Genomic DNA, 71,434 nt, shown 5'->3' with positions numbered 1-71,434 from the left:
CAAGGAAAAAATTTCATGGGACAAAACTGTTTGGAAAAATAATATATTGGAAAAAGACTGGTATGGAAAAAGTCAGGCCAAGATTTATGGGAAAAAACGGTTTGGAAAAAGACTGGTATGGGAAAACAGGCCAAGTTTCAGGGGGAAAAACTGGGAAAAGTCTGGTATGGAAAGAGAGAGGTCAAGTGTCAAGATAAATGTCTGAAGAAAAAGACTGGCCAAGTGTCAAGAATAAAAAAGGAAACTGACAAGGAAAATTTCATGGAAAAAACTGTTTGGAAAAAGACTGCCAAGGAAAATGACAGGCCAAAATTCATGGGAAAAAACTGTTTGGAAAAAGAATGTATTGTAAAAAGAATGGTATGGAAAAAGTCAGGCCAAGATTTATGGGAAAAACGGTTTGGAAAAAGAATGGCAAGGAAAATTTTCATGGGAAAAAACTGTTTGGAAAAAGAATATATTGGAAAAAGACTGGTATGGAAAAAGTCAGGCTAAGATTTATGGGAAAAAATGGTTTGGTAAAAAGACTGGTAAGGAAAAAGACAGACCAATTGTCAAGAAAATAAATGAAAAATAAAGGAAATTTTCATGGGAAAAACTGTTTGGAAAAAGACTGGTAAGGGAAAACTCATGCCAAGTTTCAGGGGAAAACACTGGAAAAAGTCTGGTATGGAAAGAGAGAGGTCAAGTGTCAAGATAAATGTCTGAAGAAAAAGACTGGCCAAGTGTCAAGAAAAAAGAGAAAAGGAAAAAGACAGGCCAAATTTCATGGGGAAAAATTGTTTGGAAGAAGTCTGGTACGGAAAAAGACAGGCCAAGTGTCAAGAAAAAAGAGAAAAGGAAAAAGACAACTAAATTTCATGGAAAAAAATGTCAGGAAAAAGACTGGCAAGGAAAAAAATACGTGTGAAAAAACTGTTTGAAAAAAGAATGTATTGGAAAAAGATTGGTATGGTAAAAGTCAGGCTAAGATTCATGGGAAAAAACTGTTTGGAAAAAGTCTGGAACGGAAAAAGGAAGGTCAAGTGTCAAGATAAATGTCTGAAGAAAAAGACTGGCCAAGTGTCAAGAAAAAAGAGAAAAGGAAAAAGACAGGCCAAATTTCATGGGGAAAAATTGTTTGGAAGAAGTCTGGTATGGAAAAAGACAGGCCAAGTGTCAAGAAAAAAGAAAAAAGGAAAAAGACAACTAAATTTCATGGAAAAAAATGTCAGGAAAAAGACTGGCAAGGAAAAAAATACATGGGAAAAAACTGTTTGAAAAAAGAATGTATTGGAAAAAGATTGGTATGGTAAAAGTCAGGCTAAGATTCATGGGAAAAAACTGTTTGGAAAAAGTCTGGAACGGAAAATGAGAAGTCAAGTGTCAAGATAAATGTCTGAAGAAAAAGACTGGCCAAATGTCAAGAAGAAAGTGAAAAGGAAAAAGACAAGGAAAATTTTATGGAAAAAACTGTTTGGAAAAAGACTGGCAAGGAAAATGACAGGCCAAAATTCATGGGAAAAAATGTTTGGAAAAGGAATGGCAAGGAAAAAATTTCATGGGACAAAACTGTTTGGAAAAATAATATATTGGAAAAAGATTGGTATGGAAAAAGTCAGGCCAAGATTTATGGGAAAAAACGGTTTGGAAAAAGACTGGTAAAGAAAAAGACAGGCCAATTGTCAAGAAAAAATGCAAAAAAAACAAGGAAATTTTCATAGGAAAAACTGTTTGGAAAAAGACTGGTACGGGAAAACAGGCCAAGTTTCAGGGGGAAAACCTGGGAAAAGTCTGGTATGGAACGAGAGAGGTCAAGTTTCAAGATAAATGCCTGAAGAAAAGACTGGCCAAGTGTCAAGAATAAAAAAGGAAACTGACAAGGGAAATTTCATGGAAAAAACTATTTGGAAAAAGACTGGTACGGGAAAACAGGCCAAGTTTCAGGGGGAAAACCTGGGAAAAGTCTGGTATGGAACGAGAGAGGTCAAGTGTCAAGATAAATGCCTGAAGACTGGCCAAGTGTCAAGAATAAAAAAAGGAAACTGACAAGGAAAATTTCATGGAAAAAACTGTTTGGAAAAAGACTGCCAAGGAAAATGACAGGCCAAAATTCATGGGAAAAAACTGTTTGGAAAAAGAATGTATTATAAAAAGAATGGTATGGAAAAAGTCAGGCCAAGATTTATGGGAAAAAAAGGGTATGGAAAAAGAATGGCAAGAAAAAAATTTCATGGGAAAAAACAGTTTGGAAAAAGAATATATTGGAAAAAGACTGGTATGGAAAAAGTCAGGCCAAGATTTATGGGAAAAACGGTTTGGAAAAAGAATGGCAAGGAAAAAATTTCATGGGAAAAAACTGTTTGGAAAAAGAATATATTGGAAAAAGACTGGTATGGAAAAAGTCAGGCCAAGATTTATGGGGAAAAACGGTTTGGAAAAAGACTGGTAGGAAAAAGACAGACCAATTATCAAAAAAAAATGAAAAATAAATGATATTTTCATGGGAAAAACTGTTTGGAAAAAGACTGGTAAGGGAAAACTCAGGCCAAGTTTCAGGGGAAAAAACTGGAAAAGTCTGTATGGAAAGAGAGAGGTCAAGTGTCAAGATAAATGTCTGAAGAAAAAGTCTGGCCAAGTGTCAAGAAAAAAAAAGGAAAAAGACAGGCCAAATTTCATGGGAAAGAAATGATTGGAAAAATATTGGTATGGAAAAAGACAGGCCAATTGTCATGACAAAAGGAAAATCACTAGGAAAATTTTGGGGGGAAAAACAGTTTGGAAAAAGACTGGTAAGGAAAAAGACAGCCCAATTGTCAAGAAAAAGAGAAAAGGAAAAATACAAGGAAAATTTCATGGGGAAATCTGTTTGGAAAAAGTCTGGTATGGAAAAAGAGAGGTCAAGTGTCAAGATAAACGTCTGAAGAAAAAGACTGGCCAAGTGTCAGGGGGGAAAAAAGGAAACTGACAAGGGAAATTTCATGGAAAAAACTGTTTGGAAAAAGTCTGGAACGGTAAAAGGGAGGTCAAGTGTCAAGAAAAATGTCTGAAGAAAAAGACTGGCCTAATGTCAAGAAAAACAGAAAAGTAAAAATACAAGGAAAATTTCATGGAAAAAACTGTTTGGAAAAAGACTGCCAAGGAAAATGACGGGCCAAAATTCATGGGAAAAAACTGTTTGGAAAAAGAATGTATTGTAAAAATACTGGTATGGAAAAGGTCAGGCCAAGATTTATGGGAAAAAACGATTTGGAAAAAGAACGGCAAGGGAAAACTCAGGACAAATTTCAGGGGGAAAAACTGGAAAAAGTCTGGAACGGTAAAAGGGAGGTCAAGTGTCAAGAAAAATGTCTGAAGAAAAAGACTGGCCTAATGTCAAGAAAAACAGAAAAGGAAAAATACAAGGAAAATTTCATGGAAAAAACTGTTTGGAAAAAGACTGCCAAGGAAAATGACAGGCCAAAATTCATGGGAAAAAAGTGTTTGGAAAAGGAATGGCAAGGAAAAAATTTCATGGGAAAAAACTGTTTGGAAAAAGAATGTATTGTAAAAATACTGGTATGGAAAAGGTCAGGCCAAGATTTATGGGAATAAACGATTTGGAAAAAGAATGGCAAGGGAAAACTCAGGACAAATTTCAGGGGGAGAAACTGGAAAAAGTCTGGAACGGTAAAAGGTAGGTCAAGTGTCAAGAAAAATGTTTGAAGAAAAAGACTGGCCTAATATCAAGAAAAACAGAAAAGGAAAAATACAAGGAAAATTTCATGGAAAAAACTGTTTGGAAAAAGACTGCCAAGGAAAATGACAGGCCAAAATTCATGGGGAAAAACTCTTTGGAAAAAGAATATATTGGAAAAAGACTGGTATGGAAAAAGTCAGGCTAAGATTTATGGGAAAAAATGGTTTGGTAAAAAGACTGGTAAGGAAAAAGACAGACCAATTGTCAAGAAAATAAATGAAAAATAAAGGAAATTTTCATGGGAAAAACTGTATGGAAAAAGACTGGTAAGGGAAAACTCAGGCCAAGTTTCAGGGGAAAACACTGGGAAAAGTCTGGTATGGAAAGAGAGAGGTCAAGTGTCAAGATAAATGTCTGAAGAAATAGACTGGCCAAGTGTCAAGAAAAAAAAGGAAACTGACAAGGGAAATTTCATGGAAAAACTGTTTGGAAAAAGTCTGGAACGGAAAAAGGGAGGTCAAGTGTCAAGAAAAATGTCTGAAGAAAAAGACTGGCCTAATGTCAAGAAAAACAGAAAAGGAAAAAGACAAGGAAAATTACATGGAAAAAACTGTTTGGAAAAAGACTGCCAAGGAACATGACGGGCCAAAATTCATGGGAAAAAACTGTTTGGACAAAGAATGTATTGTAAAAAGACTGCTATGGAAAAAGTCAGGCCAAGGTTTATGGGGAAAAAAAGGTTTGGAAAAATACTGGCAAGGAAAAAGACAGGCCAATTGTCAAGAAAAAATGAAAAATTCAAGGAAATTTTCATGGGAAAAACTGTATGGAAAAAGTATGGTAAGGGAAAACTCAGGCCAAGTTTCAGGGGAAAGAACTGGGAAAAGTCTGGTATGGAAAGAGAGAGGTCAAGTGTCAAGATAAATGTCTGAAGAAACAGACTGGCCAAGTGTCAAGAAAAAAAAGGAAACTGACAAGGAAAATTTCATGGAAAAAAGTGTTTGGAAAAAGACTTGTATGGAAAAAGACAGGCCAAGATTCATGGGAAAAAACGGTTTGGAAAAAGAATGGCAAGGAAAAAGTTTCATGGGACAAAACTGTTTGGAAAAAGAATATATTGGAGAAAGACTGGTATGGAAAAAGTCAGGCCAAGATTTATGGAAAAAAATGGTTTGGAAAAAGTCTGGTATGGAAAGAGAGAGGTCAAGTGTCAAGATAAATGTCTGAAGAAAAAGACTGGCGAAGTGTCAAGAAAAAAGAGAAAACGAAAAAGACAGGCCAAATTTCATGGGAAAGAAATGATTGGAAAAATATTGGTATGGAAAAAGACAGGCCAATTGTCAAGAAAAAGAGAAAGGAAAAATACAAGGAAAATTTCATTGGGAAATCTGTTTGGAAAAAGTCTGGTATGGAAAAAGAGACGTCAAGTGTCAAGATAAACGTCTGAAGAAAAAGTGTCAAGATTAATGTCTGAAGAAAAAGACTGGCCAAATATCAAGAAAAAAGAGAAAAGGAAAAAGATAAGGAAAATTTCATGGAAAAAACTGTTTGGAAAAAGATTGCCAAGGAAAATAACTGGCCAAAATTCATGGGAAAAAACTGTTTGGAAAAAAAATGTATTGTAAAAACACTTGTATGGAAAAAGTCAGGCCAAGATATATGGGAAAAAACGGTTTGGAAAAAGAATGGCAAGGGAAAACTCAGGCCACGTTTCAGGGGAAAAAACTGGAAATAGTCTGGTATGGAAAGAGAGAGGTCAAGTGTCAAGATAAACGTCTGAAGAAATAGACTGGCCAAGTATCAATTAAAAAGAAAAAAACGAAAAAGACAGGCCACATTTCATGGGAAAGAAATGATTGGAAAAATATTGGTACGGAAAAAGACAGGCCAATGTCAAGACAAAAGGATAATCACTAGTTAAATTTTGTGGGGAAAAACATTTTGGAAAAAGACTGGTAAGGAAAAAGACAGCCCAATTGTCAAGAAAAAGAGAAAAGGAAAAATACAAGGAAATTTTCATGGGAAAAGCTGTATGGAAAAAGACTGGTAAGGGAAAACTCAGGCCAAGTTTCAGGGGAAAAACTGGAAAAAGTCTGGTATGGAAAGAGAGAGGTCAAGTGTCAAGATAAACGTCTGAAGAAATATACTGGCCAAGTGTCAAGAAAAAAAAAAGGAAACTGACAAGGAAAATTTCATGGAAAAAACTGTTTGGAAAAAGTCTGGAACTGAAAAAGGAAGGTCAAGTGTCAAGATAAATGTCTGAAGAAAAAGACTGGCCAAGTGTCAAGAAAAAAGAGAAAACAAAAAAGACAGGCCAAATTTCATGGGAAAGAAATGTTTGGAAAAAGACTGGTATGGAAAAAGTCAGGCCAAGATTTATGGGTAAAAACGGTTTGGAAAAAGAATGGCAAGGAAAGAATTTCATTGGAAAAAACTCTTTGGAAAATGACTATATTGGAAAAAGACTGGTATGGAAAAATTCAGGCCAAGACTTATGGGAAAAAACGGTTTGGAAAAAGAATGGCAAAAAAAATTTCATGGGAAAAAACTGTTTGGAAAAAGAATATATTGGAAAAAGACTGGTATGGAAAAAGTCAGGCCAAGATTTATGGGAAAAAACGTTTGGAAAAAGACTGTTAAGGAAAAAGACAGACCAATTGTCGAGAAAAAAAATGAAAAATAAATGAAAATATCATGGGAAAAACTGTTTGGAAAAAGACTGGTAAGGGAAAACTCAGGCCAAGTTTCAGGGGAAAAAACTGGAAAAAGTCTGGTTTGGAAAGAGAGAGATCAAGTGTCAAGATAAATGTCTGAAGAAAAAGACTGGCCAAGTGTCAAGAAAAAAGAGAAAAGGAGAAAGACAGGCCGAATTTCATGGGAAAAAATTGTTTGGAAAAAGTCTGGTATGGAAAGAGAGAGGTCAAGTGTCAAGATAAACGTCTGAAGAAATAGACTGGCCAAGTGTCAAGAAAAAAGAGAAAACGAAAAAGACAGGCCAAATTTCATGGGAAAGAAATGATTGGAAAAATATTGGTATGGAAAAAGACAGGCAAATTGTCAAGACAAAAGGATAATCACTAGGAAAATTTTGTGGGGAAAAACATTTTGGAAAAAGACTGGTAAGGAAAAAGACAGCCTAACTGTCAAGAAAAAGAGAAAAGGAAAAATACAAGGAAAATTTCATTGGGAAATCTGTTTGGAAAAAGTCTGGAACGGAAAAAGAGGTCAAGTGTCAAGATTAATGTCTGAAGAAAAAGACTGGCCAAGTGTGAAGAAAAAAAAAGGAATCTGAGAAGGAAAATTTCATGGAAGAAACTGTTTGGATAAAGTCTGGAACGGAAAAAGAGGTCAAGTGTCAAGATTAATGTCTGAAGAAAAAGACTGGCCAAATGTCAAGAAAAAAGAGAAAAGGAAAAAGACAAGGAAAATTTCATGGAAAAAACTGTTTGGAAAAAGATTGCCAAGGAAAATAACTGGCCAAAATTCATGGGAAAAAACTGTTTGGAAAAAAAATGTATTGTAAAAACACTGGTATGGAAAAAGTCAGGCCAAGATTTATGGGAAAAAATGGTTTGGAAAAAGAATGGCAAGGGAAAACTCAGGCCACCTTTCAGGGGAAAAAACTGGAAATAGTCTGGTATGGAAAGAGAGAGGTCAAGTGTCAAGATAAACGTCTGAAGAAATAGACTGGCCAAGTATCAAGAAAAAAGAGAAAACGAAAAAGATAGGCCAAATTTCATGGGAAAGAAATGATTGGGAAAATATTGGTATGGAAAAAGACAGGCCAATCGTCAAGACAAAAAGATAATCACTAGGAAAATTTTGTGGGGAAAAACATTTTGGAAAAAGACTGGTAAGGAAAAAGACAGCCCAATTGTCAAGAAAAAGAGAAAAGGAAAAATACAAGGAAAATTTCATTAGGAAATCTGTTTGGAAAAAGTCTGGTATGGAAAAAGAGAGGTCAAGTGTCAAGATAAACATCTGAAGAAAAAGACTGGCCAAGTGTCAAGAAAAAAAAAGGAAACTGAGAAGGAAAATTTCATGGAAGAAACTGTTTGGAAAAAGTCTGGAACGGAAAAAGGGAGGTCAAGTGTCAAGATAAATGTCTGAAGAAAAAGATTGGCCAAATGTCAAGAAAAACAGAAAAGGACAAAGACAAGATAATTTCATGGAAAAAACTGTTTGGAAAAAGACTGCCAAGGAAAATGACGAGCCAAAATTCATGGGAAAAGATTGTTTGGCAAAAGAATGTATTGTAAAAAGACTGATATGGAAAAAGTCAGGCCAAGATTTATGGGAAAAAATGGTTTGGAAAAAGAATGGCAAGGGAAAACTCAGGCCAAGTTTCAGGGGAAAAAACTGGGAAAAGTCTGGTATGGAAAGAGAGAGGTCAAGTGTCAAGATAAACGTCTGAAGAAATAGACTGGCCAAGTGTCAAGAAAAAAAAAAGGAAACTGACAAGGAAAATTTCATGGAAAAAACTGTTTGGAAAAAGTCTGGAACGGAAAAAGGAAGATCAAGTGTCAAGATAAATGTCTGAAGAAAAAGACTGGCCGTGTCAAGAAAAAAGAGAAAATGAAAAAGACAGGCCGAATTTCATGGGAAAGAATGGTTTGGAAAAAGACTGGTATGGAAAATGACGGGCCAAATTTCATGGGAAAAATCTGTTTGGAAAAAGACTGGTATGGAAAAAGTCAGGCCAAGATTTATGAGAAAAAACGGTTTGGAAAAAGAATGGCAAGGAAAAAATTTCATGGGAAAAATCTCTTTGGAAAAAGAATATATTGGAAAAAGAATGGTATGGAAAAATTCACGCCAAGATTTATGGGAAAAAACGTTTGGAAAAAGACTGGTAAGGAAAAAGACAGACCAATTGTCAAGAAAAAAAATGAAAAATAAATGAAAATATCATGGAAAAACTGTTTGGAAAAAGACTGGTAAGGGAAAACTCAGGCCAAGTTTCAGGGGAAAAAACTGGAAAAAGTCTGGTTTGGAAAGAGAGAGATCAAGTGTCAAGATAAATGTCTGAAGAAAAAGACTGGCCAAGTGTCAAGAAAAAAGAGAAAAGGAGAAAGACAGGCCGAATTTCATGGGAAAAAACTGTTTGGAAAAAGTCTGGTATGGAAAGAGAGAGGTCAAGTGTCAAGATAAACGTCTGAAGAAATAGACTGGCCAAGTGTCAAGAAAAAAAAAAGGAAACTGACAAGGAAAATTTCATGGAAAAAACTGTTTGGAAAAAGTCTGGAACGGAAAAAGGAAGATCAAGTGTCAAGATAAATGTCTGAAGAAAAAGACTGGCCGTGTCAAGAAAAAAGAGAAAATGAAAAAGATAGGCCGAATTTCATGGGAAAGAATGGTTTGGAAAAAGACTGGTATGGAAAATGACGGGCCAAATTTCATGGGAAAAATCTGTTTGGAAAAAGACTGGTATGGAAAAAGTCAGGCCAAGATTTATGAGAAAAAACGGTTTGGAAAAAGAATGGCAAGGAAAAAATTTCATGGGAAAAATCTCTTTGGAAAAAGAATATATTGGAAAAAGAATGGTATGGAAAAATTCACGCCAAGATTTATGGGAAAAAACGTTTGGAAAAAGACTGGTAAGGAAAAAGACAGACCAATTGTCAAGAAAAAAAATGAAAAATAAATGAAAATATCATGGAAAAACTGTTTGGAAAAAGACTGGTAAGGGAAAACTCAGGCCAAGTTTCAGGGGAAAAAACTGGAAAAAGTCTGGTTTGGAAAGAGAGAGATCAAGTGTCAAGATAAATGTCTGAAGAAAAAGACTGGCCAAGTGTCAAGAAAAAAGAGAAAAGGAGAAAGACAGGCCGAATTTCATGGGAAAAAACTGTTTGGAAAAAGTCTGGTATGGAAAGAGAGAGGTCAAGTGTCAAGATAAACGTCTGAAGAAATAGACTGGCCAAGTGTCAAGAAAAAAGAGAAAACGAAAAAGACAGGCCAAATTTCATGGGAAAGAAATGATTGGAAAAATATTGGTATGGAAAAAGACAGGCCAATCGTCAAGACAAAAAGATAATCACTAGGAAAATTTTGTGGGGAAAAACATTTTGGAAAAAGACTGGTAAGGAAAAAGACAGCCCAATTGTCAAGAAAAAGAGAAAAGGAAAAATACAAGGAAAATTTCATTAGGAAATCTGTTTGGAAAAAGTCTGGTATGGAAAAAGAGAGGTCAAGTGTCAAGATAAACATCTGAAGAAAAAGACTGGCCAAGTGTCAAGAAAAAAAAAGGAAACTGAGAAGGAGAATTTCATGGAAGAAACTGTTTGGAAAAAGTCTGGAACGGAAAAAGGGAGGTCAAGTGTCAAGATAAATGTCTGAAGAAAAAGATTGGCCAAATGTCAAGAAAAACAGAAAAGGACAAAGACAAGATAATTTCATGGAAAAAACTGTTTGGAAAAAGACTGCCAAGGAAAATGACGAGCCAAAATTCATGGGAAAAGATTGTTTGGCAAAAGAATGTATTGTAAAAAGACTGATATGGAAAAAGTCAGGCCAAGATTTATGGGAAAAAATGGTTTGGAAAAAGAATGGCAAGGGAAAACTCAGGCCAAGTTTCAGGGGAAAAAACTGGGAAAAGTCTGGTATGGAAAGAGAGAGGTCAAGTGTCAAGATAAACGTCTGAAGAAATAGACTGGCCAAGTGTCAAGAAAAAAAAAAGGAAACTGACAAGGAAAATTTCATGGAAAAAACTGTTTGGAAAAAGTCTGGAACGGAAAAAGGAAGATCAAGTGTCAAGATAAATGTCTGAAGAAAAAGACTGGCCGTGTCAAGAAAAAAGAGAAAACGAAAAAGACAGGCCGAATTTCATGGGAAAGAATTGTTTGGAAAAAGACTGGTATGGAAAATGACGGGCCAAATTTCATGGGAAAAAATTGTTTGGAAAAAGACTGGTATGGAAAAAGTCAGGCCAAGATTTATGGGAAAAAACGGTTTGGAAAAAAAATGGCAAGGAAAAAATTTCATGGGAAAAATCTCTTTGGAAAAAGAATATATTGGAAAAAGACTGGTATGGAAAAATTCAGGCCAAGATTTATGGGAAAAAACGTTTGGAAAAAGACTGGTAAGGAAAAAGGAAGATCAAGTGTCAAGATAAATGTCTGAAGAAAAAGACTGGCCGTGTCAAGAAAAAAGAGAAAACGAAAAAGACAGGCCGAATTTCATGGGAAAGAATTGTTTGGAAAAAGACTGGTATGGAAAATGACGGGCCAAATTTCATGGGAAAAAACTGTTTGGAAAAAGACTGGTATGGAAAAAGTCAGGCCAAGATTTATGGGAAAAAACGGTTTGGAAAAAAAATGGCAAGGAAAAAATTTCATGGGAAAAATCTCTTTGGAAAAAGAATATATTGGAAAAAGACTGGTATGGAAAAATTCAGGCCAAGATTTATGGGAAAAAACGTTTGGAAAAAGACTGGTAAGGAAAAAGACAGACCAATTGTCAAGAAAAAAAATGAAAAATAAATGAAAATTTCATGGGAAAAACTGTTTGGAAAAAGACTGGTAAGGGAAAACTCAGGCCAAGTTTCAGGGGAAAAAACTGGAAAAAGTCTGGTTTGGAAAGAGAGAGATCAAGTGTCAAGATAAATGTCTGAAGAAAAAGACTGGCCAAGTGTCAAGAAAAAAGAGAAAAGGAGAAAGACAGGCCAAATTTCATGGGAAAGAAATGATTGGAAAAATATTGGTATGGAAAAAGACAGGCCAATTGTCAAGACAAAAGGATAATCACTAGGAAAATTTTGTGGGGAAAAACATTTTGGAAAAAGACTGGTAAGGAAAAAGACAGCCTAATTGTCAAGAAAAAGAGAAAAGGAAAAATACAAGGAAAATTTCATTGGGAAATCTGTTTGGAAAAAGTCTGGAACGGAAAAAGAGGTCAAGTGTCAAGACTAATGTCTGAAGAAAAAGACTGGCCAAGTGTGAAGAAAAAAAAAGGAATCTGAGAAGGAAAATTTCATGGAAGAAACTGTTTGGATAAAGTCTGGAACGGAAAAAGAGGTCAAGTGTCAAGATTAATGTCTGAAGAAAAAGACTGGCCAAATGTCAAGAAAAAAGAGAAAAGGAAAAAGACAAGGAAAATTTCATGGAAAAAACTGTTTGGAAAAAGATTGCCAAGGAAAATAACTGGCCAAAATTCATGGGAAAAAACTGTTTGGAAAAAAAATGTATTGTAAAAACACTGGTATGGAAAAAGTCAGGCCAAGATTTATGGGAAAAAATGGTTTGGAAAAAGAATGGCAAGGGAAAACTCAGGCCACCTTTCAGGGGAAAAAACTGGAAATAGTCTGGTATGGAAAGAGAGAGGTCAAGTGTCAAGATAAACGTCTGAAGAAATAGACTGGCCAAGTATCAAGAAAAAAGAGAAAACGAAAAAGATAGGCCAAATTTCATGGGAAAGAAATGATTGGAAAAATATTGGTATGGAAAAAGACAGACCAATCGTCAAGACAAAAGGATAATCACTAGGAAAATTTTGTGGGGAAAAACATTTTGGAAAAAGACTGGTAAGGAAAAAGACAGCCCAATTGTCAAGAAAAAGAGAAAAGGAAAAATACAAGGAAAATTTCATTAGGAAATCTGTTTGGAAAAAGTCTGGTATGGAAAAAGAGAGGTCAAGTGCCAAGATAAACATCTGAAGAAAAAGACTGGCCAAGTGTCAAGAAAAAAAAAGGAAACTGAGAAGGAAAATTTCATGGAAGAAACTGTTTGGAAAAAGTCTGGAACGGAAAAAGGGAGGTCAAGTGTCAAGATAAATGTCTGAAGAAAAAGGTTGGCCAAATGTCAAGAAAAACAGAAAAGGACAAAGACAAGATAATTTCATGGAAAAAACTGTTTGGAAAAAGACTGCCAAGGAAAATGACGAGCCAAAATTCATGGGAAAAGATTGTTTGGCAAAAGAATGTATTGTAAAAAGACTGATATGGAAAAAGTCAGGCCAAGATTTATGGGAAAAAATGGTTTGGAAAAAGAATGGCAAGGGAAAACTCAGGCCAAGTTTCAGGGGAAAAAACTGGGAAAAGTCTGGTATGGAAAGAGAGAGGTCAAGTGTCAAGATAAACGTCTGAAGAAATAGACTGGCCAAGTGTCAAGAAAAAAAAAAAGGAAACTGACAAGGAAAATTTCATGGAAAAAACTGTTTGGAAAAAGTCTGGAACTGAAAAAGGAAGGTCAAGTGTCAAGATAAATGTCTGAAGAAAAAGACTGGCCAAGTGTCAAGAAAAAAGAGAAAACAAAAAAGACAGGCCAAATTTCATGGGAAAGAAATGTTTGGAAAAAGACTGGTATGGAAAAAGTCAGGCCAAGATTTATGGGTAAAAACGGTTTGGAAAAAGAATGGCAAGGAAAAAATTTCATTGGAAAAAACTCTTTGGAAAAAGACTATATTGGAAAAAGACTGGTATGGAAAAATTCAGGCCAAGACTTATGGGAAAAAACGGTTTGGAAAAAGAATGGCAAAAAAAATTTCATGGGAAAAAACTGTTTGGAAAAAGAATATATTGGAAAAAGACTGGTATGGAAAAAGTCAGGCCAAGATTTATGGGAAAAAACGTTTGGAAAAAGACTGTTAAGGAAAAAGACAGACCAATTGTTGAGAAAAAAAATGAAAAATAAATGAAAATATCATGGGAAAAACTGTTTGGAAAAAGACTGGTAAGGGAAAACTCAGGCCAAGTTTCAGGGGAAAAAACTGGGAAAAGTCTGGTTTGGAAAGAGAGAGATCAAGTGTCAAGATAAATGTCTGAAGAAAAAGACTGGCCAAGTGTCAAGAAAAAAGAGAAAAGGAGAAAGACAGGCCGAATTTCATGGGAAAAAATTGTTTGGAAAAAGTCTGGTATGGAAAGAGAGAGGTCAAGTGTCAAGATAAACGTCTGAAGAAATAGACTGGCCAAGTGTCAAGAAAAAAGAGAAAACGAAAAAGACAGGCCAAATTTCATGGGAAAGAAATGATTGGAAAAATATTGGTATGGAAAAAGACAGGCCAATTGTCAAGACAAAAGGATAATCACTAGGAAAATTTTGTGGGGAAAAACATTTTGGAAAAAGACTGGTAAGGAAAAAGACAGCCTAACTGTCAAGAAAAAGAGAAAAGGAAAAATACAAGGAAAATTTCATTGGGAAATCTGTTTGGAAAAAGTCTGGAACGGAAAAAGAGGTCAAGTGTCAAGATTAATGTCTGAAGAAAAAGACTGGCCAAGTGTGAAGAAAAAAAAAGGAATCTGAGAAGGAAAATTTCATGGAAGAAACTGTTTGGATAAAGTCTGAAACGGAAAAAGAGGTCAAGTGTCAAGATTAATGTCTGAAGAAAAAGACTGGCCAAATGTCAAGAAAAAAGAGAAAAGGAAAAAGACAAGGAAAATTTCATGGAAAAAACTGTTTGGAAAAAGATTGCCAAGGAAAATAACTGGCCAAAATTCATGGGAAAAAACTGTTTGGAAAAAAAATGTATTGTAAAAACACTGGTATGGAAAAAGTCAGGCCAAGATTTATGGGAAAAAATGGTTTGGAAAAAGAATGGCAAGGGAAAACTCAGGCCACCTTTCAGGGGAAAAAACTGGAAATAGTCTGGTATGGAAAGAGAGAGGTCAAGTGTCAAGATAAACGTCTGAAGAAATAGACTGGCCAAGTATCAAGAAAAAAGAGAAAACGAAAAAGATAGGCCAAATTTCATGGGAAAGAAATGATTGGGAAAATATTGGTATGGAAAAAGACAGGCCAATCGTCAAGACAAAAAGATAATCACTAGGAAAATTTTGTGGGGAAAAACATTTTGGAAAAAGACTGGTAAGGAAAAAGACAGCCCAATTGTCAAGAAAAAGAGAAAAGGAAAAATACAAGGAAAATTTCATTAGGAAATCTGTTTGGAAAAAGTCTGGTATGGAAAAAGAGAGGTCAAGTGTCAAGATAAACATCTGAAGAAAAAGACTGGCCAAGTGTCAAGAAAAAAAAAGGAAACTGAGAAGGAAAATTTCATGGAAGAAACTGTTTGGAAAAAGTCTGGAACGGAAAAAGGGAGGTCAAGTGTCAAGATAAATGTCTGAAGAAAAAGATTGGCCAAATGTCAAGAAAAACAGAAAAGGACAAAGACAAGATAATTTCATGGAAAAAACTGTTTGGAAAAAGACTGCCAAGGAAAATGACGAGCCAAAATTCATGGGAAAAAATTGTTTGGCAAAAGAATGTATTGTAAAAAGACTGATATGGAAAAAGTCAGGCCAAGATTTATGGGAAAAAATGGTTTGGAAAAAGAGTGGCAAGGGAAAACTCAGGCCAAGTTTCAGGGGAAAAAACTGGGAAAAGTCTGGTATGGAAAGAGAGAGGTCAAGTGTCAAGATAAACGTCTGAAGAAATAGACTGGCCAAGTGTCAAGAAAAAAAAAAGGAAACTGACAAGGAAAATTTCATGGAAAAAACTGTTTGGAAAAAGTCTGGAACGGAAAAAGGAAGATCAAGTGTCAAGATAAATGTCTGAAGAAAAAGACTGGCCGTGTCAAGAAAAAAGAGAAAACGAAAAAGACAGGCCGAATTTCATGGGAAAGAATTGTTTGGAAAAAGACTGGTATGGAAAATGACGGGCCAAATTTCATGGGAAAAAACTGTTTGGAAAAAGACTGGTATGGAAAAAGTCAGGCCAAGATTTATGGGAAAAAACGGTTTGGAAAAAGAATGGCAAGGAAAAAATTTCATGGGAAAAATCTCTTTGGAAAAAGAATATATTGGAAAAAGACTGGTATGGAAAAATTCAGGCCAAGATTTATGGGAAAAAACGTTTGGAAAAAGACTGGTAAGGAAAAAGACAGACCAATTGTCAAGAAAATAAATGAAAAATAAATGAATATTTCATGGGAAAAACTGTTTGGAAAAAGATTGCCAAGGAAAATAACTGGCCAAAATTCATGGGAAAAAACTGTTTGGAAAAAAAATGTATTGTAAAAACACTGGTATGGAAAATGTCAGGCCAAGATTTATGGGAAAAAACGGTTTGGAAAAAGAATGGCAAGGGAAAACTCAGGCAACCTTTCAGGGGAAAAAACTGGAAATAGTCTGGTATGGAAAGAGAGAGGTCATGTGTCAAGATAAACGTCTGAAGAAATAGACTGGCTAGGTATCAAGAAAAAAGAGAAAAGGAGAAAGACAGGCCGAATTTCATGGGAAAAAATTGTTTGGAAAAAGTCTGGTATGGAAAGAGAGAGGTCAAGTGTCAAGATAAACGTCTGAAGAAATAGACTGGCCAAGTGTCAAGAAAAAAGAGAAAACGAAAAAGACAGGCCAAATTTCATGGGAAAGAAATGATTGGAAAAATATTGGTATGGAAAAAGACAGGCCAATTGTCAAGACAAAAGGATAATCACTAGGAAAATTTTGTGGGGAAAAACATTTTGGAAAAAGACTGGTAAGGAAAAAGACAGCCTAACTGTCAAGAAAAAGAGAAAAGGAAAAATACAAGGAAAATTTCATTGGGAAATCTGTTTGGAAAAAGTCTGGAACGGAAAAAGAGGTCAAGTGTCAAGATTAATGTCTGAAGAAAAAGACTGGCCAAGTGTGAAGAAAAAAAAAGGAATCTGAGAAGGAAAATTTCATGGAAGAAACTGTTTGGATAAAGTCTGAAACGGAAAAAGAGGTCAAGTGTCAAGATTAATGTCTGAAGAAAAAGACTGGCCAAATGTCAAGAAAAAAGAGAAAAGGAAAAAGACAAGGAAAATTTCATGGAAAAAACTGTTTGGAAAAAGATTGCCAAGGAAAATAACTGGCCAAAATTCATGGGAAAAAACTGTTTGGAAAAAAAATGTATTGTAAAAACACTGGTATGGAAAAAGTCAGGCCAAGATTTATGGGAAAAAATGGTTTGGAAAAAGAATGGCAAGGGAAAACTCAGGCCACCTTTCAGGGGAAAAAACTGGAAATAGTCTGGTATGGAAAGAGAGAGGTCAAGTGTCAAGATAAACGTCTGAAGAAATAGACTGGCCAAGTATCAAGAAAAAAGAGAAAACGAAAAAGATAGGCCAAATTTCATGGGAAAGAAATGATTGGGAAAATATTGGTATGGAAAAAGACAGGCCAATCGTCAAGACAAAAAGATAATCACTAGGAAAATTTTGTGGGGAAAAACATTTTGGAAAAAGACTGGTAAGGAAAAAGACAGCCCAATTGTCAAGAAAAAGAGAAAAGGAAAAATACAAGGAAAATTTCATTAGGAAATCTGTTTGGAAAAAGTCTGGTATGGAAAAAGAGAGGTCAAGTGTCAAGATAAACATCTGAAGAAAAAGACTGGCCAAGTGTCAAGAAAAAAAAAGGAAACTGAGAAGGAAAATTTCATGGAAGAAACTGTTTGGAAAAAGTCTGGAACGGAAAAAGGGAGGTCAAGTGTCAAGATAAATGTCTGAAGAAAAAGATTGGCCAAATGTCAAGAAAAACAGAAAAGGACAAAGACAAGATAATTTCATGGAAAAAACTGTTTGGAAAAAGACTGCCAAGGAAAATGACGAGCCAAAATTCATGGGAAAAAATTGTTTGGCAAAAGAATGTATTGTAAAAAGACTGATATGGAAAAAGTCAGGCCAAGATTTATGGGAAAAAATGGTTTGGAAAAAGAGTGGCAAGGGAAAACTCAGGCCAAGTTTCAGGGGAAAAAACTGGGAAAAGTCTGGTATGGAAAGAGAGAGGTCAAGTGTCAAGATAAACGTCTGAAGAAATAGACTGGCCAAGTGTCAAGAAAAAAAAAAGGAAACTGACAAGGAAAATTTCATGGAAAAAACTGTTTGGAAAAAGTCTGGAACGGAAAAAGGAAGATCAAGTGTCAAGATAAATGTCTGAAGAAAAAGACTGGCCGTGTCAAGAAAAAAGAGAAAACGAAAAAGACAGGCCGAATTTCATGGGAAAGAATTGTTTGGAAAAAGACTGGTATGGAAAATGACGGGCCAAATTTCATGGGAAAAAACTGTTTGGAAAAAGACTGGTATGGAAAAAGTCAGGCCAAGATTTATGGGAAAAAACGGTTTGGAAAAAGAATGGCAAGGAAAAAATTTCATGGGAAAAATCTCTTTGGAAAAAGAATATATTGGAAAAAGACTGGTATGGAAAAATTCAGGCCAAGATTTATGGGAAAAAACGTTTGGAAAAAGACTGGTAAGGAAAAAGACAGACCAATTGTCAAGAAAATAAATGAAAAATAAATGAATATTTCATGGGAAAAACTGTTTGGAAAAAGATTGCCAAGGAAAATAACTGGCCAAAATTCATGGGAAAAAACTGTTTGGAAAAAAAATGTATTGTAAAAACACTGGTATGGAAAATGTCAGGCCAAGATTTATGGGAAAAAACGGTTTGGAAAAAGAATGGCAAGGGAAAACTCAGGCAACCTTTCAGGGGAAAAAACTGGAAATAGTCTGGTATGGAAAGAGAGAGGTCAAGTGTCAAGATAAACGTCTGAAGAAATAGACTGGCTAGGTATCAAGAAAAAAGAGAAAACGAAAAAGACAGGCCAAATTTCATGGGAAAGAAATGATTGGAAAAATATTGGTATGGAAAAAGACAGGCCAATCGTCAAGACAAAAGGATAATCACTAGGAAAATTTTGTGGGGAAAAACATTTTGGAAAAAGACTGGTAAGGAAAAAGACAGCCCAATTGTCAAGAAAAAAGAGAAAAGGAAAAATACAAGGAAAATTTCATTGGGAAATCTGTTTGGAAAAAGTCTGGTTTGGAAAGAGAGAGGTCAAGTGTCAAGATAAACGTCTGAAGAAATAGACTGGCCAAGTGTCAAGAAAAAAGAGAAAAGGAAAAAGACAACTAAATTTCATGGAAAAAATGTTAGGAAAAAGACTGGCATGGAAAAAAATTCATGGGAAAAAACTGTTTGAAAAAAGAATGTATTGGAAAAAGATTGGTATGGAAAAAGTCAGGCCAATATTCATGGGTAAAAACTGTTTGGATAAAGTCTGGTATGGAAAAAGAGAGGTCAAGTGTCAAGATAAATGTCTGAAGAAAAAGACTGGCCAAGTATCAAGAAAAAAAAAAGGAAACTGACAAGGAAAATTTCATGGAAAAAACTGTTTGGAAAAAGACTGCCAAGGAAAATGACAGGCCAAAATTCATGGGAAAAAACGGTTGGGAAAAAGAATGGCAAGGAAAAAAATTCACGGGAAAAAACTGTTTGGAAAAAGATTATATTGGAAAAAGACTGGTATGGAAAAAGTCAGGCCAAGATTTATAGGAAAAAAGAGTTTGGAAAAAGACTGGTAAGGGAAAAGACAGACCAATTGTCAAGAAAATGAGAAAAGGAAAAATACAAGGAAAATTTAATGGGGAAAACTGTTTGGAAAAATAGTGGTAACGGAAAGGTCAGGCCAGGTTTCCTGGGAAAAAACTGTTTGGAAAAAGTCTGGTATGGAAAAAGAGAGGTCAAGTGTTAAGAAAAAAGAGAAAAGGAAAAAGACAAATAAATTTCATGGAAAAAATGTTAAGAAAAATACTGGCAAGGGAAAAAATTCATGGGAAAAAACTTTTTGAAAAAAGAATGTATTGGAAAAAGATTGGTATGGAAAAAGTCAGGCCAATATTCATGGGGAAAAACTGTTTGGAAAAAGTCTGGAACGGAAAAAGAGTGCTCAAGTGTCAAGACAAATGTCTGAAGAAAAAGACTGGCTAAATGTCAAGAAAAAAGAGAAAAGGAAAAAGACAAGGAGAATTTCATGGAAAAAACTGTTTTGAAAGACTGCCAAGGAAAATGACGGGCCAAATTTCATGGGAAAAAACTGTTTGGAAAAAGACTGGTATGGAAAAAGTCAGGCCAAGATTTATGGGAAAAAACGGTTTGGAAAAAGAATGGCAAGGAAAAAATTTCATGGGAAAAAACTGTTTGGAAAAAGAATATATTAGAAAAAGACTGGTATGGAAAAAGTCAGGGCAAGATTTATGGGAAAAAATGTTTTGGAAAAAGTCTTACACTCTGACTACTAGTGTGTTCTGATATACCCCAAGCCCATAGCAGGCATTCCCTTCTCTCCGGGGCAACATAGATGTGTGCTTTGTGATTTCATTTCATAGGTTTCCAGTTTCTAGCTGGAGGTTTTCTTACACTCTGACTACTAGTGAGTTCTGATATAACCCTAGCCCATAGCAGGCATCCACTTCTCTCTGGGGCAACATAGGTGAGTGCTTTGTGATGTCATTTCATAGGTCTCCAGTTTCTAGCTGGAGGTTTTCTTACACTCTGACTTCTAATGTGTTCTGATATACCCCAAGCCCATAGCAGGCACCCCCTTCTCTCCGGGACAACATAGGTGAGTGCTTTGTGATGTCATTTCATAGGTTTCCAGTTTCTAGCTGGAGGTTTTCTTACACTCTGACTTCCAGTGTGTTCTGATATACCGCAAGCCCATAGCAGGCATCCCCTTCTCTCCGGGGCAACTTAGGTGAGCGCTTCGTGATGTCATTTCATAGGTATCCAGTTTCTAGCTGGAGATTTTCTTACACTCTGATTTCTAGTGTGTTCTGATATACCCCAAGCCCATAGCAGGCATCCCCTTCTCTCCGGGGCAACTTAGGTGAGCGCTTTGTGATGTCATTTCATAGGTTTCCAGTTTCTAGCTGGAGATTTTCTTACACTCTGATTTCTAGTGTGTTCTGATATACCCCAAGCCCATAGCAGGCATCGCCTTCTCTCCGGGGCAACGTAGGCGAGTGCTTTGTGATGTCATTTCATAGGTTTCCAGTTTCTAGCTGGAGGTTTTCTTACACTCCGAATTCTAGTGTTTTCTGATATACCCCTAGCCCATAGCAGGCATCCCCTTCTCTCCGGGGCAACATAGGTGAGTGCTTTGTGATGTCATTTCATAGGTTTCCAGTTACTAGCTGGAGGTTTTCTTACACTCTGGCTTCTAGTGTGTTCTGATGTACCCCAAGCCAATAGGAGGCATCCCCTTCTCTCCGGGGCAACATAGATGAGTGCTTTGTGATGTCATTTCATAGGTTTCCAGTTTCTAGCTGGAGATTTTCTTACACTCTGACTACTAGTGTGTTCTGATATACCCCTAGCCCATACCCCTCCTCTCCGGGGCAACTTAGGCGAGCCCTTTGAGATGTCATTTCATAGGTCTCCAGTATCTAGCTGGAGGTTTTCTTACGCTCTAACTACTAGTGTGTTCTGATATACCCCAAGCCCATAGCAGGCATTCCGTTCTCTCTGGGGCAACATAGATGTGTGCTTTGTGATGTCATTTCATAGGTTTCCAGTTTCTAGCTGGAGGTTTTCTTAAACTCTGACTACTAGTGTGTTCTGATATACCCCAAGCCCATAGCCGGCATCCCCTTCTCTCCGGGACAACATAGGTGATTGCTTTCTGATGTCATTTTATAGGTTTCCAGTTTGTAGCTGGAGGCTTTCTTACACTCTGACTTCCAGTGTGTTCTGATATACCGCAAGCCCATAGCAGGCATCCCCTTCTGTCCGGGGCAACATAGGTGAGTGCTTTGTGATGTCATTTCATAGGTTTCCAGTTTCTAGCATGAGGTTTTCTTCCGCTCTGAATTCTAGAGTGTTCTGATATACCCCTTGCCCATAGCAGGCAACCCCTTCTCTCCGGGGCAACTTAGGTGAGTGCTTTGTGTTCTGATATACCCCTAGCCCATAGCAGGAATCCCCTTCTCTCCGGGGCAACGTAGGCAAGCGCTTTGTGATGTCATTTCATAGGTCTCCAGTTTCTAGCTGCAGGTTTTCTTACACTCTGACTATTAGTGTGTTCTGAATACCCCAAGCCCATAGCAGGCATCCCCTTCTCTCTGTGGCAACGTAGGCGAGTGCTTTGTGATGTCATTTCATAGTTCTCCAGTTTCTAGCTGGAGGTTTTCTTACACTCTGACTACTAGTGTGTTGTGATATACCCCTAGCCCATAGCAGGCATCCCCGCCTCTCCGGGGCAACGTAGGCGAGCACTTTGTGATGTCATTTCATAGGTCTCCAGATTCGAGCTGGAAGTTTTCTTACACTGACTTCTAGTGTTTTCTGATATATCCCAAGCCCATAGCAGGAATTCCCTTCTCTCCGGGGCAACATAGATGTGTGCTTTGTGATGTCATTTCATAGTTTTCCAGTTTCTAGCTGGAGGTTTTCTTACACTCTGACTTCTAGTGTGTTCTGATATACCCCAAGCCCATAGCAGGCATCCCCTTCTCTCCGGGGCAACATAGGTGAGTTCTTTGTGATGTCATTTCATAGGTTTCCAGTTACCTAGCTTGAGGTTTTCTTACGCTCTGAATTCTAGAGTGTTCTGATATACCCCTTGCCCATAGCAGGCATCCCCTTCTCTCCGGGGAAACTTAGGCGAGCGCTTTGTGTTCTGATATACCCCTAGCCCATAGCAGGCATCCCCTTCTCTCCGGGGCAACGTAGGCGAGCACTTTGTGATGTCATTTCATAGGTCTCCAGTTTCTATCTGGAGGTTTTCTTACACTCTGACTTCTAGTGTGTTCTGATATACCCCAAGCCCATAGCACGCATCCCCTTCTCTCCGGGGCAACATAGGTGAGTGCTTTGTGATGTCATTTCATAGGTTTCCAGTTTCTAGCTTGAGGTTTTCTTCCGCTCTGAATTCTAGAGTGTTCTGATATACCCCTTGCCCATAGGAGGCATCCCCTTCTCTCCGGGGCAACTTAGGTGAGTGCTTTGTGTTCTGATATACCCCTAGCCCATAGCAGGCATCCCCTTCTCTCCGGGGCAACGTAGGCGAGCACTTTGTGATGTCATTTCATAGGTCTCAAGTTTCTATCTGGAGGTTTTCTTACACTCTGACTTCTAGTGTGTTCTGATATACCCCAAGCCCATAGCACGCATCCCCTTCTCTCCGGGGCAACATAGGTCAGTGCTTTGTGATGTCATTTCATAGGTCTCCAGATTCTAGCTGCAGGTTTTCTTACACTCTGACTTCTAGTGTGTTCTGAATATCCCAAGCCCATAGCAGGCATCCCCTTCTCTCCGGGGCAACATAGGTGAGTGCTTTGTGATGTCATTTCATAGGGAAAAAACGGTTTGGAAAAAGAATGGCAAGGGAAAACTCAGGCCACGTTTCAGGGGAAAAAACTGGAAATAGTCTGGTATGGAAAGAGAGAGGTCAAGTGTCAAGATAAACGTCTGAAGAAATAGACTGGCCAAGTATCAAGAAAAAAGAGAAAACGAAAAAGACAGGCCACATTTCATGGGAAAGAAATGATTGGAAAAATATTGGTATGGAAAAAGACAGGCCAATTGTCAAGACAAAAGGATAATCACTAGTTAAATTTTGTGGGGAAAAACATTTTGGAAAAAGACTGGTAAGGAAAAAGATAGCCCAATTGTCAAGAAAAAGAGAAAAGGAAAAATACAAGGAAAATTTCATTGGGAAAACTATTTGGAAAAAGTCTGGTATGGAAAAAGAGAGGTCAAGTGTCAAGATAAACATCTGAAGAAAAGGACTGGCCAAGTGTCAAGAAAAAAAAAAGGAAACTGAGAAGGAAAATTTCATGGAAGAAACTCTTTGGAAAAAGTCTGGAACTAAAAAAGGGAGGTCAAGTGTCAAGATAAATGTCTGAAGAAAAAGATTGGCCAAATGTCAAGAAAAACAGAAAAGGATAAAGACAAGATAATTTCATGGAAAAAACTGTTTGGAAAAAGACTGCCAAGGAAAATGACGAGCCAAAATTCATGGGAAAAAATTGTTTGGCAAAAGAATGTATTGTAAAAAGACTGATATGGAAAAAGTCAGGCCAAGATTTATGGGAAAAAACGGTTTGGAAAAAGAATGGCAAGGAAAAATTTCATGGGAAAAAACTGTTTGGAAAAAGAATATATTGGAAAAAGACTTGTATGAAAAAAGTCAGGCCAAGATTTATGGGAAAAAACGGTTTGGAAAAATACTGGTAAGGAAAAAGACAGGCCAATTGTCAAGAAAAAATGAAAAATACAAGGAAATTTTCATGGGAAAAACAGTTTGGAAAAAGACTGGTAAGGGAAAACTCAGGCCAAATTTCAGGGGGAAAAAACTGGAAAAAGACGGGTATGGAAAGAGAGAGGTCAAGTGTCAAGATAAATGACTGAAGAAAAAGACTGGCCAAGTGTCAAGAAAAAATGAAAAAAAACAAGGAAATTTTCATGGGAAAAACTGTTTGGAAAAAGACTAGTACGGGAAAACAGGCCAAGTTTCAGGGGAAAAAACTGGGAAAAGTCTGGTATGGAAAGAGAGAGGTCAAGTGTCAAGATAAACGTCTGAAGAAAAAGACTGGCCAAGTGTCAAGAAAAAAAAAAGGAAAAAGACAGGCCAAATTTCATGGGCAAGAAATGATTGGAAAAATATTGGTATGGAAAAAGACATGCCAATTGTCAAGACAAAAGGAAAATCACTAGGAAAATTTTGTGGGGAAAAACAGTTTGGAAAAAACTGGTAATGAAAAAGACAGCCCAATTGTCAAGAAAAAGAGAAAAGGAAAAATAGAAGGAAAATTTCATGGGGAAATCTGTTTGGAAAAAGTCTGGTATGGAAAAAGAGAGGTCAAGTGTCAAGATAAATGTCTGAAGAAAAAGACTGGCCAAGTGTCAAGAAAAAATGAAAAATACAAGGAAATTTTCATGGGAAAAGCTGTATGGAAAAAGACTGGTAAGGGAAAACTCAGGCCAAGTTTCAGGGGAAAAACTGGAAAAAGTCTGGTATGGAAAGAGAGAGGTCAAGTGTCAAGATAAACGTCTGAAGAAATAGACTGGCCAAGTGTCAAGGAAAAAAAAAGGAAACTGACAAGGAAAATTTCATGGAAAAAACTGTTTGGAAAAAGTCTGGAACTGAAAAAGGAAGGTCAAGTGTCAAGATAAATGTCTGAAGAAAAAGACTGGCCAAGTGTCAAGAAAAAAGAGAAAACGAAAAAGACAGGCCAAATTTCATGGGAAAGAAATGTTTGGAAAAAGACTGGTATGGAAAAAGTCAGGCCAAGACTTATGGGAAAAAACGGTTTGGAAAAAGAATGGCAAAAAAAATTTCATGGGACAAAACTGTTTGGAAAAAGAATATATTGGAAAAAGACTGGTATGGAAAAAGTCAGGCCAAGATTTATGGGAAAAAACGTTTGGAAATAGACTGGTAAGGAAAAAGACAGACCAATTGTCGAGAAAAAAAATGAAAAATAAATGAAAATATCATGGAAAAACTGTTTGGAAAAAGACTGGTAAGGGAAAACTCAGGCCAAGTTTCAGGGGGAAAAACTGGAAAAAGTCTGGTTTGGAAAGAAAGAGATCAAGTGTCAAGATAAATGTCTGAAGAAAAAGACTGGCCAAGTGTCAAGAAAAAAGAGAAAAGGAGAAAGACAGGCCGAATTTCATGGGAAAAAATTGTTTGGAAAAAGTCTGGTATGGAAAGAGAGAGGTCAAGTGTCAAGATAAACGTCTGAAGAAATAGACTGGCCAAGTATCAAGAAAAAAGAGAAAACGAAAAAGACAGGCCAAATTTCATGGGAAAGAAATGATTGGAAAAATATTGGTATGGAAAAAGACAGGCTAATTGTCAAGAGAAAAGGATAATCACTAGGAAAATTTTGTGGGGAAAAACATTTTGGAAAAAGACTGGTAAGGAAAAAGACAGCCCAATTGTCAAGAAAAAGAGAAAAGGAAAAATACAAGGAAAATTTCATTGGGAAATCTGTTTGTAAAAAGTCTGGTATGGAAAAAGAGAGGTCAAGTGTCAAGATAAACATCTGAAGAAAAAGACTGGCCAAGTGTCAAGAAAAAAAAAGGAAACTGAGAAGGAAAATTTCATGGAAGAAACTGTTTGGAAAAAGTCTGGAACGGAAAAAGGGAGGTCAAGTGTCAAGATAAATGTCTGAAGAAAAAGATTGGCCAAATGTCAAGAAAAACAGAAAAGGACAAAGACAAGATAATTTCATGGAAAAAACTTTTTGGAAAAAGACTGCCAAGGAAAATGACGAGCCAAAATTCATGGGAAAAAATTGTTTGGCAAAAGAATGTATTGTAAAAAGACAAATATGGAAAAAGTCAGGCCAAGATTTATGGGAAAAAATGGTTTGGAAAAAGAATGGCAAGGGAAAACTCAGGCCAAGTTTCAGGGGAAAAAACTGGAAAAAGTCTGGTATGGAAAGAGAGAGGTCAAGTGTCAAGATAAACGTCTGAAGAAATAGACTGGCCAAGTGTCAAGAAAAAAAAAAGGAAACTGACAAGGAAAATTTCATGGAAAAAACTGTTTGGAAAAAGTCTGGAACGGAAAAAGGAAGATCAAGTGTCAAGATAAATGTCTGAAGAAAAAGACTGGCCGTGTCAAGAAAAAAGAGAAAACGAAAAAGACAGGCCGAATTTCATGGGATAGAATTGTTTGGAAAAAGAGTGGTATGGAAAATGACGGGCCAAATTTCATGGGAAAAAACTGTTTGGAAAAACTGGTATGGAAAAAGTCAGGCCAAGATTTATGGGAAAAAACGGTTTGGAAAAAGAATGGCAAGGAAAAAATTTCATGGGAAAAATCTCTTTGGAAAAAGAATATATTGGAAAAAGCCTGGTATGGAAAAATTCAGGCCAAGATTTATGGGAAAAAACGTTTGGAAAAAGACTGGTAAGGAAAAAGACAGACCAATTGTCAAGAAAAAAAATGAAAAATAAATGAAAATTTCATGGGAAAAACTGTTTGGAAAAAGATTGCCAAGGAAAATAACTGGCCAAAATTCATGGGAAAAAACTGTTTGGAAAAAAATGTATTGTAAAAACACTGGTATAGAAAAAGTCAGGCCAAGATTTATGGGAAAAAACGGTTTGGAAAAAGAATGGCAAGGGAAAACTCAGGCCAAGATTCAGGGGAAAAAACTGGAAAAAGTCTGATATGGAAAGAGAGGTCAAGTGTCAAGATAAACGTCTGAAGAAATAGACTGGCCAAGTGTCAAGAAAAAAGAGAAAAGGAAAAAGACAACTAAATTTCATGGAAAAAATGTTAGGAAAAAGACTGGCATGGAAAAATATTCATGGGAAAAAACTGTTTGAAAAAAGAATGTATTGGAAAAAGATTGGTATGGAAAAAGTCAGGCCAATATTCATGGGTAAAAACTGTTTGGATAAAGTCTGGTATGGAAAAAGAGAGGTCAAGTGTCAAGATAAATGTCTGAAGAAAAAGACTGGCCATGTATCAAGAAAAAACAAAGGAAACTGACAAGGAAAATTTCATGGAAAAAACTGTTTGGAAAAAGTCTGGAAAGGAAAAAGAGAGGTCAAGTTTCAAGATAAATGTCTGAAGAAAATGACTGGCCAAATGTCAAGAAAAAAGAGAAAAGGAAAAAGACAAGGAAAATTTCATGGATAAAACTGTTTGGAAGAAGACTGCCAAGGAAAATGACAGGCCAAAATTCATGGGAAAAAACGGTTTGGAAAAGAATGGCAAGGAAAAAATTTCATGGGAGAAAACTGTTTGGAAAAAGAATATATTGGAAAAAGACTGGTATGGAAAAAGTCAGGTCAAGATTTATGGGAAAAAAGAGTTTGGAAAAAGACTGGTAAGGAAAAAGACAGACCAATTGTCAAGAAAATGAGAAAAGGAAAAATACAAGGAAAATTTCATGGGGAAAACTGTTTGGAAAAATAGTGGTAACGGAAAGGTCAGGCCAGGTTTCCTGGGAAAAAACTGTTTGGAAAAAGTCTGGTATGGAAAAAGAGAGGTCAAGTGTTAAGAAAAAAGAGAAAAGGAAAAAGACAAATAAATTTCATGGAAAAAATGTTAAGAAAAATACTGGCAAGGGAAAAAATTCATGGGAAAAAACTGTTTGGAAAAAGAATATATTGGAAAAAGACTGGTATGGAAAAAGTCAGGTCAAGATTTATGGGAAAAAAGAGTTTGGAAAAAGACTGGTAAGGAAAAAGACAGACCAATTGTCAAGAAAATGAGAAAAGGAAAAATACAAGGAAAATGTCATGGGGAAAACTGTTTGGAAAAATAGTGGTAACGGAAAGGTCAGGCCAGGTTTCCTGGGAAAAAACTGTTTGGAAAAAGTCTGGTATGGAAAAAGAGAGGTCAAGTGTTAAGAAAAAAGAGAAAAGGAAAAAGACAAATAAATTTCATGGAAAAAATGTTAAGAAAAATCTTGGCAAGGGAAAAAATTCATGGGAAAAAACTTTTTGAAAAAAGAATGTATTGGAAAAAGATTGGTATGCAAAAATGTCAGGCCAATATTCATGGGGAAAAACTGTTTGGAAAAAGTGTGGAACGGAAAAAGAGTGCTCAAGTGTCAAGACAAATGTCTGAAGAAAAAGACTGGCTAAATGTCAAGAAAAAAGAGAAAAGGAAAAAGACAAGGAGAATTTCATGGAAAAAACTGTTTGGAAAAGACTGCCAAGGAAAATGACGGGCCAAATTTCATGGGAAAAAACTGTTTGGAAAAAGACTGGTATGGAAAAAGTCAGGTCAAGATTTATGGGAAAAAACGTAGCAGGCATCCCCTTCTCTCTGTGGCAACGTAGGCGAGCGCTTTGTGATGTCATTTCATAGGTCTCCAGTTTCTAGCTGGAGGTTTTCTTACACTCTGACTTCTAGTGTGTTCTGATATACCCCTAGCCCATAGCAGGCATCCCCTCCTCTCCGGGGCAACGTAGGCAAGCACTTTGTGATGTCATTTCATAGGTCTCCAGTTTCTATCTGGAGGTTTTCTTACACTCTGACTTCTAGTGTTTTCTGATATATCCCAAGCCCATAGCAGGAATTCCCTTCTCTCCGGGGCAACATAGATGTGTGCTTTGTGATGTGATTTCATAGTTTTCCAGTTTCTAGCTGGAGGTTTTCTTACACTCTGACTACTAGTGTGTTCTGATATACCCCTAGCCCATAACAGGCATCCCCTTCTCTCCGGGGCAACGTAGGCGAGCACTTTGTGATGTCATTTCATAGGTCTCCAGTTTCTAGCTGGAGGTTTTCTTACACTCTGACTTCTAGTGTGTTCTGATATACCCCAAGCCCATAGCAGGCATCGCCTTCTCTCCCTGGGGCAACATAGGGGAGTGCTTTATGATGTCATTTCATAGGTATCCAGTTTCTAGCTTGAGGTTTTCTTACGCTCGGAATTCTAGAGTGTTCTGATATACCCCTTGCCCATAGCAGGCATCCCCTTCTCTCCGGGGCAACTTAGGCGAGCGCTTTGTGTTCTGATATACCCCTAGCCCATAGCAGGCATCCCCTTCTCTCCGGGGCAACGTAGGCGAGCACTTTGTGATGTCATTTCATAGGTCTCCAGTTTCTATCTGGAGGTTTTCTTACACTCTGACTTCTAGTGTGTTCTGATATACCCCAAGCCCATAGCAGGCATCCCCTCCTCTCCGGGGCAACGTAGGCGAGCACTTTGTGATGTCATTTCATAGGTCTCCAGTTTCTAGCTGGAGGTTTTCTTACACTCTGACTTCTAGTGTGTTCTGATATACCCCAAGCCCATTGCAGGCATCCCCTTCTCTCCGGGGCAACTTAGGCGAGCGCTTTGTGTTCTGATATACCCCTAGCCCATAGCAGGCATCCCCTTCTCTCCGGGGCAACGTAGGCGAGCACTTTGTGATGTCATTTCATAGGTCTCCAGTTTCTAGCTGGAGGTTTTCTTACACTCTGACTACTAGTGTGTTCTGATATACCCCTAGCCCATAGCAGGCATCCCCTCCTCTCCGGGGCAACGTAGGCGAGCACTTTATGATGTCATTTCATAGGTCTCCAGTTTCTAGTTGGAGGTTTTCTTACACTCTGACTTCTAGTATTTTCTGATATATCCCAAGCCCATAGCAGGAATTCCCTTCTCTCCGGGGCAAAAGAAATGTGTGCTTTGTGATGTCATTTCATAGTTTTCCAGTTTCTGGCTGGAGGTTTTCTTACACTCTGACTACTTGTGTGTTCTGATATACCCCTAGCCCATAACAGGCATCCCCTTCTCTCCGGGGCAACGTAGGCGAGCACTTTGTGATGTCATTTCATAGGTCTCCAGTTTCTAGCTGGAGGTTTTCTTACACTCTGACTTCTAGTGTGTTCTGAAATACCCCAAGCCCATAGCAGGCATCCCCTTCTCTCCCTGGGGCAACATAGGGGAGTGCTTTGTGATGTCATTTCATAGGTATCCATTTTCTAGCTTGAGGTTTTCTTACGCTCGGAATTCTAGAGTGTTCTGATATACCCCTTGCCCATAGCAGGCATCCCCTTCTCTCCGGGGCAACTTAGGCGAGCGCTTTGTGTTCTGATATACCCCTAGCCCATAGCAGGCATCCCCTTCTCTCAGGGACAACGTAGGCGAGCACTTTGTTATGTCATTTCATAGGTCTCCAGTTTTTAGCTGGAGGTTTTCTTACACTCTGACTTCTAGTGTGTTCTGATATACCCCAAGCCCATTGCAGGCATCCCCTTCTCTCCGGGGCAACTTAGGCGAGCGCTTTGTGTTCTGATATACCCCTAGCCCATAGCAGGCATTCCCTCCTCTCCGGGGCAACGTAGGCGAGCACTTTATGATGTCATTTCATAGGTCTCCAGTTTCTAGCTGGAGGTTTTCTTACACTCTGACTTCTAGTATTTTCTGATATATCCCAAGCCCATAGCAGGAATTCCCTTCTCTCCGGGGCAACATAGATGTGTGCTTTGTGATGTCATTTCATAGTTTTCCAGTTTCTGGCTGGAGATTTTCTTACACTCTGACTACTTGTGTGTTCTGATATACCCCTAGCCCATAACAGGCATCCCCTTCTCTCCGGGGCAACGTAGGCGAGCACTTTGTGATGTCATTTCATAGGTCTCCAGTTTCTAGCTGGAGGTTTTCTTACACTCTGACTTCTAGTGTGTTCTGATATACCCCAAGCCCATAGCAGGCATCCCCTTCTCTCCCTAGGGCAACATAGGGGAGTGCTTTGTGATGTCATTTCATAGGTATCCATTTTCTAGCTTGAGGTTTTCTTACGCTCGGAATTCTAGAGTGTTCTGATATACCCCTTGCCCATAGCAGGCATCCCCTTCTCTCCGGGGCAACTTAGGCGAGCGCTTTGTGTTCTGACATACCCCTAGCCCATAGCAGGCATCCCCTTCTCTCCGGGGCAACGTAGGCGAGCACTTTGTGATGTCATTTCATAGGTCTCCAGTTTCTATCTGGAGGTTTTCTTACACTCTGACTTCTAGTGTGTTCTGATATACCCCAAGCCCATAGCAGGCATCCCCTCCTCTCCGGGGCAACGTAGGCGAGCACTTTGTGATGTCATTTCATAGGTCTCCAGTTTCTAGCTGGAGGTTTTCTTACACTCTGACTTCTAGTGTGTTCTGATATACCCCAAGCCCATTGCAGGCATCCCCTTCTCTCCGGGGCAACTTAGGCGAGCGCTTTGTGTTCTGATATACCCCTAGCCCATAGCAGGCATCCCCTTCTCTCCGGGGCAACGTAGGCGAGCACTTTGTGATGTCATTTCATAGGTCTCCAGTTTCTAGCTGGAGGTTTTCTTACACTCTGACTACTAGTGTGTTCTGATATACCCCTAGCCCATAGCAGGCATCCCCTCCTCTCCGGGGCAACGTAGGCAAGCACTTTATGATGTCATTTCATAGGTCTCCAGTTTCTAGCTGGAGGTTTTCTTACACTCTGACTTCTAGTATTTTCTGATATATCCCAAGCCCATAGCAGGAATTCCCTTCTCTCCGGGGCAACATAGATGTGTGCTTTGTGATGTCATTTCATAGTTTTCCAGTTTCTAGCTGGAGGCTTTCTTACACTCTGAATTCTAGAGTGTTCTGATATACCCCTTGCCCATAGCAGGCATCCCCTTCTCTCCGGGGCAACTTAGGCGAGCGCTTTGTGTTCTGATATATCCCAAGCCCATAGCAGGAATTCCCTTCTCTCCGGGGCAACATAGATGTGTGCTTTGTGATGTCATTTCATAGTTTTCCAGTTTCTAGCTGGAGGTTTTCTTACACTCTGACTTCTAGTGTGTTCTGATATACCCCAAGCCCATAGCAGGCATCCCCTTCTCTCCGGGGCAACATAGGGGAGTGCTTTGTGATGTCATTTCATAGGTTTCCAGTTTCTAGCTTGAAGTTTTCTTACGCTCTGAATTCTAGAGTGTTCTGATATACCCCTTGCCCATAGCAGGCATCCCCTTCTCTCCGGGGCAACTTAGGCGAGCGCTTTGTGTTCTGATATACCCCTAGCCCATAGCAGGCATCCCCTTCTCTCCGGGGCAACGTAGGCGAGCACTTTGTGATGTCATTTCATAGGTCTCCAGTTTCTATCTGGAGATTTTCTTACACTCTGACTTCTAGTGTGTTCTGATATACCCCAAGCCCATAGCACGCATCCCCTTCTCTCCGGGGCAACATAGGTCAGTGCTTTGTGATGTCATTTCATAGATCTCCAGATCCTAGCTGCAGGTTTTCTTACACTCTGACTTCTAGTGTGTTCTGAATATCCCAAGCCCATAGGAGGCATCCCCTTCTCTCCGGGGCAACATAGCTGAGTGCTTTGTGATGTCATTTCAAAGGTCTCCAGTTTCTAGCTGGAGGTTTTCTTACACTCTGACTTCTAGTGTGTTCTGATATACCCCAAGCCCATAGCACGCATCCCCTTCTCTCCGGGGCAACATAGGTCAGTGCTTTGTGATGTCATTTCATAGGTCTCCAGATTCTAGCTGCAGGTTTTCTTACACTCTGACTTCTAGTGTGTTCTGAATATCCCAAGCCCATAGGAGGCATCCCCTTCTCTCCGGGGCAACATAGGTGAGTGCTTTGTGATGTCATTTCATAGGTCTCCAGTTTCTAGCTGGAGGTTTTCTTACACTGACTACTAGTGTGTTCTGATATACCCCTAGCCCATAACAGGCATCCCCTTCTCTCCGGGGCAACGTAGGCGAGAACTTTGTGATGTCATTTCATAGGTCCCCAGTTTTTAGCTGGAGGTTTTCTTACACTCTGACTTCTAGTGTGTTCTGATATACCCCAAGCCCATAGCAGGCAACCCCTTCTCTCCGGGGCAACATAGGTGAGTGCTTTGTGATGTCATTTCATAGGTTTCCAGTTTCTAGCTTGAGGTTTTCTTCCGCTCTGAATTCTAGAGTGTTCTGATATACCCCTTGCCCATAGCAGGCATCCCCTTCTCTCACGGGGCAATTTAGGTGAGCGCTTTGTGTTCTGATATACCCCTAGCCCATAGCAGGCATCCCCTTCTCTCCGGGGCAACGTAGGCGAGCACTTTGTGATGTCATTTCATAGGTCTCCAGTTTCTAGCTGGAGGTTTTCTTACACTCTGACTTCTAGTGTGTTCTGATATACCCCAAGCCCATAGCACGCACCCCCTTCTCTCCGGGGCAACATAGGTCAGTGCTTTGTGATGTCATTTCATAGGTCTCCAGATTCTAGCCGCAAGTTTTCTTACACTCTGACTTCTAGTGTGTTCTGAATATCCCAAGCCCATAGGAGGCATCCCCTTCTCTCCGGGGCAACATAGGTGAGTGCTTTGTGATGTCATTTCATAGGTCTCCAGATTCTAGCTGCTGGTTTTCTTACACTCTGACTTCTAGTGTGTTCTGAATATCCCAAGCCCATAGCAGGCATCCCCTTCTCTCCGGGGCAACATAGGTGAGTGCTTTGTGATGTCATTTCATAGGTCTCCAGTTTCTAGCTGGAGGTTTTCTTACACTCTGACTACTAGTGTGTTCTGATATACCCCTAGCCCATTACTGGCATCCCCTTCTCTCCGGGGCAACGTAGGCGAGCACTTTGTGATGTCATTTCATAGGTCTCCAGTTTCTAGCTGGAGGTTTTCTTACACTCTGACTTGTAGTGTGTTCTGATATACCCCAAGCCCATAGCAGGCATCCCCTTCTCTCCGGGGCAACATAGGTGAGTGCTTTGTGATGTCATTTCATAGGTTTCCAGTTGCTAGCTTGAGGTTTTCTTCCGCTCTGAATTCTAGAGTGTTCTGATATACCCCTTGCCCATAGCAGGCATCCCCTTCTGTCCGCGGCAACTTAGGCGAGTGCTTTGTGTTCTGATATACCCCTAGCCCATAGCAGGCATCCCCTTCTATCCGGGGCAACGTAGGCAAGCGCTTTGTGATGTCATTTCATAGGTCTCCAGTTTCTAGCTAGAGGTTTTCTTACACTCTGACTTCTAGTGTGTTCTGATATACCCCAAGCCCATAACAGGCATCCACTTCTCTTCGGGGCAAAAGATGTGAGTGCTTTTTGACCTCATTTCATAGGTCTCAAGATTCTTGCTGCAGGTTTTCTTACACTCTGACTACTAGTGTGTTCTGAATACCCCAAGCCCATAGCAGGCATCCCCTTCTCTCTGTGGCAACGTAGGCGAGCGCTTTGTGATGTCATTTCATAGGTCTCCAGTTTCTAGCTTGAGGTTTTCTTCCGCTCTGACTTCTAGTGTGTTCTGATATACCCCAAGCCCATAGCACGCATCCCCTTCTCTCCGGGGCAACATAGGTCAGTGCTTTGTGATGTCATTTCATAGGTCTCCAGATTCTAGCTGCAGGTTTTCTTACACTCTGACTTCTAGTGTGTTCTGAATATCCCAAGCCCATAGGAGGCATCCCCTTCTCTCCGGGGCAACATAGGTGAGGGCTTTGTGATGTCATTTCATAGGTCTCCAGATTCTAGCTGCTTGTTTTCTTACACTCTGACTTCTAGTGTGTTCTGAATATCCCAAGCCCATAACAGGCATCCCCTTCTCTCCGGGGCAACATAGGTGAGTGCTTTGTGATGTCATTTCATAGGTCTCCAGTTTCTAGCTGGAGGTTTTCTTACACTCTGACTACTAGTGTGTTCTGATATACCCCTAGCCCATAGCAGGCATCCCCTCCTCTCCGGGGCAACGTAGGCGAGCACTTTGTGATGTCATTTCATAGGTCTCCAGTTTCTAGCTGGAGGTTTTCTTACACTCTGACTTCTAGTGTTTTCTGATATATCCCAAGCCCATAGCAGGAATTCCCTTCTCTCCGGGGCAACATAGATGTGTGCTTTGTGATGTCATCTCATAGTTTTCCAGGGTCTAGCTGGAGGTTTTCTTACACTCTGACTACTAGTGTGTTCTGATATACCCCTAGCCCATAACAGGCATCCCCTTCTCTCCGGGGCAACGTAGGCGAGCACTTTGTGATGTCATTTCATAGGTCTCCAGTTTCTAGCTGGAGGTCTTCTTACACTCTGACTTCTAGTGTGTTCTGATATACCCCAAGCCCATAGCAGGCATCCCCTTCTCTCCGGGACAACATAGGTGAGTGCTTTGTGATGTCATTTCATAGGTTTCCAGTTTCTAGCTTGAGGTTTTCTTACGCTCTGAATTCTAGAGTGTTCTGATATACCCCTTGCCCATAGCAGGCATCCCCTTCTCTCCGGGGCAACTTAGGCGAGCGCTTTGTGTTCTGATATACCTCTAGCCCATAGCAGGCATCCCCTTCTCTCCGGGGCAACGTAGGCGAGCACTTTGTGATGTCATTTCATAGGTCTCCAGTTTCTAGCTGGAGGTTTTCTTTCACTCTGACGTCTAGTGTTTTCTGATATATCCCAAGCCCATAGCAGGAATTCCCTTCTCTCCGGGGCAACATAGATGTGTGCTTTGTGATGTCATCTCATAGTTTTCCAGGTTCTAGCTGGAGGTTTTCTTACACTCTGACTAATAGTGTGTTCTGAATATCCCAAGCCCATAGGAGGCATCCCCTTCTCTCCGGGGCAACATAGCTGAGTGCTTTGTGATGTCATTTCATAGGTCTCCAGTTTCTATCTGGAGGTTTTCTTACACTCTGACTTCTAGTGTGTTCTGATATACCCCAAGCCCATAGCACGCATCCCCTTCTCTCCGGGGCAACATAGGTCAGTGCTTTGTGATGTCATTTCATAGGTCTCCGGATTCTAGCTGCAGGTTTTCTTACACTCTGACTTCTAGTGTGTTCTGAATATCCCAAGCCCATAGGAGGCATCCCCTTCTCTCCGGGGCAACATAAGTGAGTGCTTTGTGATGTCATTTCATAGGTCTCCAGATTCTAGCTGCTGGTTTTCTTACACTCTGACTTCTAGTGTGTTCTGAATATCCCAAGCCCATAGCAGGCATCCCCTTCTCTCCGGGGCAACATAGGTGAGGGCTTTGTGATGTCATTTCATAGGTCTCCAGTTTCTAGCTGGAGGTTTTCTTACACTCTGACTTCTAGTGTGTTCTGATATACCCCAAGCCCATAGCAGGCATCCCCTTCTCTCCGGGGCAACATAGGTGAGTGCTTTGTGATGTCATTTCATAGGTTTCCAGTTTCTAGCTTGAGGTTTTCTTCCGCTCTGAATTCTAGAGTGTTCTGATATACCCCTTGCCCATAGCAGGCATCCCCTTCTCTCCGCGGCAACTTAGGCGAGTGCTTTGTGTTCTGATATACCCCTAGCCCATAGCAGGCATCCCCTTCTCTCCGGGGCAACGTAGGCAAGCGCTTTGTGATGTCATTTTATAGGTTTCCAGTTTCTAGCTTGAGGTTTTCTTACGCTCTGAATTCTAGAGTGTTCTGATATACCCCTTGCCCATAGCAGGCATCCCCTTCTCTCCGGGGCAACGTAGGCGAGCACTTTGTGATGTCATTTCATAGGTCTCCAGTTTCTATCTGGAGGTTTTCTTACACTCTGACTTCTAGTGTGTTCTGATATACCCCAAGCCCATAGCATGCATCCCCTTCTCTCCGGGGCAACATAGGTCAGTGCTTTGTTATGTCATTTCATAGGTCTCCAGATTCTAGCTGCAGGTTTTCTTACACTCTGACTTCTAGTGTGTTCTGAATATCCCAAGCCCATAGGAGGCATCCCCTTCTCTCCGGGGCAACATAGCTGAGTGCTTTGTGATGTCATTTCATAGGTCTCCAGTTTCTATCTGGAGGTTTTCTTACACTCTGACTTCTAGTGTGTTCTGATATACCCCAAGCCCATAGCACGCATCCCCTTCTCTCCGGGGCAACATAGGTCAGTGCTTTGTGTTCTGATATACCCCTAGCCCATAGCAGGCATCCCCTTCTCTCCGGGGCAACGTAGGCGAGCACTTTGTGATGTCATTTCGTAGGTCTCCGGATTCTAGCTGCAGGTTTTCTTACACTCTGACTTCTAGTGTGTTCTGAATATCCCAAGCCCATAGGAGGCATCCCCTTCTCTCCGGGGCAACATAAGTGAGTGCTTTGTGATGTCATTTCATAGGTCTCCAGATTCTAGCTGCTGGTTTTCTTACATTCTGACTTCTAGTGTGTTCTGAATATCCCAAGCCCATAGCAGGCATCCCCTTCTCTCCGGGGCAACATAGGTGAGGGCTTTGTGATGTCATTTCATAGGTCTCCAGTTTCTAGCTGGAGGTTTTCTTACACTCTGACTTCTAGTGTGTTCTGATATACCCCAAGCCCATAGCAGGCATCCCCTTCTCTCCGGGGCAACATAGGTGAGTGCTTTGTGATGTCATTTCATAGGTTTCCAGTTTCTAGCTTGAGGTTTTCTTCCGCTCTGAATTCTAGAGTGTTCTGATATACCCCTTGCCCATAGCAGGCATCCCCTTCTCTCCGCGGCAACTTAGGCGAGTGCTTTGTGATGTCATTTCATAGGTTTCCAGTTTCTAGCTTGAGGTTTTCTTACGCTCTGAATTCTAGAGTGTTCTGATATACCCCTTGCCCATAGCAGGCATCCCCTTCTCTCCGGGGCAACGTAGGCGAGCACTTTGTGATGTCATTTCATAGGTCTCCAGTTTCTATCTGGAGGTTTTCTTACACTCTGACTTCTAGTGTGTTCTGATATACCCCAAGCCCATAGCATGCATCCCCTTCTCTCCGGGGCAACATAGGTCAGTGCTTTGTTATGTCATTTCATAGGTCTCCAGATTCTAGCTGCAGGTTTTCTTACACTCTGACTTCTAGTGTGTTCTGAATATCCCAAGCCCATAGGAGGCATCCCCTTCTCTCCGGGGCAACATAGCTGAGTGCTTTGTGATGTCATTTCATAGGTCTCCAGTTTCTATCTGGAGGTTTTCTTACACTCTGACTTCTAGTGTGTTCTGATATACCCCAAGCCCATAGCACGCATCCCCTTCTCTCCGGGGCAACATAGGTCAGTGCTTTGTGTTCTGATATACCCCTAGCCCATAGCAGGCATCCCCTTCTCTCCGGGGCAACGTAGGCGAGCACTTTGTGATGTCATTTCGTAGGTCTCCAGTTTCTATCTGGAGGTTTTCTTACACTCTGACTTCTAGTGTGTTCTGATATACCCCAAGCCCATAGCACGCATCCCCTTCTCTCCGGGGCAACATAAGTGAGTGCTTTGTGATGTCATTTCATAGGTCTCCAGATTCTAGCTGCTGGTTTTCTTACACTCTGACTTCTAGTGTGTTCTGAATATCCCAAGCCCATAGCAGGCATCCCCTTCTCTCCGGGGCAACATAGGTGAGTGCTTTGTGATGTCATTTCATAGGTCTCCAGTTTCTAGCTGGAGGTTTTCTTACACTCTGACTTCTAGTGTGTTCTGATATACCCCAAGCCCATAGCAGGCATCCCCTTCTCTCCGGGGCAACATAGGTGAGTGCTTTGTGATGTCATTTCATAGGTTTCCAGTTTCTAGCTTGAGGTTTTCTTCCGCTCTGAATTCTAGAGTGTTCTGATATACCCCTTGCCCATAGCAGGCATCCCCTTCTCTCCGCGGCAACTTAGGCGAGTGCTTTGTGTTCTGATATACCCCTAGCCCATAGCAGGCATCCCCTTCTCTCCGGGGCAACGTAGGCAAGCGCTTTGTGATGTCATTTTATAGGTCTCCAGTTTCTAGCTAGAGGTTTTCTTACACTCTGACTTCTAGTGTGTTCTGATATACCCCAAGCCCATAGCAGGCATCCACTTCTCTTCGGGGCAAAAGATGTGAGTGCTTTTTGACCTCGTTTCATAGGTCTCAAGATTCTTGCTGCAGGTTTTCTTACACTCTGACTACGAGAGTGTTCTGAATACCCCAAGCCCATAGCAGGCATCCCCTTCTCTCCGGGGCAACATAGGTGAGTGCTTTGTGATGTCATTTCATAGGTCTCCAGTTTCTAGCTGGAGGTTTTCTTACACTCTGACTTCTAGTGTGTTCTGATATACCCCAAGCCCATAGCAGGCATCCCCTTCTCTCCGGGGCAACATAGGTGAGTGCTTTGTGATGTCATTTCATAGGTTTCCAGTTTCTAGCTTGAGGTTTTCTTACGCTCTGAATTCTAGTGTGTTCTGATATACCCCTTGCCCATAGCAGGCATCCCCTTCTCTCCGGGGCAACTTAGGCGAGCGCTTTGTGTTCTGATATACCCCTAGCCCATAGCAGGCATCCCCTTCTCTCCGGGGCAACGTAGGCGAGCACTTTGTGATGTCATTTCATAGGTCTCCAGTTTCTAGCTGGAGGTTTTCTTACACTCTGACTTCTAGTGTGTTCTGATATACCCCAAGCCCATAGCACGCATCCCCTTCTCTCCGGGGCAACATAGGTCAGTGCTTTGTGATGTCATTTCATAGGTCTCCAGATTCTAGCTGCAGGTTTTCTTACACTCTGACTTCTAGTGTGTTCTGAATATCCCAAGCCCATAGGAGGCATCCCCTTCTCTCCGGGGCAACATAGGTGAGTACTTTGTGATGTCATTTCATAGGTCTCCAGATTCTAGCTGCTGGTTTTCTTACACTCTGACTTCTAGTGTGTTATGAATATCCCAAGCCCATAGCAGGCATCCCCTTCTCTCCGGGGCAACATAGGTGAGTGCTTTGTGATGTCATTTCATAGGTCTCCAGTTTCTAGCTGGAGGTTTTCTTACACTCTGACTTCTAGTGTGTTCTGATATACCCCAAGCCCATAGCAGGCATCCCCTTCTCTCCGGGGCAACATAGGTGAGTGCTTTGTGATGTCATTTCATAGGTTTCCAGTTTCTAGCTTGAGGTTTTCTTACGCTCTGAATTCTAGAGTGTTCTGATATACCCCTTGCCCATAGCAGGCATCCCCTTCTCTCCGGGGCAACTTAGGCGAGCGCTTTGTGTTCTGATATACCCCTAGCCCATAGCAGGCATCCCCTTCTCTCCGGGGCAACGTAGGCGAGCACTTTGTGATGTCATTTCATAGGTCTCCAGTTTCTAGCTGGAGGTTTTCTTACACTCTGACTTCTAGTGTTTTCTGATATATCCCAAGCCCATAGCAGGAATTCCCTTCTCTCCGGGGCAACATAGATGTGTGCTTTGTGATGTCATCTCATAGTTTTCCAGTTTCTAGCTGGAGGTTTTCTTACACTCTGACTACTAGTGTGTTCTGATATACCCCTAGCCCATAACAGGCATCCCCTTCTCTCCGGGGCAACGTAGGCGAGCACTTTGTAATGTCATTTCATAGGTCTCCAGTTTCTAGCTGGAGGTTTTCTTACACTCTGACTTCTAGTGTGTTCTGATATACCCCAAGCCCATAGCAGGCATCCCCTTCTCTCCGGGGCAACATAGGTGAGTGCTTTGTGATGTCATTTCATAGGTTTCCAGTTTCTAGCTTGAGGTTTTCTTACGCTCTGAATTCTAGAGTGTTCTGATATACCCCTTGCCCATAGCAGGCATCCCCTTCTCTCCGGGGCAACTTAGGCGAGCGCTTTGTGTTCTGATATACCCCTAGCCCATAGCAGGCATCCCCTTCTCTCCGGGGCAACGTGGGCGAGGACTTTGTGATGTCATTTCGTAGGTCTCCAGTTTCTATCTGAAGGTTTTCTTACACTCTGACTTCTAGTGTGTTCTGATATACCCCAAGCCCATAGCACGCATCCCCTTCTCTCCGGGGCAACATAGCTGAGTGCTTTGTGATGTCATTTCATAGGTCTCCAGTTTCTATCTGGAGGTTTTCTTACACTCTGACTTCTAGTGTGTTCTGATATACCCCAAGCCCATAGCACGCATCCCCTTCTCTCCGGGGCAACATAGGTCAGTGCTTTGTGATGTCATTTCATAGGTCTCCGGATTCTAGCTGCAGGTTTTCTTACACTCTGACTTCTAGTGTGTTCTGAATATCCCAAGCCCATAGGAGGCATCCCCTTCTCTCCAGGGCAACATAAGTGAGTGCTTTGTGATGTCATTTCATAGGTCTCCAGATTCTAGCTGCTGGTTTTCTTACACTCTGACTTCTAGTGTGTTCTGAATATCCCAAGCCCATAGCAGGCATCCCCTTCTCTCCGGGGCAACATAGGTGAGTGCTTTGTGATGTCATTTCATAGGTCTCCAGTTTCTAGCTGGAGGTTTTCTTACACTCTGACTTCTAGTGTGTTCTGATATACCCCAAGCCCATAGCAGGCATCCCCTTCTCTCCGGGGCAACATAGGTGAGTGCTTTGTGATGTCATTTCATAGGTTTCCAGTTTCTAGCTTGAGGTTTTCTTCCGCTCTGAATTCTAGAGTGTTCTGATATACCCCTTGCCCATAGCAGGCATCCCCTTCTCTCCGCGGCAACTTAGGCGAGTGCTTTGTGTTCTGATATACCCCTAGCCCATAGCAGGCATCCCCTTCTCTCCGGGGCAACGTAGGCAAGCGCTTTGTGATGTCATTTTATAGGTCTCCAGTTTCTAGCTAGAGGTTTTCTTACACTCTGATTTCTAGTGTGTTCTGAATACCCCAAGCCCATAGCAGGCATCCCCTTCTCTCCGGGGCAACATAGGTGAGTGCTTTGTGATGTCATTTCATAGTTCTCCAGTTTCTAGCTGGAGGTTTTCTTACACTCTGAGTTCTAGTGTGTTCTGATATACCCCAAGCCCATAGCAGGCATCCCCTTCTCTCCGGGGCAACGTAGGCAAGCGCTTTGTGATGTCATTTTATAGGTCTCCAGTTTCTAGCTAGAGGTTTTCTTACACTCTGACTTCTAGTGTGTTCTGATATACCCCAAGCCCATAGCAGGCATCCACTTCTCTTCGGGGCAAAAGATGTGAGTGCTTTTTGACCTCGTTTCATAGGTCTCAAGATTCTTGCTGCAGGTTTTCTTACACTCTGACTACGAGAGTGTTCTGAATACCCCAAGCCCATAGCAGGCATCCCCTTCTCTCCGGGGCAACATAGGTGAGTGCTTTGTGATGTCATTTCATAGGTCTCCAGTTTCTAGCTGGAGGTTTTCTTACACTCAGACTTCTAGTGTGTTCTGATATACCCCAAGCCCATAGCAGGCATCCCCTTCTCTCCGGGGCAACATAGGTGAGTGCTTTGTGATGTCATTTCATAGGTTTCCAGTTTCTAGCTTGAGGTTTTCTTATGCTCTGAATTCTAGAGTGTTCTGATATACCCCTTGCCCATAGCAGGCATCCCCTTCTCTCCGGGGCAACTTAGGCGAGCGCTTTGTGTTCTGATATACCCCTAGCCCATAGCAGGCATCCCCTTCTCTCCGGGGCAACGTAGGCGAGCACTTTGTGATGTCATTTCATAGGTCTCCAGTTTCTAGCTGGAGGTTTTCTTACACTCTGACTTCTAGTGTGTTCTGATATACCCCAAGCCCATAGCACGCATCCCCTTCTCTCCGGGGCAACATAGGTCAGTGCTTTGTGATGTCATTTCATAGGTCTCCGGATTCTAGCTGCAGGTTTTCTTACACTCTGACTTCTAGTGTGTTCTGAATATCCCAAGCCCATAGGAGGCATCCCCTTCTCTCCGGGGCAACATAGGTGAGTACTTTGTGATGTCATTTCATAGGTCTCCAGATTCTAGCTGCTGGTTTTCTTACACTCTGACTTCTAGTGTGTTCTGAATATCCCAAGCCCATAGCAGGCATCCCCTTCTCTCCGGGGCAACATAGGTGAGTGCTTTGTGATGTCATTTCATAGGTCTCCAGTTTCTAGCTGGAGGTTTTCTTACACTCTGACTTCTAGTGTGTTCTGATATACCCCAAGCCCATAGCAGGCATCCCCTTCTCTCCGGGGCAACATAGGTGAGTGCTTTGTGATGTCATTTCATAGGTTTCCAGTTTCTAGCTTGAGGTTTTCTTACGCTCTGAATTCTAGAGTGTTCTGATATACCCCTTGCCCATAGCAGGCATCCCCTTCTCTCCGGGGCAACTTAGGCGAGCGCTTTGTGTTCTGATATACCCCTAGCCCATAGCAGGCATCCCCTTCTCTCCGCGGCAACTTAGGCGAGTGCTTTGTGTTCTGATATACCCCTTGCCCATAGCAGGCATCCCCTTCTCTCCGCGGCAACTTAGGCGAGTGCTTTGTGTTCTGATATACCCCTAGCCCATAGCAGGCATCCCCTTCTCTCCGGGGCAACGTAGGCAAGCGCTTTGTGATGTCATTTTATAGGTCTCCAGTTTCTAGCTAGAGGTTTTCTTACACTCTGACTTCTAGTGTGTTCTGAATACCCCAAGCCCATAGCAGGCATCCCCTTCTCTCCGGGGCAACATAGGTGAGTGCTTTGTGATGTCATTTCATAGGTCTCCAGTTTCTAGCTGGAGGTTTTCTTACACTCTGACTTCTAGTGTGTTCTGATATACCCCAAGCCCATAGCAGGCATCCCCTTCTCTCCGGGGCAACGTAGGCAAGCGCTTTGTGATGTCATTTTATAGGTCTCCAGTTTCTAGCTAGAGGTTTTCTTACACTCTGACTTCTAGTGTGTTCTGATATACCCCAAGCCCATAGCAGGCATCCCCTTCTCTCCGGGGCAACATAGGTGAGTGCTTTGTGATGTCATTTCATAGGTCTCCAGTTTCTAGCTGGAGGTTTTCTTACACTCAGACTTCTAGTGTGTTCTGATATACCCCAAGCCCATAGCAGGCATCCCCTTCTCTCCGGGGCAACATAGGTGAGTGCTTTGTGATGTCATTTCATAGGTTTCCAGTTTCTAGCTTGAGGTTTTCTTATGCTCTGAATTCTAGAGTGTTCTGATATACCCCTTGCCCATAGCAGGCATCCCCTTCTCTCCGGGGCAACTTAGGCGAGCGCTTTGTGTTCTGATATACCCCTAGCCCATAGCAGGCATCCCCTTCTCTCCGGGGCAACGTAGGCGAGCACTTTGTGATGTCATTTCATAGGTCTCCAGTTTCTAGCTGGAGGTTTTCTTACACTCTGACTTCTAGTGTGTTCTGATATACCCCAAGCCCATAGCACGCATCCCCTTCTCTCCGGGGCAACATAGGTCAGTGCTTTGTGATGTCATTTCATAGGTCTCCGGATTCTAGCTGCAGGTTTTCTTACACTCTGACTTCTAGTGTGTTCTGAATATCCCAAGCCCATAGGAGGCATCCCCTTCTCTCCGGGGCAACATAGGTGAGTACTTTGTGATGTCATTTCATAGGTCTCCAGATTCTAGCTGCTGGTTTTCTTACACTCTGACTTCTAGTGTGTTCTGAATATCCCAAGCCCATAGCAGGCATCCCCTTCTCTCCGGGGCAACATAGGTGAGTGCTTTGTGATGTCATTTCATAGGTCTCCAGTTTCTAGCTGGAGGTTTTCTTACACTCTGACTTCTAGTGTGTTCTGATATACCCCAAGCCCATAGCAGGCATCCCCTTCTCTCCGGGGCAACATAGGTGAGTGCTTTGTGATGTCATTTCATAGGTTTCCAGTTTCTAGCTTGAGGTTTTCTTACGCTCTGAATTCTAGAGTGTTCTGATATACCCCTTGCCCATAGCAGGCATCCCCTTCTCTCCGGGGCAACTTAGGCGAGCGCTTTGTGTTCTGATATACCCCTAGCCCATAGCAGGCATCCCCTTCTCTCCGCGGCAACTTAGGCGAGTGCTTTGTGTTCTGATATACCCCTTGCCCATAGCAGGCATCCCCTTCTCTCCGCGGCAACTTAGGCGAGTGCTTTGTGTTCTGATATACCCCTAGCCCATAGCAGGCATCCCCTTCTCTCCGGGGCAACGTAGGCAAGCGCTTTGTGATGTCATTTTATAGGTCTCCAGTTTCTAGCTAGAGGTTTTCTTACACTCTGACTTCTAGTGTGTTCTGAATACCCCAAGCCCATAGCAGGCATCCCCTTCTCTCCGGGGCAACATAGGTGAGTGCTTTGTGATGTCATTTCATAGGTCTCCAGTTTCTAGCTGGAGGTTTTCTTACACTCTGACTTCTAGTGTGTTCTGATATACCCCAAGCCCATAGCAGGCATCCCCTTCTCTCCGGGGCAACGTAGGCAAGCGCTTTGTGATGTCATTTTATAGGTCTCCAGTTTCTAGCTAGAGGTTTTCTTACACTCTGACTTCTAGTGTGTTCTGATATACCCCAAGCCCATAGCAGGCATCCACTTCTCTTCGGGGCAAAAGATGTGAGTGCTTTTTGACCTCGTTTCATAGGTCTCAAGATTCTTGCTGCAGGTTTTCTTACACTCTGACTACGAGAGTGTTCTGAATACCCCAAGCCCATAGCAGGCATCCCCTTCTCTCCGGGGCAACATAGGTGAGTGCTTTGTGATGTCATTTCATAGGTCTCCAGTTTCTAGCTGGAGGTTTTCTTACACTCTGACTTCTAGTGTGTTCTGATATACCCCAAGCCCATAGCAGGCATCCCCTTCTCTCCGGGGCAACATAGGTGAGTGCTTTGTGATGTCATTTCATAGGTTTCCAGTTTCTAGCTTGAGGTTTTCTTACGCTCTGAATTCTAGAGTGTTCTGATATACCCCAAGCCCATAGCAGGCATCCCCTTCTCTCCGGGGCAACATAGGTGAGTGCTTTGTGATGTCATTTCATAGGTTTCCAGTTTCTAGCTTGAGGTTTTCTTCCGCTCTGAATTCTAGAGTGTTCTGATATACCCCTTGCCCATAGCAGGCATCCCCTTCTCTCCGCGGCAACTTAGGCGAGTGCTTTGTGTTCTGATATACCCCTAGCCCATAGCAGGCATCCCCTTCTCTCCGGGGCAACGTAGGCAAGCGCTTTGTGATGTCATTTTATAGGTCTCCAGTTTCTAGCTAGAGGTTTTCTTACACTCTGACTTCTAGTGTGTTCTGAATACCCCAAGCCCATAGCAGGCATCCCCTTCTCTCCGGGGCAACGTAGGCAAGCGCTTTGTGATGTCATTTTATAGGTCTCCAGTTTCTAGCTAGAGGTTTTCTTACACTCTGACTTCTAGTGTGTTCTGATATACCCCAAGCCCATAGCAGGCATCCACTTCTCTTCGGGGCAAAAGATGTGAGTGCTTTTTGACCTCGTTTCATAGGTCTCAAGATTCTTGCTGCAGGTTTTCTTACACTCTGACTACGAGAGTGTTCTGAATACCCCAAGCCCATAGCAGGCATCCCCTTCTCTCCGGGGCAACATAGGTGAGTGCTTTGTGATGTCATTTCATAGGTCTCCAGTTTCTAGCTGGAGGTTTTCTTACACTCTGACTTCTAGTGTGTTCTGATATACCCCAAGCCCATAGCAGGCATCCCCTTCTCTCCGGGGCAACATAGGTGAGTGCTTTGTGATGTCATTTCATAGGTTTCCAGTTTCTAGCTTGAGGTTTTCTTATGCTCTGAATTCTAGAGTGTTCTGATATACCCCTTGCCCATAGCAGGCATCCCCTTCTCTCCGGGGCAACTTAGGCGAGCGCTTTGTGTTCTGATATACCCCTAGCCCATAGCAGGCATCCCCTTCTCTCCGGGGCAACGTAGGCGAGCACTTTGTGATGTCATTTCATAGGTCTCCAGTTTCTAGCTGGAGGTTTTCTTACACTCTGACTTCTAGTGTGTTCTGATATACCCCAAGCCCATAGCACGCATCCCCTTCTCTCCGGGGCAACATAGGTCAGTGCTTTGTGATGTCATTTCATAGGTCTCCGGATTCTAGCTGCAGGTTTTCTTACACTCTGACTTCTAGTGTGTTCTGAATATCCCAAGCCCATAGGAGGCATCCCCTTCTCTCCGGGGCAACATAGGTGAGTACTTTGTGATGTCATTTCATAGGTCTCCAGATTCTAGCTGCTGGTTTTCTTACACTCTGACTTCTAGTGTGTTCTGAATATCCCAAGCCCATAGCAGGCATCCCCTTCTCTCCGGGGCAACATAGGTGAGTGCTTTGTGATGTCATTTCATAGGTCTCCAGTTTCTAGCTGGAGGTTTTCTTACACTCTGACTTCTAGTGTGTTCTGATATACCCCAAGCCCATAGCAGGCATCCCCTTCTCTCCGGGGCAACATAGGTGAGTGCTTTGTGATGTCATTTCATAGGTTTCCAGTTTCTAGCTTGAGGTTTTCTTACGCTCTGAATTCTAGAGTGTTCTGATATACCCCTTGCCCATAGCAGGCATCCCCTTCTCTCCGGGGCAACTTAGGCGAGCGCTTTGTGTTCTGATATACCCCTAGCCCATAGCAGGCATCCCCTTCTCTCCGGGGCAACTTAGGCGAGTGCTTTGTGTTCTGATATACCCCTTGCCCATAGCAGGCATCCCCTTCTCTCCGCGGCAACTTAGGCGAGTGCTTTGTGTTCTGATATACCCCTAGCCCATAGCAGGCATCCCCTTCTCTCCGGGGCAACGTAGGCAAGCGCTTTGTGATGTCATTTTATAGGTCTCCAGTTTCTTGCTAGAGGTTTTCTTACACTCTGACTTCTAGTGTGTTCTGAATACCCCAAGCCCATAGCAGGCATCCCCTTCTCTCCGGGGCAACATAGGTGAGTGCTTTGTGATGTCATTTCATAGGTCTCCAGTTTCTAGCTGGAGGTTTTCTTACACTCTGACTTCTAGTGTGTTCTGATATACCCCAAGCCCATAGCAGGCATCCCCTTCTCTCCGGGGCAACGTAGGCAAGCGCTTTGTGATGTCATTTTATAGGTCTCCAGTTTCTAGCTAGAGGTTTTCTTACACTCTGACTTCTAGTGTGTTCTGATATACCCCAAGCCCATAGCAGGCATCCACTTCTCTTCGGGGCAAAAGATGTGAGTGCTTTTTGACCTCGTTTCATAGGTCTCAAGATTCTTGCTGCAGGTTTTCTTACACTCTGACTACGAGAGTGTTCTGAATACCCCAAGCCCATAGCAGGCATCCCCTTCTCTCCGGGGCAACATAGGTGAGTGCTTTGTGATGTCATTTCATAGGTCTCCAGTTTCTAGCTGGAGGTTTTCTTACACTCTGACTTCTAGTGTGTTCTGATATACCCCAAGCCCATAGCAGGCATCCCCTTCTCTCCGGGGCAACATAGGTGAGTGCTTTGTGATGTCATTTCATAGGTTTCCAGTTTCTAGCTTGAGGTTTTCTTACGCTCTGAATTCTAGAGTGTTCTGATATACCCCTTGCCCATAGCAGGCATCCCCTTCTCTCCGGGGCAACTTAGGCGAGCGCTTTGTGTTCTGATATACCCCTAGCCCATAGCAGGCATCCCCTTCTCTCCGGGGCAACGTAGGCGAGCACTTTGTGATGTCATTTCATAGGTCTCCAGTTTCTAGCTGGAGGTTTTCTTACACTCTGACTTCTAGTGTGTTCTGATATACCCCAAGCCCATAGCACGCATCCCCTTCTCTCCGGGGCAACATAGGTCAGTGCTTTGTGATGTCATTTCATAGGTCTCCGGATTCTAGCTGCAGGTTTTCTTACACTCTGACTTCTAGTGTGTTCTGAATATCCCAAGCCCATAGGAGGCATCCCCTTCTCTCCGGGGCAACATAGGTGAGTACTTTGTGATGTCATTTCATAGGTCTCCAGATTCTAGCTGCTGGTTTTCTTACACTCTGACTTCTAGTGTGTTCTGAATATCCCAAGCCCATAGCAGGCATCCCCTTCTCTCCGGGGCAACATAGGTGAGTGCTTTGTGATGTCATTTCATAGGTCTCCAGTTTCTAGCTGGAGGTTTTCTTACACTCTGACTTCTAGTGTGTTCTGATATACCCCAAGCCCATAGCAGGCATCCCCTTCTCTCCGGGGCAACATAGGTGAGTGCTTTGTGATGTCATTTCATAGGTTTCCAGTTTCTAGCTTGAGGTTTTCTTACGCTCTGAATTCTAGAGTGTTCTGATATACCCCTTGCCCATAGCAGGCATCCCCTTCTCTCCGGGGCAACTTAGGCGAGCGCTTTGTGTTCTGATATACCCCTAGCCCATAGCAGGCATCCCCTTCTCTCCGGGGCAACGTAGGCGAGCACTTTGTGATGTCATTTCATAGGTCTCCAGTTTCTAGCTGGAGGTTTTCTTACACTCTGACTTCTAGTGTTTTCTGATATATCCCAAGCCCATAGCAGGAATTCCCTTCTCTCCGGGGCAACATAGATGTGTGCTTTGTGATGTCATCTCATAGTTTTCCAGTTTCTAGCTGGAGGTTTTCTTACACTCTGACTACTAGTGTGTTCTGATATACCCCTAGCCCATAACAGGCATCCCCTTCTCTCCGGGGCAACGTAGGCGAGCACTTTGTAATGTCATTTCATAGGTCTCCAGTTTCTAGCTGGAGGTTTTCTTACACTCTGACTTCTAGTGTGTTCTGATATACCCCAAGCCCATAGCAGGCATCCCCTTCTCTCCGGGGCAACATAGGTGAGTGCTTTGTGATGTCATTTCATAGGTTTCCAGTTTCTAGCTTGAGGTTTTCTTACGCTCTGAATTCTAGAGTGTTCTGATATACCCCTTGCCCATAGCAGGCATCCCCTTCTCTCCGGGGCAACTTAGGCGAGCGCTTTGTGTTCTGATATACCCCTAGCCCATAGCAGGCATCCCCTTCTCTCCGGGGCAACGTGGGCGAGCACTTTGTGATGTCATTTCGTAGGTCTCCAGTTTCTATCTGAAGGTTTTCTTACACTCTGACTTCTAGTGTGTTCTGATATACCCCAAGCCCATAGCACGCATCCCCTTCTCTCCGGGGCAACATAGGTCAGTGCTTTGTGATGTCATTTCATAGGTCTCCAGATTCTAGCTGCAGGTTTTCTTACACTCTGACTTCTAGTGTGTTCTGAATATCCCAAGCCCATAGGAGGCATCCCCTTCTCTCCGGGGCAACATAGCTGAGTGCTTTGTGATGTCATTTCATAGGTCTCCAGTTTCTATCTGGAGGTTTTCTTACACTCTGACTTCTAGTGTGTTCTGATATACCCCAAGCCCATAGCACGCATCCCCTTCTCTCCGGGGCAACATAGGTCAGTGCTTTGTGATGTCATTTCATAGGTCTCCGGATTCTAGCTGCAGGTTTTCTTACACTCTGACTTCTAGTGTGTTCTGAATATCCCAAGCCCATAGGAGGGATCCCCTTCTCTCCAGGGCAACATAAGTGAGTGCTTTGTGATGTCATTTCATAGGTCTCCAGATTCTAGCTGCTGGTTTTCTTACACTCTGACTTCTAGTGTGTTCTGAATATCCCAAGCCCATAGCAGGCATCCCCTTCTCTCCGGGGCAACATAGGTGAGTGCTTTGTGATGTCATTTCATAGGTCTCCAGTTTCTAGCTGGAGGTTTTCTTACACTCTGACTTCTAGTGTGTTCTGATATACCCCAAGCCCATAGCAGGCATCCCCTTCTCTCCGGGGCAACATAGGTGAGTGCTTTGTGATGTCATTTCATAGGTTTCCAGTTTCTAGCTTGAGGTTTTCTTCCGCTCTGAATTCTAGAGTGTTCTGATATACCCCTTGCCCATAGCAGGCATCCCCTTCTCTCCGCGGCAACTTAGGCGAGTGCTTTGTGTTCTGATATACCCCTAGCCCATAGCAGGCATCCCCTTCTCTCCGGGGCAACGTAGGCAAGCGCTTTGTGATGTCATTTTATAGGTCTCCAGTTTCTAGCTAGAGGTTTTCTTACACTCTGACTTCTAGTGTGTTCTGATATACCCCAAGCCTATAGCAGGCATCCACTTCTCTTCGGGGCAAAAGATGTGAGTGCTTTTTGACCTCGTTTCATAGGTCTCAAGATTCTTGCTGCAGGTTTTCTTACACTCTGACTACGAGAGTGTTCTGAATACCCCAAGCCCATAACAGGCATCCCCTTCTCTTTGGGGCAACGTAGGCGAGCACTTTGTGATGTCATTTCATAGGTCTCCAGTTTCTAGCTGGAGGTTTTCTTACACTCTGACTTCTAGTGTTTTCTGATATATCCCAAGCCCATAGCAGGAATTCCCTTCTCTCCGGGGCAACATAGATGTGTGCTTTGTGATGTCATCACATAGTTTTCCAGTTTCTAGCTGGAGGTTTTCTTACACTCTGACTACTAGTGTGTTCTGATATACCCCTAGCCCATAACAGTCATCCCCTTCTCTCCGGGGTAACGTAGGCGAGCACTTTGTGATGTCATTTCATAGGTCTCCAGTTTCTATCTGGAGGTTTTCTTACACTCTGACTTCTAGTGTGTTCTGATATACCCCAAGCCCATAGCACGCATCCCCTTCTCTCCGGGGCAACATAGGTCAGTGCTTTGTGATGTCATTTCATAGGTCTCCGGATTCTAGCTGCAGGTTTTCTTACACTCTGACTTCTAGTGTGTTCTGAATATCCCAAGCCCATAGGAGGGATCCCCTTCTCTCCAGGGCAACATAAGTGAGTGCTTTGTGATGTCATTTCATAGGTCTCCAGATTCTAGCTGCTGGTTTTCTTACACTCTGACTTCTAGTGTGTTCTGAATATCCCAAGCCCATAGCAGGCATCCCCTTCTCTCCGGGGCAACATAGGTGAGTGCTTTGTGATGTCATTTCATAGGTCTCCAGTTTCTAGCTGGAGGTTTTCTTACACTCTGACTTCTAGTGTGTTCTGATATACCCCAAGCCCATAGCAGGCATCCCCTTCTCTCCGGGGCAACATAGGTGAGTGCTTTGTGATGTCATTTCATAGGTTTCCAGTTTCTAGCTTGAGGTTTTCTTCCGCTCTGAATTCTAGAGTGTTCTGATATACCCCTTGCCCATAGCAGGCATCCCCTTCTCTCCGGGGCAACTTAGGCGAGTGCTTTGTGTTCTGATATACCCCTAGCCCATAGCAGGCATCCCCTTCTCTCCGGGGCAACGTAGGCAAGCGCTTTGTGATGTCATTTTATAGGTCTCCAGTTTCTAGCTAGAGGTTTTCTTACACTCTGACTTCTAGTGTGTTCTGATATACCCCAAGCCTATAGCAGGCATCCACTTCTCTTCGGGGCAAAAGATGTGAGTGCTTTTTGACCTCGTTTCATAGGTCTCAAGATTCTTGCTGCAGGTTTTCTTACACTCTGACTACGAGAGTGTTCTGAATACCCCAAGCCCATAGCAGGCATCCCCTTCTCTCCGGGGCAACGTAGGCGAGCACTTTGTGATGTCATTTCATAGGTCTCCAGTTTCTAGCTGGAGGTTTTCTTACACTCTGACTTCTAGTGTTTTCTGATATATCCCAAGCCCATAGCAGGAATTCCCTTCTCTCCGGGGCAACATAGATGTGTGCTTTGTGATGTCATCTCATAGTTTTCCAGTTTCTAGCTGGAGGTTTTCTTACACTCTGACTACTAGTGTGTTCTGATATACCCCTAGCCCATAACAGTCATCCCCTTCTCTCCGGGGTAACGTAGGCGAGCACTTTGTGATGTCATTTCATAGGTCTCCAGTTTCTAGCTGGAGGTTTTCTTACACTCTGACTTCTAGTGTGTTCTGATATACCCCAAGCCCATAGCAGGCATCCCCTTCTCTCCGGGGCAACATAGGTGAGTGCTTTGTGATGTCATTTCATAGGTTTCCAGTTTCTAGCTTGAGGTTTTCTTACGCTCTGAATTCTAGAGTGTTCTGATATACCCCTTGCCCATAGCAGGCATCCCCTTCTCTCCGGGGCAACTTAGGCGAGTGCTTTGTGTTCTGATATACCCCTAGCCCATAGCAGGCATCCCCTTCTCTCCGGGGCAACGTAGGCAAGCGCTTTGTGATGTCATTTTATAGGTCTCCAGTTTCTAGCTAGAGGTTTTCTTACACTCTGACTTCTAGTGTGTTCTGATATACCCCAAGCCTATAGCAGGCATCCACTTCTCTTCGGGGCAAAAGATGTGAGTGCTTTTTGACCTCGTTTCATAGGTCTCAAGATTCTTGCTGCAGGTTTTCTTACACTCTGACTACGAGAGTGTTCTGAATACCCCAAGCCCATAGCAGGCATCCCCTTCTCTCCGGGGCAACGTAGGCGAGCACTTTGTGATGTCATTTCATAGGTCTCCAGTTTCTAGCTGGAGGTTTTCTTACACTCTGACTTCTAGTGTTTTCTGATATATCCCAAGCCCATAGCAGGAATTCCCTTCTCTCCGGGGCAACATAGATGTGTGCTTTGTGATGTCATCTCATAGTTTTCCAGTTTCTAGCTGGAGGTTTTCTTACACTCTGACTACTAGTGTGTTCTGATATACCCCTAGCCCATAACAGTCATCCCCTTCTCTCCGGGGTAACGTAGGCGAGCACTTTGTGATGTCATTTCATAGGTCTCCAGTTTCTAGCTGGAGGTTTTCTTACACTCTGACTTCTAGTGTGTTCTGATATACCCCAAGCCCATAGCAGGCATCCCCTTCTCTCCGGGGCAACATAGGTGAGTGCTTTGTGATGTCATTTCATAGGTTTCCAGTTTCTAGCTTGAGGTTTTCTTACGCTCTGAATTCTAGAGTGTTCTGATATACCCCTTGCCCATAGCAGGCATCCCCTTCTCTCCGGGGCAACTTAGGCGAACGCTTTGTGTTCTGATATACCCCTAGCCCATAGCAGGCATCCCCTTCTCTCCGGGGCAACGTAGGCGAGCACTTTGTGATGTCATTTCATAGGTCTCCAGTTTCTATCTGGAGGTTTTCTTACACTCTGACTTCTAGTGTGTTCTGATATACCCCAAGCCCATAGCACGCATCCCCTTCTCTCCGGGGCAACATAGGTCAGTGCTTTGTGATGTCATTTCATAGGTCTCCAGATTCTAGCTGCAGGTTTTCTTACACTCTGACTTCTAGTGTGTTCTGAATATCCCAAGCCCATAGGAGGCATCCCCTTCTCTCCGGGGCAACATAGCTGAGTGCTTTGTTATGTCATTTCATAGGTCTCCAGTTTCTATCTGGAGGTTTTCTTACACTCTGACTTCTAGTGTGTTCTGATATACCCCAAGCCCATAGCACGCATCCCCTTCTCTCCGGGGCAACATAGGTCAGTGCTTTGTGATGTCATTTCATAGGTCTCCGGATTCTAGCTGCAGGTTTTCTTACACTCTGACTTCTAGTGTGTTCTGAATATCCCAAGCTCATAGGAGGCATCCCCTTCTCTCCGGGGCAACATAAGTGAGTGCTTTGTGATGTCATTTCATAGGTCTCCAGATTCTAGCTGCTGGTTTTCTTACACTCTGACTTCTAGTGTGTTCTGAATATCCCAAGCCCATAGCAGTCATCCCCTTCTCTGCGGGGCAACATAGGTCAGTGCTTTGTGATGTCATTTCATAGGTCTCCAGATTCTAGCTGCAGGTTTTCTTACACTCTGACTTCTAGTGTGTTCTGAATATCCCAAGCCCATAGGAGGCATCCCCTTCTCTCCGGGGCAACATAGCTGAGTGCTTTGTGATGTCATTTCATAGGTCTCCAGTTTCTATCTGGAGGTTTTCTTACACTCTGACTTCTAGTGTGTTCTGATATACCCCAAGCCCATAGCACGCATCCCCTTCTCTCCGGGGCAACATAGGTCAGTGCTTTGTGATGTCATTTCATAGGTCTCCGGATTCTAGCTGCAGGTTTTCTTACACTCTGACTTCTAGTGTGTTCTGATATACCCCAAGCCCATAGCAGGCATCCCCTTCTCTCCGGGGCAACATAGGTGAGTGCTTTGTGATGTCATTTCATAGGTTTCCAGTTTCTAGCTTGAGGTTTTCTTCCGCTCTGAATTCTAGAGTGTTCTGATATACCCCTTGCCCATAGCAGGCATCCCCTTCTCTCCGCGGCAACTTAGGCGAGTGCTTTGTGTTCTGATATACCCCTAGCCCATAGCAGGCATCCCCTTCTCTCCGGGGCAACGTAGGCAAGCGCTTTGTGATGTCATTTTATAGGTCTCCAGTTTCTAGCTAGAGGTTTTCTTACACTCTGACTTCTAGTGTGTTCTGATATACCCCAAGCCCATAGCAGGCATCCACTTCTCTTCGGGGCAAAAGATGTGAGTGCTTTTTGACCTCGTTTCATAGGTCTCAAGATTCTTGCTGCAGGTTTTCTTACACTCTGACTACGAGAGTGTTCTGAATACCCCAAGCCCATAGCAGGCATCCCCTTCTCTCCGGGGCAACGTAGGCGAGCACTTTGTGATGTCATTTCATAGGTCTCCAGTTTCTAGCTGGAGGTTTTCTTACACTCTGACTTCTAGTGTTTTCTGATATATCCCAAGCCCATAGCAGGAATTCCCTTCTCTCCGGGGCAACATAGATGTGTGCTTTGTGATGTCATCTCATAGTTTTCCAGTTCCTAGCTGGAGGTTTTCTTACACTCTGACTACTAGTGTGTTCTGATATACCCCTAGCCCATAACAGGCATCCCCTTCTCTCCGGGGTAACGTAGGCGAGCACTTTGTGATGTCATTTCATAGGTCTCTAGTTTCTAGCTGGAGGTTTTCTTACACTCTGACTTCTAGTGTTTTCTGATATATCCCAAGCCCATAGCAGGCATCCCCTTCTCTCCGGGGCAACATAGGTGAGTGCTTTGTGATGTCATTTCATAGGTTTCCAGTTTCTAGCTTGAGGTTTTCTTACGCTCTGAATTCTAGAGTGTTCTGATATACCCCTTGCCCATAGCAGGCATCCCCTTCTCTCCGGGGCAACTTAGGCGAGCGCTTTGTGTTCTGATATACCCCTAGCCCATAGCAGGCATCCCCTTCTCTCCGGGGCAACGTAGGCGAGCACTTTGTGATGTCATTTCATAGGTCTCCAGTTTCTATCTGGAGGTTTTCTTACACTCTGACTTCTAGTGTGTTCTGATATACCCCAAGCCCATAGCACGCATCCCCTTCTCTCCGGGGCAACATAGGTCAGTGCTTTGTGATGTCATTTCATAGGTCTCCGGATTCTAGCTGCAGGTTTTCTTACACTCTGACTTCTAGTGTGTTCTGAATATCCCAAGCCCATAGGAGGCATCCCCTTCTCTCCGGGGCAACATAAGTGAGTGCTTTGTGATGTCATTTCATAGGTCTCCAGATTCTAGCTGCTGGTTTTCTTACACTCTCACTTCTAGTGTGTTCTGAATATCCCAAGCCCATAGCAGGCATCCCCTTCTCTGCGGGGCAACATAGGTGAGTGCTTTGTGATGTCATTTCATAGGTCTCCAGTTTCTAGCTGGAGGTTTTCTTACACTCTGACTTCTAGTGTGTTCTGATATACCCCAAGCCCATAGCAGGCACCCCCTTCTCTCCGCGGCAACTTAGGCGAGTGCTTTGTGTTTTGATATACCCCTAGCCCATAGCAGGCATCCCCTTCTCTCCGGGGCAACGTAGGCAAGCGCTTTGTGATGTCATTTCATAGGTCTCCAGTTTCTAGCAAGAGGTTTTCTTACACTCTGACTTCTAGTGTGTTCTGATATACCCCAAGCCCATAGCAGGCATCCACTTCTCTTCGGGGCAAAAGATGTGAGTGCTTTTTGACCTCATTTCATAGGTCTCAAGATTCTTGCTGCAGGTTTTCTTACACTCTGACTACTAGAGTGTTCTGATATACCCCAAGCCCATAGCAGGCATCCCCTTCTCTCCGGGGCAACTTAGGCGAGCGCTTTGTGTTCTGATATACCCCTAGCCCATAGCAGGCATCCCCTTCTCTCCGGGGCAATGTAGGCGAGCACTTTGTGATGTCATTTCATAGGTCTCCAGTTTCTATCTGGAGGTTTTCTTACACTCTGACTTCTAGTGTGTTCTGAATATCCCAAGCCCATAGGAGGCATCCTCTTCTCTCCGGGGCAACATAAGTGAGTGCTTTGTGATGTCATTTCATAGGTCTCCAGATTCTAGCTGCTGGTTTTCTTACACTCTGACTTCTAGTGTGTTCTGAATATCCCAAGCCCATAGCAGGCATCCCCTTCTCTCCGGGGCAACATAGGTGAGTGCTTTGTGATGTCATTTCATAGGTCTCCAGTTTCTAGCTGGAGGTTTTCTTACACTCTGACTTCTAGTGTGTTCTGATATACCCCAAGCCCATAGCAGGCATTCCCTTCTCTCCGGGGCAACATAGGTGAGTGCTTTGTGATGTCATTTCATAGGTTTCCAGTTTCTAGCTTGAGGTTTTCTTCCGCTCTGAATTCTAGAGTGTTCTGATATACCCCTTGCCCATAGCAGGCATCCCCTTCTCTCCGCGGCAACTTAGGCGAGTGCTTTGTGTTCTGATATACCCCTAGCCCATAGCAGGCATCCCCTTCTCTCCGGGGCAACGTAGGCAAGCGCTTTGTGATGTCATTTCATAGGTCTCCAGTTTCTAGCTAGAGGTTTTCTTACACTCTGACTTCTAGTGTGTTCTGATATACCCCAAGCCCATAGCAGGCATCCACTTCTCTTCGGGGCAAAAGATGTGAGTGCTTTTTGACCTCATTTCATAGGTCTCAAGATTCTTGCTGCAGGTTTTCTTACACTCTGACTACTAGAGTGTTCTGAATACCCCAAGCCCATAGCAGGCATCCCCTTCTCTCCGGGGCAACATAGGTGAGTGCTTTGTGATGTCATTTCATAGGTCTCCAGTTTCTAGCTGGAGGTTTTCTTACACTCTGACTTCTAGTGTGTTCTGATATACCCCAAGCCCATAGCAGGCATCCCCTTCTCTCCGGGGCAACATAGGTGAGTGCTTTGTGATGTCATTTCATAGGTTTCCAGTTTCTAGCTTGAGGTTTTGTTACGCTCTGAATTCTAGAGTGTTCTGATATACCCCTTGCCCATAGCAGGCATCCCCTTCTCTCCGGGGCAAAAGATGTGAGTGCTTTTTGACCTCATTTCATAGGTCTCCAGATTCTAGCTGCTGGTTTTCTTACACTCTGACTTCTAGTGTGTTCTGAATATCCCAAGCCCATAGCAGGCATCCCCTTCTCTCCGGGGCAACATAGGTGAGTGCTTTGTGATGTCATTTCATAGGTCTCCAGTTTCTAGCTGGAGGTTTTCTTACACTCTGACTTCTAGTGTGTTCTGATATACCCCAAGCCCATAGCAGGCATTCCCTTCTCTCCGGGGCAACATAGGTGAGTGCTTTGTGATGTCATTTCATAGGTTTCCAGTTTCTAGCTTGAGGTTTTCTTCCGCTCTGAATTCTAGAGTGTTCTGATATACCCCTTGCCCATAGCAGGCATCCCCTTCTCTCCGCGGCAACTTAGGCGAGTGCTTTGTGTTCTGATATACCCCTAGCCCATAGCAGGCATCCCCTTCTCTCCGGGGCAACGTAGGCAAGCGCTTTGTGATGTCATTTCATAGGTCTCCAGTTTCTAGCTAGAGGTTTTCTTACACTCTGACTTCTAGTGTGTTCTGATATACCCCAAGCCCATAGCAGGCATCCACTTCTCTTCGGGGCAAAAGATGTGAGTGCTTTTTGACCTCATTTCATAGGTCTCAAGATTCTTGCTGCAGGTTTTCTTACACTCTGACTACTAGAGTGTTCTGAATACCCCAAGCCCATAGCAGGCATCCCCTTCTCTCCGGGGCAACATAGGTGAGTGCTTTGTGATGTCATTTCATAGGTCTCCAGTTTCTAGCTGGAGGTTTTCTTACACTCTGACTTCTAGTGTGTTCTGATATACCCCAAGCCCATAGCAGGCATCCCCTTCTCTCCGGGGCAACATAGGTGAGTGCTTTGTGATGTCATTTCATAGGTTTCCAGTTTCTAGCTTGAGGTTTTGTTACGCTCTGAATTCTAGAGTGTTCTGATATACCCCTTGCCCATAGCAGGCATCCCCTTCTCTCCGGGGCAACTTAGGCGAGCGCTTTGTGTTCTGATATACCCCTAGCCCATAGCAGGCATCCCCTTCTCTCCGGGGCAATGTAGGTGAGCACTTTGTGATGTCATTTCATAGGTCTCCAGTTTCTATCTGGAGGTTTTCTTACACTCTGACTTCTAGTGTGTTCTGATATACCCCAAGCCCATAGCACGCATCCCCTTCTCTCCGGGGCAACATAGGTCAGTGCTTTGTGATGTCATTTCATAGGTCTCCAGATTCTAGCTGCAGGTTTTCTTACACTCTGACTTCTAGTGTGTTCTGAATATCCCAAGCCCATAGGAGGCATCCCCTTCTCTCCGGGGCAACATAGCTGAGTGCTTTGTGATGTCATTTCATAGGTTTCCAGTTTCTAGCTGGAGATTTTCCTACACTCTGACTTCTACTCTGTTCTTTTGTACCCCAAGCCCATAGCAGGCATCCCCTTCGCTCCGGGGCAACATAGATGAGTCTTTTGTGATGTAATTTCATAGGTTTCCAGTTTCTAGCTGGAGATTTTCTTACACTCTGACTACTAGTGTGTACTGATGTACCCCAAGCCAATATCAGTCAAGCCCTTCTCTCCAGGGCAACATAGATGAGTCCTTTGTGATGTCATTTCATAGCTTTCCAGATTCTAGCTGCAGGTTTTCTTACACTCTGACTTCTAGTGTGTTCTGATATACCCCAAGCCCATAGCACGCATCCCCTTCTCTCCGGGGCAACATAGGTCAGTGCTTTGTGATGTCATTTCATAGGTCTCCGGATTCTAGCTGCAGGTTTTCTTACACTCTGACTTCTAGTGTGTTCTGATATACCCCAAGCCCATAGCAGGCATCCCCTTCTCTCCGGGGCAACATAGGTGAGTGCTTTGTGATGTCATTTCATAGGTTTCCAGTTTCTAGCTTGAGGTTTTCTTCCGCTCTGAATTCTAGAGTGTTCTGATATACCCCTTGCCCATAGCAGGCATCCCCTTCTCTCCGCGGCAACTTAGGCGAGTGCTTTGTGTTCTGATATACCCCTAGCCCATAGCAGGCATCCCCTTCTCTCCGGGGCAACGAAGGATAGCGCTTTGTGATGTCATTTTATAGGTCTCCAGTTTCTAGCTAGAGGTTTTCTTACACTCTGACTTCTAGTGTGTTCTGATATACCCCAAGCCCATAGCAGGCATCCACTTCTCTTCGGGGCAAAAGATGTGAGTGCTTTTTGACCTCGTTTCATAGGTCTCAAGATTCTTGCTGCAGGTTTTCTTACACTCTGACTACGAGAGTGTTCTGAATACCCCAAGCCCATAGCAGGCATCCCCTTCTCTCCGGGGCAACGTAGGCGAGCACTTTGTGATGTCATTTCATAGGTCTCCAGTTTCTAGCTGGAGGTTTTCTTACACTCTGACTTCTAGTGTTTTCTGATATATCCCAAGCCCATAGCAGGAATTCCCTTCTCTCCGGGGCAACATAGATGTGTGCTTTGTGATGTCATCTCATAGTTTTCCAGTTCCTAGCTGGAGGTTTTCTTACACTCTGACTACTAGTGTGTTCTGATATACCCCTAGCCCATAACAGGCATCCCCTTCTCTCCGGGGTAACGTAGGCGAGCACTTTGTGATGTCATTTCATAGGTCTCCAGTTTCTAGCTGGAGGTTTTCTTACACTCTGACTTCTAGTGTTTTCTGATATATCCCAAGCCCATAGCAGGCATCCCCTTCTCTCCGGGGCAACATAGGTGAGTGCTTTGTGATGTCATTTCATAGGTTTCCAGTTTCTAGCTTGAGGTTTTCTTACGCTCTGAATTCTAGAGTGTTCTGATATACCCCTTGCCCATAGCAGGCATCCCCTTCTCTCCGGGGCAACTTAGGCGAGCGCTTTGTGTTCTGATATACCCCTAGCCCATAGCAGGCATCCCCTTCTCTCCGGGGCAACGTAGGCGAGCACTTTGTGATGTCATTTCATAGGTCTCCAGTTTCTATCTGGAGGTTTTCTTACACTCTGACTTCTAGTGTGTTCTGATATACCCCAAGCCCATAGCACGCATCCCCTTCTCTCCGGGGCAACATAGGTCAGTGCTTTGTGATGTCATTTCATAGGTCTCCGGATTCTAGCTGCAGGTTTTCTTACACTCTGACTTCTAGTGTGTTCTGAATATCCCAAGCCCATAGGAGGCATCCCCTTCTCTCCGGGGCAACATAAGTGAGTGCTTTGTGATGTCATTTCATAGGTCTCCAGATTCTAGCTGCTGGTTTTCTTACACTCTGACTTCTAGTGTGTTCTGAATATCCCAAGCCCATAGCAGGCATCCCCTTCTCTGCGGGGCAACATAGGTGAGTGCTTTGTGATGTCATTTCATAGGTCTCCAGTTTCTAGCTGGAGGTTTTCTTACACTCTGACTTCTAGTGTGTTCTGATATACCCCAAGCCCATAGCAGGCATCCCCTTCTCTCCGCGGCAACTTAGGCGAGTGCTTTGTGTTCTGATATACCCCTAGCCCATAGCAGGCATCCCCTTCTCTCCGGGGCAACGTAGGCAAGCGCTTTGTGATGTCATTTCATAGGTCTCCAGTTTCTAGCAAGAGGTTTTCTTACACTCTGACTTCTAGTGTGTTCTGATATACCCCAAGCCCATAGCAGGCATCCACTTCTCTTCGGGGCAAAAGATGTGAGTGCTTTTTGACCTCATTTCATAGGTCTCAAGATTCTTGCTGCAGGTTTTCTTACACTCTGACTACTAGAGTGTTCTGATATACCCCAAGCCCATAGCAGGCATCCCCTTCTCTCCGGGGCAACTTAGGCGAGCACTTTGTGTTCTGATATACCCCTAGCCCATAGCAGGCATCCCCTTCTCTCCGGGGCAATGTAGGCGAGCACTTTGTGATGTCATTTCATAGGTCTCCAGTTTCTATCTGGAGGTTTTCTTACACTCTGACTTCTAGTGTGTTCTGAATATCCCAAGCCCATAGGAGGCATCCTCTTCTCTCCGGGGCAACATAAGTGAGTGCTTTGTGATGTCATTTCATAGGTCTCCAGATTCTAGCTGCTGGTTTTCTTACACTCTGACTTCTAGTGTGTTCTGAATATCCCAAGCCCATAGCAGGCATCCCCTTCTCTCCGGGGCAACATAGGTGAGTGCTTTGTGATGTCATTTCATAGGTCTCCAGTTTCTAGCTGGAGGTTTTCTTACACTCTGACTTCTAGTGTGTTCTGATATACCCCAAGCCCATAGCAGGCATTCCCTTCTCTCCGGGGCAACATAGGTGAGTGCTTTGTGATGTCATTTCATAGGTTTCCAGTTTCTAGCTTGAGGTTTTCTTCCGCTCTGAATTCTAGAGTGTTCTGATATACCCCTTGCCCATAGCAGGCATCCCCTTCTCTCCGCGGCAACTTAGGCGAGTGCTTTGTGTTCTGATATACCCCTAGCCCATAGCAGGTATCCCCTTCTCTCCGGGGCAACGTAGGCAAGCGCTTTGTGATGTCATTTCATAGGTCTCCAGTTTCTAGCTAGAGGTTTTCTTACACTCTGACTTCTAGTGTGTTCTGATATACCCCAAGCCCATAGCAGGCATCCACTTCTCTTCGGGGCAAAAGATGTGAGTGCTTTTTGACCTCATTTCATAGGTCTCAAGATTCTTGCTGCAGGTTTTCTTACACTCTGACTACTAGAGTGTTCTGAATACCCCAAGCCCATAGCAGGCATCCCCTTCTCTCCGGGGCAACATAGGTGAGTGCTTTGTGATGTCATTTCATAGGTCTCCAGTTTCTAGCTGGAGGTTTTCTTACACTCTGACTTCTAGTGTGTTCTGATATACCCCAAGCCCATAGCAGGCATCCCCTTCTCTCCGGGGCAACATAGGTGAGTGCTTTGTGATGTCATTTCATAGGTTTCCAGTTTCTAGCTTGAGGTTTTGTTACGCTCTGAATTCTAGAGTGTTCTGATATACCCCTTGCCCATAGCAGGCATCCCCTTCTCTCCGGGGCAACTTAGGCGAGCGCTTTGTGTTCTGATATACCCCTAGCCCATAGCAGGCATCCCCTTCTCTCCGGGGCAATGTAGGTGAGCACTTTGTGATGTCATTTCATAGGTCTCCAGTTTCTATCTGGAGGTTTTCTTACACTCTGACTTCTAGTGTGTTCTGATATACCCCAAGCCCATAGCACGCATCCCCTTCTCTCCGGGGCAACATAGGTCAGTGCTTTGTGATGTCATTTCATAGGTCTCCAGATTCTAGCTGCAGGTTTTCTTACACTCTGACTTCTAGTGTGTTCTGAATATCCCAAGCCCATAGGAGGCATCCCCTTCTCTCCGGGGCAACATAGCTGAGTGCTTTGTGATGTCATTTCATAGGTTTCCAGTTTCTAGCTGGAGATTTTCCTACACTCTGACTTCTACTCTGTTCTTTTGTACCCCAAGCCCATAGCAGGCATCCCCTTCGCTCCGGGGCAACATAGATGAGTCTTTTGTGATGTAATTTCATAGGTTTCCAGTTTCTAGCTGGAGATTTTCTTACACTCTGACTACTAGTGTGTACTGATGTACCCCAAGCCAATATCAGTCAAGCCCTTCTCTCCAGGGCAACATAGATGAGTCCTTTGTGATGTCATTTCATAGGTTTCCAGATTCTAGCTGCAGGTTTTCTTACACTCTGACTTCTAGTGTGTTCTGAATATCCCAATCCCATAGCAGGCATCCACTTCTCTTCGGGGCAAAAGAGGTGAGTGCTTTGTGACCTCATTTCATAGGTCTCCAGATTCTTCCTGCAGGTTTTCTTACACTCTGACTACTAGTGTGTTCTGAATACCCCAAGCCCATAGCAGGCATCCCCTTCTCTCTGTGGCTACATAGGCGAGCGATTTGTGATGTCATTTCATAGGTCTCCAGTTTCTAGCTGGAGGTTTTCTTACACTCTGACTACTAGTGTGTTCTGATATACCCCTAGCCCATAGCAGGCATCCCCTTCTCTCCGGGGCAACATAGGTGAGTGCTTTGTGATGTCATTTCATAGGTTTCCAGTTTCTAGCTGGAGGTTTTCTTACACTCTGAATTCTAGTGTGTTCTGATATACCCCTAGCCCATAGCAGGCATCCCCTTCTCTCCGAGCCAACTGAGGCGAGCGCTTTGTGATGTCATTCTATAGGTTTCCAGTTTCTAGCTGTAGATTTTCTTACACTCTGACTTCTACTGTGTTCTGATGTACCCCAAGCCCATAGCAGGCACCCCCTTCTCTCCGGGGCAACATAGATGAGTCCTTTGTGATGTCATTTCATAGGTTTCCAGATTCTAGCTGCAGGTTTTCTTACACTCTGACTTCTAGTGTGTTCTGAATATCCCAATCCAATAGCAGGCATCCACTTCTCTTCGGGGCAAAAGAGGTGATTGCTTTGTGACCTCATTTCATAGTTCTCTAGTTTCTAGCTGGAGGTTTTCTTACACTCTGACTACTAGTGTGTTCTGATATACCACTAGCCCATAGCAGGCATCCCCTTCTCTCTGGGGCAACATAGGTGAGTGCTTTGTGATGTCATTTCATAGGTTTCCAGTTTCTAGCTGGAGATTTTCTTACACTCTGACTTCTACTGTGTTCTGTTGTACCCCAAGCCCATAGCTGGCATCCCCTTCTCTCTGGGGCAACATAGATGAGTCTTTTGTGATGTCATTTCATAGGTTTCCAGTTTCTAGCTGGAGAATTTCTTACACTCTGACTACTAGTGTGTTCTGATGTACCCCAAGCCAATATCAGTCAAGCCCTTCTCTCCAGGCCAACATAGATGAGTCCTTTGTGATGTCATTTCACAGGTTTCCAGATTCTAGCTGCAGGTTTTCTTACACTCTGACTTCTAGTGTGTTCTGAATATCCCAATCCCATAGCAGGCATCCACTTCTCTTCGGGGCAAAAGAGGTGAGTGCTTTGTGACCTCATTTCATAGGTCTCCTGATTCTTTCTGCAGGTTTTCTTACACTCTGAATACTAGTGTGTTCTGAATACCCCAAGCCCTTAGCAGGCATCCCCTTCTGACTGTGGCAACGTAGGCGAGCGCTTTGTGATGTCATTTCATAGGTCTCCAGTTTCTAGCTGGAGGTTTTCTTACACTCTGAATTCTAGTGTGTTCTGATATACCCCAAGCCCATAGCAGGCACCCCCTTCTCTCCGGGGCAACTGAGGCGAGTGGTTTGTGATGTCATTCCATAGGTTTCCAATTTCTAGCTGTAGATTTTCTTACACTCTGACTTCTACTGTGTTCTGATGCACCCCAAGCCCATAGCAGGCACCCCCTTCTCTCCGGGGCAACATACATGAGTCTTTTGTGATGTCATTTCATAGGTCTCCAGATTCTAGCTGCAGGTTTTCTTACACTCTGACTACAAGTGTGTTCTGAATACCCCAAGCCCATAGCAGGCATCCCCTTCTCTCTGTGGCAACGTATGCGAGCGCTTTGTGATGTCGTTTCATAGTTCTCAAGTTTCTAGCTGGATGTTTTCTTACACTCTGACTACTAGTGTGTTCTGATATACCCCTAGCCCATAGCAGGCATCCCCTTCTCTCCGGGGCAACGTAGGCGAGCACTTTGTGATGTCATTTCATAGGTCTCCAGTTTCTAGCTGGAGGTTTTCTTACACTCTGACTACTAGTGTGTTCTGATATACCCCTAGCCCATAACAGGCATCCCCTTCTCTCCGGGGCAGCGTAGGCGAGCACCTTGTGATGTCATTTCATATGTCTCTAGTTTCTAGCTGGAGGTTTTCTTACACTCTGACTTCTAGTGTGTTCTGATATACCCAAAGCCCATAGCAGGCATCCCCTTCTCTCCGGGGCAACATAGGTGAGTGCTTTGTGATGTCATTTCATAGGTTTCCAGTTTCTAGCTGGAGGTTTTCTTACACTCTGACTTCTACTGTGTTCTGTTGTACCCCAAGCCCATAGCAGGCATCCCCTTCTCTCCGGGGCAACATAGATGAGTCTTTTGTGATGTCATTTCATAGGTTTCCAGTTTCTAGCTGGAGATTGTCTTACACTCTGACTACTAATGTGTTCTGATGTACCCCAAGCCAATATCTTTCAACCCCTTCTCTCCAGGGCAACATAGATGAGTCCTTTGTGATGTCATTTCATAGGTTTCCAGATTCTAGCTGCAGGTTTTCTTACACTCTGACTTCTAGTGTGTTCTGAATACCCCAAGCCCATAGCAGGCATCCCCTTCTGACTGTGGCAACGTAGGCGAGCGCTTTGTGATGTCATTTCATAGGTCTCCAGTTTCTAGCTGGAGGTTTTCTTACACTCTGACTACTAGTGTGTTCTGATATACCCCTAGCCCATAGCAGGCATCCCCTTCTCTCCGGGGCAACATAGGTTAGTGCTTCGTGATGTCATTTCATAGGTTTCCAGTTTCTAGCTGGAGGTTTTCTTACACTCTGAATTCTAGTGTGTTCTGATATACCCCTAGCCCATAGCAGGCATTCCCTTCTCTCCGGGGCAACAGAGGCGAGCGCTTTGTGATGTCATTTCATAGGTTTCCAGTTTCTATCTGGAGGTTTTCTTACACTCTGACATCTACTGTGTTCTGATGTACCCCAAGCCCATAGCAGGCTCCCCCTTCTCTCCGGGGCAACATACATGAGTCTTTTGTGATGTCATTTCATAGGTCTCCAGATTCTAGCTGCAGGTTTTCTTACACTCTGACTACAAGTGTGTTATGAATACCCCAAGCCCATAGCAGGCATCCCCTTCTCTCTGTGGCAACGTAGGCGAGCGCTTTGTGATGTCGTTTCATAGTTCTCAAGTTTCTAGCTGGATGTTTTCTTACACTCTGACTACTAGTGTGTTCTGATATACCCCTAGCCCATAGCAGGCATCCCCTTCTCTCCGGGGCAACGTAGGCGAGCACTTTGTGATGTCATTTCATAGGTCTCCAGTTTCTACCTGGAGGTTTTCTTACACTCTGACTACTAGTGTGTTCTGATATACCCCTAGCCCATAACAGGCATCCCCTTCTCTCCGGGGCAGCGTAGGCGAGCACCTTGTGATGTCATTTCATAGGTCTCTAGTTTCTAGCTGGAGGTTTTCTTACACTCTGACTTCTAGTGTGTTCTGATATACCCCAAGCCCATAGCAGGCATCCCCTTATCTCCGGGGCAACATAGGTGAGTGCTTTGTGATGTCATTTCATAGGTTTCCAGTTTCTAGCTGGAGGTTTTCTTACACTCTGAATTCTAGAGTGTTCTGATATACCACTAGCCCATAGCAAGCATCCACTTCTCTCCGGGGCAACATAGGTGAGTGCTTTGTGATGTCATTTCATAGGTTTCCAGTTTCTAGCTGGAGATTTTCTTACACTCTGACTTCTACTGTGTTCTGTTGTACCCCAAGCCCATAGCAGGCATCCCCTTCTCTCTGGGGCAACATAGATGAGTCTTTTGTGATGTCATTTCATAGGTTTCCAGTTTCTAGCTGGAGATTTTCTTACACTCTGACTACTAATGTGTTCTGATGTACCCCAAGCCAATATCTTTCAACCCCTTCTCTCCAGGGCAACATAGATGAGTCCTTTGTGATGTCATTTCATAGGTTTCCAGATTCTAGCTGCAGGTTTTCTTACACTCTGACTTCTAGTGTGTTGTGAATACCCAAAGCCCATAGCAGGCATCCACTTCTCTTCGGGGCAAAAGAGGTGAGTGCTTTGTGACCTCATTTCATAGGTCTCCAGATTCTTTCTGCAGGTTTTCTTACACTCTGACTACTAGTGTGTTCTGAATACCCCAAGCCCATAGCAGGCATCCCCTTCTCTCTGTGGCAACGTAGGCGAGCGCTTTGTGATGTCATTTCATAGGTCTCCAGTTTCTAGCTGGAGGTTTTCTTACACTCTGACTACTAGTGTGTTCTGATATACCCCTAGCCCATAGCAGGCATCCCCTTCTCTCCGGGGCAACATAGGTTAGTTCTTCGTGATGTCATTTCATAGGTTTCCAGTTTCTAGCTGGAGGTTTTCTTACACTCTGAATTCTAGTGTGTTCTGATATACCCCTAGCCCATAGCAGGCATCCCCTTCTCTCCGGGGCAACTGAGGTGAGCGCTTTGTGATGTCATTTCATAGGTTTCTAGTTTCTAGCTTGAGGTTTTCTTACACTCTGACTTCTACTGTGTTCTGATGTACCCCAAGCCCATAGCAGGCACCACCTTCTCTCCGGGGCAACATAGATGAGTCTTTTGTGATGTCATTTCATAGGTTTCCAGTTTCTAGCTGGAGATTTTCTTACACTCTGACTACTAGTGTGTTCTGAATACCCCAAGCCCATAGCAGGCATCCCCTTCTCTCTGTGGCAACGTAGGCGAGCGCTTTGTGATGTCATTTCATAGGTTTCCAGTTTCTAGCTGGAGGTTTTCTTACACTCTGAATTCTAGTGTGTTCTGATATACCCCTAGCCTATAGCAGGCATCCCCTTCTCTCCGGGGCAACTGAGGCGAGCGCTTTGTGATGTCATTTCATAGGTCTCCAGTTTCTACCTGGAGGTTTTCTTACACTCTGACTACTAGTGTGTTCTGATATACCCCTAGCCCATAACAGGCATCCCCTTCTCTCCGGGGCAGCGTAGGCGAGCACCTTGTGATGTCATTTCATAGGTCTCTAGTTTCTAGCTGGAGGTTTTCTTACACTCTGACTTCTAGTGTGTTCTGATATACCCCAAGCCCATAGCAGGCATCCCCTTATCTCCGGGGCAACATAGGTGAGTGCTTTGTGATGTCATTTCATAGGTTTCCAGTTTCTAGCTGGAGGTTTTCTTACACTCTGAATTCTAGAGTGTTCTGATATACCACTAGCCCATAGCAAGCATCCACTTCTCTCCGGGGCAACATAGGTGAGTGCTTTGTGATGTCATTTCATAGGTTTCCAGTTTCTAGCTGGAGATTTTCTTACACTCTGACTTCTACTGTGTTCTGTTGTACCCCAAGCCCATAGCAGGCATCCCCTTCTCTCTGGGGCAACATAGATGAGTCTTTTGTGATGTCATTTCATAGGTTTCCAGTTTCTAGCTGGAGATTTTCTTACACTCTGACTACTAATGTGTTCTGATGTACCCCAAGCCAATATCTTTCAACCCCTTCTCTCCAGGGCAACATAGATGAGTCCTTTGTGATGTCATTTCATAGGTTTCCAGATTCTAGCTGCAGGTTTTCTTACACTCTGACTTCTAGTGTGTTGTGAATACCCAAAGCCCATAGCAGGCATCCACTTCTCTTCGGGGCAAAAGAGGTGAGTGCTTTGTGACCTCATTTCATAGGTCTCCAGATTCTTTCTGCAGGTTTTCTTACACTCTGACTACTAGTGTGTTCTGAATACCCCAAGCCCATAGCAGGCATCCCCTTCTCTCTGTGGCAACGTAGGCGAGCGCTTTGTGATGTCATTTCATAGGTCTCCAGTTTCTAGCTGGAGGTTTTCTTACACTCTGACTACTAGTGTGTTCTGATATACCCCTAGCCCATAGCAGGCATCCCCTTCTCTCCGGGGCAACATAGGTTAGTTCTTCGTGATGTCATTTCATAGGTTTCCAGTTTCTAGCTGGAGGTTTTCTTACACTCTGAATTCTAGTGTGTTCTGATATACCCCTAGCCCATAGCAGGCATCCCCTTCTCTCCGGGGCAACTGAGGTGAGCGCTTTGTGATGTCATTTCATAGGTTTCTAGTTTCTAGCTTGAGGTTTTCTTACACTCTGACTTCTACTGTGTTCTGATGTACCCCAAGCCCATAGCAGGCACCACCTTCTCTCCGGGGCAACATAGATGAGTCTTTTGTGATGTCATTTCATAGGTTTCCAGTTTCTAGCTGGAGATTTTCTTACACTCTGACTACTAGTGTGTTCTGAATACCCCAAGCCCATAGCAGGCATCCCCTTCTCTCTGTGGCAACGTAGGCGAGCGCTTTGTGATGTCATTTCATAGGTTTCCAGTTTCTAGCTGGAGGTTTTCTTACACTCTGAATTCTAGTGTGTTCTGATATACCCCTAGCCTATAGCAGGCATCCCCTTCTCTCCGGGGCAACTGAGGCGAGCGCTTTGTGATGTCATTCCATAGGTTTCCAGTTTCTAGCTGTAGATTTTCTTACACTCTGACTTCTACTGTGTTCTGATGTACCCCAAGCCCATAGCAGGCACCCCCTTCTCTCCGGGGCAACATAGATGAGTCTTTTGTGATGTCATTTCATAGGTTTCCAGTTTCTAGCTGGAGAATTTCTTACACTCTGACTACTAGTGTGTTCTGATGTACCCCAAGCCAATATCAGTCAAGCCCTTCTCTCCAGGGCAACATAGATGAGTCCTTTGTGATGTCATTTCGTAGTTTTCCAGATTCTTTGTTGTTGTTATGTGCGATGTCGTGTCCGACCCATCGCGACCCCATGGACAATGATCCTCCAGGCCTTCCTGTCCTCTACCATTCCCTGGAGTCCTTTTAAGTTTGCACCTACTGCTTCAGTGACTCCATCCATCCACCTCATTCTCTGTCGTCCCCTTCTTCTTTTGCCCTCGATCACTCCCAGCATTAGGCTCTTCTCCAGGGAGTCCTTCCTTCTCATGAGGTGGCCAAAGTATTTGAGTTTCATCTTCAGGATCTGGCCTTCTAAAGAGCAGTCAGGGCTGATCTCCTCTAGGACTGACCGGTTTGTTCGCCTTGCAGTCCAAGGGACTCGCAAGAGTCTTCTCCAGCTCCAGAGTTCAAAAGCCTCAATTCTTTGACGCTCGGCCTTCCTTATGGTCCAACTTTCGCAGCCATACATTGCAACTGGGAATACCATAGCCTTGACTAAACGCACTTTTGTTGGTAGGGTGATGTCTCTGCTTTTTAGGATGCTGTCTAGATTTGCCATAGCTTTCCTCCCTAGGAGCAAGCGTCTTTTAATTTCTTTGCTGCAGTCCCCATCTGCAGTGATCTTGGAGCCGAGGAAAATAAAATCTGTCACTATCTCCATTTCTTCCCCATCTATTTGCCAGGAATTGAGAGGGCCGGCTGCCATGATCCAGATTCTAGCTGCAGGTTTTCTTACACTCTGACTTCTAGTGTGTTCTGAATATCCCAATCCCATAGCAGGCATCCACTTCTCTTCGGGGCAAAACAGGTGAGTGCTTTGTGACCTCATTTCATAGGTCTCCAAATTCTTTCTGCAGGTTTTCTTACACTCTGACTACTAGTGTGTTCTGATATACCCCTAGCCCATAGCAGGCATCCCCTTCTCTCCGGGGCAACATAGGTGAGTGCTTTGTGATGTCATTTCATAGGTTTCCAGTTTCTAGCTGGAGGTTTTCTTACACTCTGAATTCTAGTGTGTTCTGATATACCCCTAGCCCATAGCAGGCATCCCCTTCTCTCCGAGCCAACTGAGGCGAGCGCTTTGTGATGTCATTCTATAGGTTTCCAGTTTCTAGCTGTAGATTTTCTTACACTCTGACTTCTACTGTGTTCTGATGTACCCCAAGCCCATAGCAGGCATCCCCTTCTCTCCGGGGCAACATAGATGAGTCCTTTGTGATGTCATTTCATAGGTTTCCAGATTCTAGCTGCAGGTTTTCTTACACTCTGACTTCTAGTGTGTTCTGAATATCCCAATCCAATAGCAGGCATCCACTTCTCTTCGGGGCAAAAGAGGTGATTGCTTTGTGACCTCATTTCATAGGTCTCCAGATTCTTGCTGCAGGGTTTCTTACACTGTGACTACTAGTGTGTTCTGAATACCCAAAGCCCATAGCAGGCATCCCCTTCTCTCTCTGGCAACGTAGGCGAGCGCTTTGTGATGTCATTTCATAGTTCTCTAGTTTCTAGCTGGAGGTTTTCTTACACTCTGACTACTAGTGTGTTCTGATATACCACTAGCCCATAGCAGGCATCCCCTTCTCTCTGGGGCAACATAGGTGAGTGCTTTGTGATGTCATTTCATAGGTTTCCAGTTTCTAGCTGGAGATTTTCTTACACTCTGACTTCTACTGTGTTCTGTTGTACCCCAAGCCCATAGCTGGCATCCCCTTCTCTCTGGGGCAACATAGATGAGTCTTTTGTGATGTCATTTCATAGGTTTCCAGTTTCTAG

The sequence above is a fragment of the Paroedura picta genome, chromosome 8 (assembly GCF_049243985.1).
Source record: "Paroedura picta isolate Pp20150507F chromosome 8, Ppicta_v3.0, whole genome shotgun sequence".
NCBI lineage: Eukaryota > Metazoa > Chordata > Lepidosauria > Squamata > Gekkonidae > Paroedura > Paroedura picta.
This window is presented reverse-complemented; position numbering follows the sequence as displayed.